Source organism: Drosophila teissieri, chromosome 3L (assembly GCF_016746235.2).
Source record: "Drosophila teissieri strain GT53w chromosome 3L, Prin_Dtei_1.1, whole genome shotgun sequence".
Taxonomy (NCBI): Eukaryota; Metazoa; Arthropoda; class Insecta; order Diptera; family Drosophilidae; genus Drosophila; species Drosophila teissieri.
Genome location: NC_053031.1, coordinates 23,634,335 through 23,706,423, shown reverse-complemented (window position 1 = coordinate 23,706,423; position 72,089 = coordinate 23,634,335). Strand labels below are relative to the sequence as shown.

Below are 72,089 nucleotides of genomic sequence, written 5' to 3'. Positions count from 1 at the left end.
TTCTCGCGGCTGCCTTCCCGCCGTGTACTCCCCAACTCCTGCCTTTCGGGTCTGCTCCCGCTGGCTGTTGAAGTCGAGGCTCCTCATCAGACCTTTAAAGCCGGTGACTTGAACTTCAACGGCCGGTCTTCTTCCGTACTCTCTCTCCAACGCCTCCAGTATGGCGACCGTTTCGGGCTTGTCTGTGGTCTGCTGGATGAACTCGGACAGCGTCTTCCGCATCTCCTCGACCAACCCCTCCAGCTTGATCCCTAGGGCGCTCGCTATTGCAGGAAAGTCATCCATCAGTCAGATGTAACAAACTAATTTCTTGGTTTCTGCTCGCTACAACGTCTAGCTCATAGAGTTTGTTTGTTCGTCCCACCAAATTTATTATTTGTGTGATTGCCAGACCAAAGAGAAGACAGAGTTTCTGATTTGAACCACCTTTATTTAGTGTCGCTTGACAAAGGGAATCCTGCGATCCTTGCCTTCGGATAAGCGTCGTCACTCCTCCGTCGTCCTTCTTCGCTGGTCCCGCGCCGCTCTCGACGGCGTATCCGTGCCGGCTCGACTGGGGCTTAGGATGTTATGGGGACAGGGTGTATCGTCCGTGAGATAAGCTTGCGCTCCTCCCCGAACCACCTTTTCCGACCAAAGACTCCACCGTCCCTTCTTGTGTACGCCAGGCACACGTCGCCTCTGCCAATGGACCGCCTGCGGGCACGTACGGGGCTTAGGATGTTATGGGGCAGGATGTATCGTCCGTAAGATAAGCTAGCGCTCCTCCCCGAACCACCTTTACGACCAAAGACTCCACCGTCTCTTTCTGACCACGCTAGGTCATGGTGTTTGCTTGTCCATCGCTTCACTATTTCGCTGTCGACCTCCGCGCACTTCCACCGACTGACCGATGGACCGTATTGTTATCCGCGCATTTTTCCTGATTGACTGTCTTGAGACTTCTTTCATATCTCTTTGGATTGTAGGTCTTTCCTCGGGGGTATTCCTTTTGCCGGCCCTTGGTTCTTCTCTCCTCTCGACACTTGAACTCCCGAGAATGATTTCCCCAGAATGGTTTTAGGCCATATTTGGCCTAAATATTCTCCAGATGGAAGCCTAAAAAATGTAGTGTGGGCCACGCAGTCAAGTTCTTCCTTTGTGCGCTTAGAGACGGAGCAGTCTCCCAAAATTTGCGCACCAGTTCCTCCAGACGTATGTCATCATCAGGCATTTGAGGCGCATTTGATTTAACAGTCAATGATGAAGCCTTGTTAGGGTTGGAGCTACCACCAGTGACAATCCATCCAAAACGAGTTTTTTGGAGAATGGGAAGTCCATTGGCCAATTTTATTTGGCCGACACACAGCAGATCAAAGAATAGACTAGCGCCTATCAGCAAGCCAATTGTTTGGGGCCTGAAGAACTGAGGAGCGGGCAAAGATAAGATGGTATTTTCAAGTCTTCAGAGTTTAAAGTTAGGTTGGGCTGGTTGTCCGTGATATTAGGAGCTACCAGAGCTGCGATATTGTCAACAAACTCTGAAGATTGACATTTGAAATTAATGTTTACCATACATCCATCTGAGCTAAATCTGGCATTACCAATTCCAGAAACTGTACTTGTACTTGGGCAATTGCAATGACGAGAGGTGATTATGTGTAGTTGCGAGCCGGAGTCAAGTAAGGCGCGGCAAAGAACCTAAGATCCAGATTTATTTTGTATATTGATGACGGCAGTGGCCAACAACACAAAGCCTGCTCCGAGATTTTAAGCCACTAAGGAAGAAGATTGACCAGGTGATGATACGAGTATGACACCGCCTGAGAATAGACCTCCCGAGAATGGCTTCCTGAGAACTGAACTCCCGAGAATTGTTTATAGGGGGGCTAAGATCTGTTTATACTGGCTTAGAGCTTTCTCTGGACTACTCCGATCATCGGTCTATAGGCCAAGTGTTCCCAGCTAGGGGTTATATTTCCATATTTCCCCTATTTTGGGAGTCAATACCCTGTTGATGAACTGTGCCCGTTACTGGAGTAGAATTTCCTTGTGAAGAATTGCGGCTGCTTGACTGGTCATCGGACACTTGTTATTGTCGAACTGCATTTTCTTTCTTGCATTCCGTCTGACTCAACGAGATGGTTGTACCCTTTCCTCTACGTTAGATTCTGGCAGGTTTTATATGTGAATCTGTAAAGTATTATGATCTTACAAAGAGGGTGTACGTAACAAAATATAAAAAAAACAATAGAGAACGCTTCTTGGCTCTTAAGACGTTCTTCACCCGAGTATAAGACCGCCTGAAAATAGACCTCCCGAGAAATGAGAAAGAATTGAACTCCCGAGAATGATATCCCGAGAATTGTTTATAGGGGGGCTGAGATCTTTTTATACCGGCTTAGAGCTTTCTCTGGACTACTCTTTCATCGGTCTATAGGCCAAGTGTTCCCACCATGGGGTTATATTTCCATATTTTCCCTATTTTGGAAGTCAATACCCTGTTGATAAACTGTGCCCGTTACTGGAGTAGAATTTCCATGTAAAGGATTGTAGGATTATAGGGTGTACGTAACAAAATATATAAAAACCAATAGGGAACGGTATAGTCGATTTTCCCTACTATCTGATACCCGTTACTCAGCTAGTGGAAGTGCGAAGGAGAAATTTTAACACTGACAGTTTTTGGCGGTTTATGGGCATTAAAGTAGGCACGGCAAAAAGATTTTTGGCAAATCGAAAAAAAAATTTACAAGACTAACAAAAATTTGAAAAAATATCAGAACATTGTTTTAAAGTGTGAGCGTGGCACTTTTTGGCGGTTTGTGGGCGTTACAGTGAGCTTGGCAACATGGGCCAAAAAACTTGCGCTGCGTCTATGTTTCTGGAGTCTGCATACTTTATCTGAACTTTCTAGCTTTTGTAGTTCCTGAGATCTTGACGCTTATACTGACGGACAGACGGACATGGCCAGATAGGCTTGTTGATACGAATCTCCCAAAATTTCCGGGCTGTGCTTTGCAGGATGTCGGCCTGAATATTCTCCAGATGGAAGCCTAAAAAAATTATACTTCAAGTGGGCCTTGCAGTCGAGTTCTTCCTTTGTGCGCTTGGATACGGATTCAGCATGTATCTCCCAAAATTTGCGCATCTGTTCCTCCAGACGGATGTCATCATCAGGCATTTGAGGGGCATTGGATGAAGTCAATGATGAAGCCGTGTTAGGGTTGGAGCTACCACCAGTGACAATCCATCCAAAACGAGTTTTTTTGAATATGTTTATTTTGAATATGTTGCGTACATGGTCTATGATGATCTATGGGACTGCCACTGCCTTCGTAGGCGTCGTTTATCTAATACCAGCCGCTCCATTTCTTGGTTAGTTCTGATGTAGTTTGGTTTTGCATATGTCACTGGCGGGGTAGAAGCCTTTGCAGCCGAAACAAAAATATTTTTAAGAGTGTCCGTTGACTTGTCTATATCCTCCTTAGTAGATAATGCCGGCGTAGTTCTATGTGTGAACAGACATACTTTTTCTTAACAAGTTCGTTCTAAAATTTGTGAGTCTATAAGGTGGGTAGAATAACAGGTTAGTAATCTGATGAAAAAGACTCGTTATAGGAAAACAGTTTTGCTATGATGGCATGCACTGACAGAAATTGGTTGTTGAAATTTTTAAATAATTTCTTTTCATTGGAAGTAAAATTTATTTTTCTAATACTTTGGGCATCTTTTATAACGAAAAATAAAAGTTTATATTATAACATTATTTTTGAATATTTATAAATATATTATAATTCTTAGATATAATTCAGGCATGCAAGTTTTTCAACCCGTAAGCATAGCACTCTATCCCAGTTTATAAACAAATTTTAAATTTCAATCTAGGCGGAATTTTCTTTGTCTTTGTTTTTGTCATTGCCTTTGCCAGCGCTTAGCTACCCGCTAAGATAAATAATCAAGCTCCAAAAAGCACAGCTTCCGCTTGGAGACCAAACCATGGTCAACTTATTGCGCTTCAATCAAACTGCATCGGTCAGCATAATTGAATTTCACAATGCAGAGAAATAATTTCGGCATCAAGCTTTTATTTTAAACATAATTTAATGTTCAAGAAGCTTACAAAGAAAAGCTTCTGGCCGAGGTTGATTGGATCAGGATTTAGAATCTAAGAGTCAGTCTGTTTAGGGATCGGATCGAGAACGATCGAAGATAAAATCTGATAATAGTGTCTTGTAATATTGTTTAAGTGAAAAAGTTTATCACCAATAAATTTATTAAAATAAAATATTTTTTTAAATTATTTTTTAACAACAATTTTAATTGGCGCCCAACGTTTTGCGGTGTAATTTAAAAGTTCTATATAAATATTAATAATAAGTTAAATATAGAACGGAACTCGCACCGCCAACAACCCATATGTTTAGAGGAAAAATCAAAACATCCTCATTAATCCAACGACATCTAACTACTGTGACAGTGATCGTGGAAAAACTGAATTGGAAATTATGTTGCGTACACCCTTTTCGGAAGATCGTAAGACTTTAAAGATTCAAAACCGGAATCTAAAAGCAGGGGAAGGGGTACCACCACCCCGTTGATTGCGACAAAGAAAATGCAAGTCGACAATAAACGAGTCTGCGATGACCCGGTCAGCGGCCGCAATAGATTGCAGAAAGTAAAGAAAATCAACATCAGTTCCGGGCACACTTCACCGAAGGGGGTATTGACTCCCCAAAATAGGGGAAAGTGAGAAATATGATTCCTAGGTGGGAACACTTGGCATAGAAGACCAATAGATCAGAAAAAAGCTCTATGCCGGTATAAAAAGACCATGGCTCACCGATGAAAGAGAGAAAAGAGAGTCAGTACCCGGGTAAACACCCGTAGTCCGTCGGTACCCGGGGAAAGCATCCGTAGTCAATACCCGGAGGTAGTCATCCGTACATCAAATACCCGGGCAATTATCCTTCTGTCCATCGAGGGGAAGACTCAGGGATAACTCCAGTCTCGAAGAAAAACGTCAAGGAGCAAGGAGACTAGCATCCCTTAAGGGTAATAACAGGACTAACAAGGAACACACTTTGAAGGAAGACCATAGTTCCACGAAACTCAGGATGGGGGGCAAGGAGTCTAAGGCCTCCGACAACACTGCAAATGTGATAAACACCGTGGAGGTTGTCGACCACAAACAGGAAATAGAAGGAGTACAACATACTCTGGAATTCATCGCTGCTATACTGATCTTCCTGGCTCTGTTAAAGATCTTAAAAATGTACAAGAGATCCAGAATTGTCTCCGGAGTCCCGCAAAGTGCTTAATTAAAAATACAAACGGCAAATCAATTAAAAGATCAAGTGAACCGGTGCAGGCCGTTAATGTAAACATCAGCAAAAACCAAACAACAGCAAGTGCTCGCTCCAAGTAACCCGAGAGCCGAATAGCAGCCAAAGCGTGCTACTAAAGAACAGAGACCCCAATTCATTCATACGTTTATATATATGCATACTCCACTTAGTGTATTTTTTTTATTTTGTGTTTATGTATATCTTATTATTGTTCGGTTACAATTAATTGGTGCACGAAAGTATATGTATGTATAACTCCATCACTATATATATATATAGCAACACCCAGGATCCAACGCGTCGAGATCTCATCGCTCCGGATTAAAGTGGGGTAAGTTTGACGGAACCCTGTTCCCAAGTTTTTTTATATTCATATATATACATATATTCCCGTGCTCATTTTATTTTTACACCATTAGTACATATAAATATATTTGTGTCAGGTTTAATGAAAAATATCTTATTGTCAGCCTCTTCCAGGCAATTTATTTCATTAATAGGAGTTAAATATTTTGTGTTCCATATTGTTTTTAAATTAATAAAAATTACTTTTCAGCGACGAGTATCCGCCTTGTTTTTGTTATGCAAAAACAAGAGCCCTCAGAGCGACGTTTGTATTCTAGTCGTGAATAGCCAACAATTTTGTTGACGTGAGTAGGTAAACATTTCCAGAAGGGGTGCTGACGCGCGAAGTGGAGTAGGTCAAAACGTTTGACGGACAACCTTGACAAAAGGGGATCGTTTTGCGCGGCCCGCGACGATCCATCAGGCATGCGGATGCATGAAGGGGAGGGAACGTGGCCGAAACATTGCCCGATCGTTTTACGATCAAGCTACAGCTTGTGGGGCAGTGAGGACTGTTGACTGACGAACGGTACGAACTTATTCAGGCACTACTAATATTTATTCTCGTTATGTTGGGGAGGTTAGGGGCTTACCAAGATCCCACGACCCAAAATGGACGAGCTTACGCTGGCATCCTGGTGCCTGAACATCGGATGCCCCTCCCTCGGCCTGAGTCCTTTCCCAGGACACACGCACGACGTAACAGAATTGGCGCCCAACGCTAGGATTTGTCATATTTGTTAAGGAATAGTGTCATTGGTCTCAACGAAAAGTAGGCATAAATTCCATCATTTAATGACCTAATTAATTTGACTATGTATAGAATATTGGACTTAAGTAGAATCAGTGCGCGCTTACTAACTTTTTTACTATTTAGCATAAATTAAAGTCCCCAACTTCTGCAACCGAAATCACGTGTAAATGGTTCAGAATAGAGGTATGACTTTGAGATGACTTTCGTTTATTATCCTTTTAAAATCGTAAGTCCTTTGTTTTGTCATTAGAAAAATCGGTTTGAAAAAAAAAATTCCTTAATTCAAAAATGTGGAAGATTTCCTTGTTATAATAGCAAACAACTAAGTGCCGATCGACTTGTTTTTGTAAATCGTATAAATATAATTTGAGGGTGGCTCACGCTTCCAACGTATTAGGCCAAGTAGCCAGGTCGTTCGAGAAGGTTGAGTTCAAAGAAGATAGGAGCGCAGATATAATGGTAACGCATTTAGCGGTGCGGTGCGGGTATATCGTTTATTTGGCGATCCAGTACAGAGGGGGTGGGGGAACTGACCGGAAAACGTAAAATCGACGCTGCCCGCGTACTAGGCTAAGGAGCCAGGTCGTTTGAGGGGCTCGACTCTTTGCGGCTTTCCATGACTAATTTTGGGCGGGGGACGATTTTAGTTTCTTTGGTTCACGCTGCCGGCGTACTAGGCCAAGTAGCCACGTGAGGCACGTGGCCAGGGAAATAGGAAAACTGTTGTGGAGTCCAAACGTAACGGTTAAACAGCAGCAGGTTGTGGAGTCCGCAAATATCGGTCAAACAGCCTGATTTTCCGACGACTGGCGGGAGGGGGTTTTCGGACATACACTGTCTTAGGTGGACCAGAACACAAGAAGAGGGTCGTGCACCACGAAGTGCGAGTGCGGGAGACACCCCCGACTGTATGAGGCACTAGATCAAGAGAGTCTACAAAACCTCGAGAACCAGCCGAAATAGATAGGACACTTGTCCGAACAGATTGAAAGCACGATGGATGAAGCAGCCGGAGGAATAGATTTACCGCTAGGACCGCCTAGAGGACGCTCTAGCATGTTGCCACGGTACCATGCAAGTTCCGAAGACCGTTCGGAGATTGCCGATAAGCGGGAACGAGAACTAATGGATTTAGTGAAGCAGAGTAGAGATGCGGAATTGGAGATGATCGCTCAAGTAAACGCTTTGAAGAAAAAAGTGGCTGAGTTACAAGCCACCCAAACCTTTTCCGAACAACCAAGAATGGCCCCACCACCTGGACTACCCAGAATCCCCACAGATAGCATTTTAAGACATCAAGGTACCCCAACACCAGAACAAGTGTCGCAAGAATGTTTTAACAGCCAAATGCATCGGTTAAGGGAGCCCAGACGAACGGCCACTCCGCAGCAGATACCGGAGACCAGCCGAGCAGAGACCAGCCACAAACTGCACCCCGAGTTAGATCATAGTCTGATGTTTCACGCACCAGCACAAAAGGGTGTCCGGCTAGATAAATGGAACTTGAAATTTGACGGAACAAGCCGCGGTATGACCGTTGAAAGTTTTTTATTCCGTGTGGAAAGGCTACAAGAATTATATGACATAAGCCGACAGCAAGTGTTCAGAGAATTTCATAGTCTGCTGATCGGCGCAGCCACCAAGTGGTATTGGCAACTCATGGAGGATCGAGCCGAGGATTATGATTTTGATTACTATTCGCTCACTAGGGAAATGAAAAGCGTTTTTTCTACAACTGGGAGTGACCTAATGAAGATCAAAGAATTAATGGAGGGGAAACAAGGGTATAACGAGTCCTTCAGCGATTATGTCGCCGACATGCACAACTTACACTTTAAGTTAAAACACAAGATCGCCGAGGGTGAATTTGTAGAACTTTTGAAGGACAATCTGAACTCCCAAATGGGTGGGTTACTGTTGACGTCCCCAATAAAGTCACTGGCAGAGCTTAAAAAGGGGTGGCCCAGAGTGGATAGGTGGTTAAGAAACCATGGGAAACCGATGCGAGGTAGACCTGTAAATGAGATCCAACGCTCAGAGAGGCAAGGACGTATTCCCGATGGTGCCCTTGTGGAAGAATTCCAACGCAGACCGGAACACAGCCGCGAGTCCAACAGAACAGCGCCTTGGTGCAAAAACTCTTTGCACGATATGATTTGCTATACGTGTGGATACGGAGTGGATTTCTACCGCCAACACCCCGGAAACAAGAATCCATGCACGTCTCGATTCAACGAGGTCACCTGCCGCTTTTGCTAATAGCCCAGCTAGCGCAGTCAGCAGAGTGTGGTGGGTCGAAGACACACGTTAATGGGCGCATAATGAGAACCATCTACGAACAAAGAAAAATGGCGTACGGTCTTTCTTTTTTACGAAGTCACTCCATGCGTAACCGCATCGATCACTTCGAGCCTGTTGCGTACACCCTTTTCGGGAGATCGTAAGACTTTAAAGATTCAAAACCGGAATCTAAAAGCAGGGGAAGGGGTACCATCACCCCGTTGACTCATTTGGATTGCGACAAAGAAAATGCAAGCCGACAATAAACGAGTCTCCGATGACCCGGTCAGCGGCCGCAATAGATTGCAGAAAGTAAAGAAAATCAACACCAGTTCCGTGCACACTTCACCGAAGGGGGTATTGACTCCCCAAAATAGGGGAAAGTGAGAAATATGATTCCTAGGTGGGAACACTTGGCATAGAAGACCAATAGATCAGAAAAAAGCTCTATGCCGGTATAAAAGACCATGGCTCAGCGATGAAAGGTCAGAGAGAGTCAGTACCCGGGTAAACACCCGCAAAAACCAAACAACAGCAAGTGCTCGCTCCAAGTAACCCGAGAGCCGAATAGCAGCCAAAGCGTGCTACAAAAGAACAGAGACCCCAACTCATTCATACGTTTATATATATGCATACTCCACTTAGTGTATTTTTTTTTATTTTGTGTTTGGGTATATCTTATTATTGTTCGGTTACAATTAATTGGTGCACGAAAGTATATGTATGTATAACTCCATCACTATATATATAGCAACACCCAGGATCCAACGCGTCGAGATCTCATCGCTCCGGATTAAAGTGGGGTAAGTTTGACGGAACCCTGTTCCCAAGTTTTTTTATATTCATATATATACATATATTCCCGTGCTCATTTTATTTTTACACCATTAGTACATATAAATATATTTGTGTCAGGTTTAAAGAAAAATATCTTATTGTCAGTCTTTTCCAGGCAATTTATTTCATTAATAGGAGTTAAATATTTTGTGTTCCATATTGTTTTTAAATTAATAAAAATTACTTTTCTGCGACGAGTATCCGCCTTGTTTTTGTTATGCAAAAACAAGAGCCCTCAGAGCGACGTTTGTATTCTAGTCGTGAATATCCAACAATTTTTGTTGACGTGCGCACCTTTGCTTGGTGATGAATTCGATACTCCTCGCTAACAACAGTTATAGCCAACTTATCATACATTTTGTATGCTAGCTTTTTAATTCTTGTTTGTATTACATGGCACTAGCCAACAATCTATTACTCAATAAAATTATGCTATTATTGTAACTACAGCAAAATGAGTAGGTAAACATTTCCGGAAGGGGTGCTGACGCGCGAAGTGGAGTAGGTCAAAACGTTTGACGGACAACCTTGACAAAAGGGGATCGTATTGCGCGGCCCGCGACGATCCATCAGGCATGCGGATGCATGAAGGGAGGGAACGTGGCCGAAACATTGCCCGATCGTTTTACGATCAAGCTACAGCTTGTGGGGCAGTGAGGACTGTTGACTGACGAACGGTACGAACTTATTCAGGCACTACTAATATTTATTCTCGTTATGTTGGGGAGGTTAGGGGCTTACCAAGATCCCACGACCCAAAATGGACGAGCTGGCATCCTGGTGCCTGAACATCGGATGCCCATCCCTCGGCCTGAGTCCTTTCCCAGGACACACGCACGACGTAACAGAATTGGCGCCCAACGCTAGGATTTGTCATATTTGTTAAGGAATAGTGTCATTGGTCTCAACGAAAAGTAGGCATAAATTCCATCATTTAATGACCTAATTAATTTGACTATGTATAGAATATTGGACTTAAGTAGAATCAGTGCGCGCTTACTAACTTTTTTACTATTTAGCATAAATTAAAGTCCCCAACTTCTGCAACCGAAATCACGTGTAAATGGTTCAGAATAGAGGTATGACTTTGAGATGACTTTCGTTTATTATCCTTTTAAAATCGTAAGTCCTTTGTTTTGTCATTAGAAAAATCGGTTTGAAAAAAAAAATTCCTTAATTCAAAAATGTGGAAGATTTCCTTGTTATAATAGCAAACAACTAAGTGCCGATCGACTTTTTTTTGTAAATCATATAAATATAATTTGAGGGTGGCTCACGCTTCCAACGTATTAGGCCAAGTAGCCGGGTCGTTCGAGAAGGTTGAGTTCAAAGAAGATAGGAGCGCAGATATAATGGTAACGCATTTAGCGGTGCGGTGCGGGTATATCGTTTATTTGGCGATCCAGTACAGAGGGGGTGGGGGAACTGACCGGAAAACGTAAAATCGACGCTGCCCGCTTACTAGGCTAAGGAGCCAGGTCGTTTGAGGGGCTCGACTCTTTGCGGCTTTCCATGACTAATTTTGGGCGGGGGACGATTTTAGTTATTTTGGTTCACGCTGCCGGCGTACTAGGCCAAGTAGCCAGGTCGTTTGTGAGGCACGTGGCCAGGGAAATAGGAAAACTGTTGTGGAGTCCAAACGTAACGGTCAAACAGCAGCAGGTTGTGGAGTCCGCAAATATCGGTCAAACAGCCTGATTTTCCGACGACTGGCGGGAGGGGGTTTTCGGACATACACTGTCTTAGGTGGACCAGTTCACATATGGAGCAATTGTAAAAGCTCTCCAAGAGAAGGTGGGCCATCTCACATATGGAACCAAGTAAAAGCTCCCCTGGAAAAGATGGGCCAGTTCACATATGGAACCATAGTAATAGCTCCCCAGGAAAAGGTGGGCTAGCTCACATATGGAACCATCGTAAAAGCTCACCAGGAAAAAAGAGGGCCAGTCCACGTACAGAACCATAGTAAAAGCTCCCCAGGAAAAGGCGGGCCAGTTCACGTACGAAACCTAGTAAAAGTTCCCTAAGCAGTGGAAGACGGAGGCATGTTGGCCGGGTGTAACCATGTCAGGGCAACGACCTACATCTCCGGGTAGTTTTTTTTGGGGCTTAAATAACGACGGTTTTTTGACTGAGGAGAGACTTATTAATGGCGAAACAGCACCCCAGCTTACCTATCTTATTTTAACAGTTGTAGTCAGAAACTTTCACGGTAGATCGTGTAATATATTTAGCTGCATACCAAGCAGAACACAAAAAAAAAAAAAACAAAAAACAAGTATCAATCCAAGAGTAATCCAAATACGTAAATGAGGGGGGCAAAAAAGAAAGTGTTGTTTCAACCCGCAACCGGGAGAGTAACCCGATCGCGAACACAAGAAGAGGGTCGTGCACCACGAAGTGCGAGTGCGGGAGACACCCCCGACTGTATGAGGCACTAGATCAAGAGAGTCTACAAAACCTCGAGAACCAGCCGAAATAGATAGGACACTTGTCCGAACAGATTGAAAGCACGATGGATGAAGCAGCCGGAGGAATAGATTTACCGCTAGGACCGCCTAGAGGACGCTCTAGCATGTTGCCACGGTACCATGCAAGTTCCGAAGACCGTTCGGAGATTGCCGATAAGCGGGAACGAGAACTAATGGATTTAGTGAAGCAGAGTAGAGATGCGGAATTGGAGATGATCGCTCAAGTAAACGCTTTGAAGAAAAAAGTGGCTGAGTTACAAGCCACCCAAACCTTTTCCGAACAACCAAGAATGGCCCCACCACCTGGACTACCCAGAATCCCCACAGATAGCATTTTAAGACATCAAGGTACCCCAACACCAGAACAAGTGTCGCAAGAATGTTTTAACAGCCAAATGCATCGGTTAAGGGAGCCTAGACGAACGGCCACTCCGCAGCAGATACCGGAGACCAGCCGAGCAGAGACCAGCCACAAACTGCACCCCGAGTTAGATCATAGTCTAATGTTTCAAGCACCAGCACAAAAGGGTGTCCGGCTAGATAAATGGAACTTGAAATTTGACGGAACAAGCCGCGGTATGACCGTTGAAAGTTTTGTATTCCGTGTGGAAAGGCTACAAGAATTATATGACATAAGCCGACAGCAAGTGTTCAGAGAATTTCATAGTCTGCTGATCGGCGCAGCTATAAAGTCACTGGCAGAGCTTAAAAAGGAGTGGCCCAGAGTGGATCGGTGGTTAAGAAACCATGGGAAACCGATGCGAGGTAGACCTGTAAATGAGATCCAACGCTCAGAGAGGCAAGGACGTATTCCCGATGGTGCCCTTGTGGAAGAATTCCAACGCAGACCGGAAGACAGCCGCGAGTCCAACAGAACAGCGCCTTGGTGCAAAAACTCTTTGCACGATATGATTTGCTATACGTGTGGATACGGAGTGGATTTCTACCGCCAACACCCCGGAAACAAGAATCCATGCACGTCTCGATTCAACGAGGTCACCTGCCGCTTTTGCTAATAGCCCAGCTAGCGCAGTCAGCAGAGTGTGGTGGGTCGAAGACACACGTTAATGGGCGCATAATGAGAACCATCTACGAACAAAGAAAAATGGCGTACGGTCTTTCTTTTTGCGAAGTCACTCCATGCGTAACCGCATCGATCACTTCGAGTCTGTTGCGTACACCCTTTTCGGGAGATCGTAAGACTTTAAAGATTCAAAACCGGAATCTAAAAGCAGGGGAAGGGGTACCATCACCCCGTTGACTCAGTTAGATTGCGACAAAGAAAATGCAAGCCGACAATAAACTAGTCTCTGATAACCCGGTCAGCGGCCGCAATAGATTGCAGAAAGTAAAGAAAATCAACACCAGTTCCGTGCACACTTCACCGAAGGGGGTATTGACTCCCCAAAATAGGGGAAAGTGAGAAATATGATTCCTAGGTGGGAACACTTGGCATAGAAGACCAATAGATCAGAAAAAAGCTCTATGCCGGTATAAAAAGACCATGGCTCACCGATGAAAGGTCAGAGAGAGTCAGTACCCGGGTAAACACCCGTAGTCCGTCGGTACCCGGGGAAAGCATCCGTAGTCAATACCCAGAGGTAGTCATCCGTACATCAAATACCCGGGCAATTATCCTTCTGTCCATCGAGGGGAAGACTCAGGGATAACTCCAGTCTCGAAGAAAAACGTCAAGGAGCAAGGACACTAGCATCCTTTAAAGGAAATAACAGGACTAACAAGGAACACACTTTGAAGGAAGACCATAGTTCCACGAAACTCTCAGGATGGGCGGCAAGGAGTCTAAGGCCTCCGACAGAACAGCAAATGTGATAAACACCGTGGAGGTTGTCGACCACAAACAGGAAATACAATGAGTACAACATACTCTGAAATTCATCGGTGCTATACTGATCTTCCTGGCTCTGTTAAAGATCGTAAAAATGTACAAGAGATACGTACAAGGAGGGACCAGGCAATTTATTTCATTAATAGGAGTTAAATATTTTGTGTTCCATATTGTTTTTAAATTAATAAAAATTACTTTTCAGCGACGAGTATCCGCCTTGTTTTTGTTATGCAAAAACAAGAGCCCTCCGAGCGACGTTTGTATTCTAGTCGTGAATAGCCAACAATTTTTGGTGACGTGCGCACCTTTGCTTGGTGATGAATTCGATACTCCTCGCTAACAACAGTTATAGCCAACTTATCACAAATTTTGTATGCTAGCTTTTTAATTCTTGTTTGTATTACATGGCACTAGCCAACAATCTATTACTCAATAAAATTATGCTAATATTGTAACTACAACAAAATGAGTAGGTAAACATTTCCAGAAGGGGTGCTGACGCAAGAAGTGTAGTAGGTCAAAAACGATGACATAACGTTTGACGGACAACCTTGACAAAAGGGGATCGTATTGCGCGGCCCGCGACGATCTATCAGGCATGCGGATGCATGAAGGGGAGGGATTGTGGCCGAAACATTGCCCGATCGTTTTACGATCAAGCTACAGCTTGTGGGGCAGTGAGGACTGTTGACTGACGAACGGTACGAACTTTTTCAGGCACTACTAATATTTATTCTCGTTATGTTGGGGTGGTGAGGGGCTTACCAAGATCCCACATTACGCCGGCATCCTGGTGCCTGAACATCGGATGCTCCTCCCTCGGCCTGAGTCCTTTCCCAGGACACAGGCACGAATACACCGACGTAACAAATATTGATGACGGCATTGGCGAACAACACAAAGTCTGATCCGAAATGAGCCACTAAGGAAAAAGATTGACCAGGTGATGATCCTTGTGTAACTACTTGCAATCTATTGGAATGAGTACTAGAAGCTAGCTGAGGCTGAACAGGCTGTGAGCGAGATGACGAAGGCCTTGAGCCAAAATGTAGCCATTTGATGTGCTTACTTCCACAACTGCGACAGTCGTAGGTGATGTCCACCTTTAAGGCCGTTTTGGCATAAAGCCAACCTTTTTGCTTCCTGTGAGCGATCTTGGGGCGAACGTCTTTTGAATTGTGGGAAATCAAAATAATGTGGTCTACAGCGACAAATGAACTTCTAGAGTTGTTGATGGCTTTCCCAGGTTTTACAACCTGTGGCACGATTCGAAGTGCAGCAATGGTAAGTACGATGTTTTCAAATTTCTGGCATCTTGTCTCCAGAAATTTAACAATTTCACTACAGACGGGTATCCTTTCAGTGGAAGTAGCATCCTCCCATAATAGCTGGGTTTCACGGTCGACCTTTTGGAGAAAATAATAAACGAGAATACACTCGGATATTTCCACAGGGGTGCCCATGCTGTGAAGTGCCTGTAAACGCAGTTCACGCAGCTTTCCAGAAGATGAACCCTCTACCTTTGGTAGGTTCATGATCGCAGAAATGTGAGCCTCGAAAATAAGACGATCTTCGTTGTAGCGTTTATCCAACAACTCCAGGGCAACAGAGTAATGTATGCTGTACAGTGACCTCTAAAGCACCAACGGCATCCAAAGCGGGACCTCTTTGGCAAGACTTGAGGTGTTGAAGCTTCTCCAATATTGGGTTTTTATTGATGACAGTAGAAAACAACGACATAAAATCTGTGTACTCGTTATAATTTCCACTAAAGGTTGGTAGCATCAGGTCAGAAATAAAGAACCAGAAGGTCACTCAGTTCCAGGATCGTGACGCATAGTTGAACAAGAAATCTCTGGCACTTTGCGTCTACTGAGTTCCGTTGTACAACATACCGCATTTCAAAAACCATGTCTTTGAACTGGTCACGCAACTCACTTCCCATTTGATCGAGGTCCAGTTCCTCCAGGGAATCATGAGTCAAGGTGAACGAAGCCTCTGTTCATCATTAAGGGAAGTAGCCGATTCGATGGTTAAAACTGCAGCAATTTTTTTAGCATCGTCAAATATGGAATGTGCCTTGCGATTTCAAAATGTTATTCCGTCAGCTGGCAGACTGACTGTGTCGGTATTTGGCATTTTTATACCCGTTACTCGTAGAGTAAAAGGGTATACTAGATTCGTTGAAAAGTAAGTAACAGGCAGAGGGAAGCGCTTCCGACAATATAAAGTATATATATTCTTGATCAGGATCAATAGCCGAGTCGATCTGGCCATGTCCGTCTGTCCGTCCGTCTGTCCGTCCGTATGAACGTCGAGATCTCAGGAACTACAAAAGCTAGAAAGTTGAGACTAGGCATACAGACTCCAGGGACATAGACGCAGCGCAAGTTTGTCGATTCATGTTGCCACGCCCACTCGAACGCCCACAAACCGCCTAAAACTGCCACGTCCACACTTTTGAAAAATGTTGCGATATTTTTTCATTTTTGTATTAGTGTTGTAAATTTCTAACGATTTGCCAAAAAACTTTTTGCCACGCCCACTCTAACGCCCACAAACCGCCCAAAGCTGCCACGCCCACACTTTTGAAAAATGTTTTTTTATTTTTGTATTAGTTTTATAAATTTCTATCGATTTGCAAAACAACTTTTTGCCACGCCCACTCTAACGCCCACAAACCACCCAAAGCTGCCACTTTTGAAAAATGTTTTCATATTTTTTCATTTTTGTATTAGTTTTGTAAATTTCTATCGATTTGCCAAAAAAAATTTTGCCACGCCCACAAACCGCCAAAATCTGTCAGTGCTGAAGACTCTCCTTCGCATTTCCACTAGCTGAGTAACGGGTATCAGATAGTCGGGAAACTCGACTATAGCGTTCTCTCTTGTTTATATTTGCGATTACTTTTAATATTTTGACACAACAAAAAAATGTGAAAGTCAAAAAAATTCAGACTTTTTAACAGTTTTACAAGCACTACAGAGTGAACAATGTAAAAAGCACACACAATGGTGAACAGTTTTACAAGCACTGTATTTGCACGAGGCAAACAAAATGGACACACAATAGCAATGATGTGTGTGTGTTTATGCCCAAAGTCAAAACGACACGAATTTGGCGGTGGGCAAAGAAGAAACCGAAACCGGGGGCGAGCGAAAGGGGTTAGACTGCCGCTCCGCGTGAATGCTTATGTGCGTACGTAAAGAAACCGAAAATGAAACAAGAGCAAAAGAGACGGGTGCAACTGCCGCTAAGCGAGTTTGCTTACGGTAAATAAGAAGTAGATGGGGGCGAAAAAGTAAAGCCACTAATGTACACAACAAAATTAATTTAACTGTTTTTGAGTTCACGATAAAAAAATTGTACCGATCACGTCGGTAAGTTCACTGACTTGGAGAATTTTAAAAACGATCAAATTAATATTTCAGTTATTATTTCCGTTTTGATTTCAGTTTACATTTTTCACTATATGTATATCTTGCCACACAGGGCTGTAACTTTGGAGGTGAAATAATTAAGTGTTTTCAGCGAGATTATTTTAAGCAATAATGGATACTTGTATTTTAACGATTTTCAGCGACTGCATTTACATACTTTATAAAAACGTCGGCAGTGCCCGTACCGAACCGATTGAAAGTAAAAGTGTATCACAGCAGTACCGGTGTGATCAACACTTACTTTGTAACTGACATTGCTATGCAGAAGGCAAATGAGCGAGAAACACAGCACAAAGGGGAATGGAAAATCTATTGCTGCACAGACCAATGTACAAGATAAAATAAATAAAAACAAATAAAATAAATAAAAACAAATAAAATAAATCAAATTTATGATGATCTACTGCTGGCTGCGTGTTGCATAACTAAACAATATACATTTATATATGTATATATATACATGAATATACATCTACATATATACATCGCTTGTAGATCTTAACTAATTTATTATCATATCCAAGACCTGGTATCCTGGGATTTTGCGCAGGATTGGTGTTATGCTCCTCTCGACACTTTACCTTGGACCGAAGTCCTTGGTTTTAAGACGGTCGTCACCCGAGTATGAGACTGAAATCCTGACTGAGAATAGACCTCCCGAGAACGGCTTCCTGAGAATTGAACTTCCGAGAATGATTTCCCGAGAATTGTTTATAGGGGGGCTGAGATCTTTTTATACCGGCTTAGAGCTTTCTCTGGACTACTCCGTTCATCGGTCTATAGGCCGTGTTACCACCAATGGGTTATATTTCCATATTTCCCCAATTTTAGGAGTCAATACCCTGTTGATGAAATGTGCCCGTTACTGAAGTAGAATTTCCATGTGAAGGATCGCGGCTGCTTGACTGGTCATCGGAAACACGTTTATTGTCAAAATGCATTTTCTTTGTTGCATTTCGTCTGTCTCAACGAGATAGTTATTCCCATTTCGATTCTGGCAGGTTTTATATGTGAATCTGTAAAGTCTTATGATCTTACAAATAGGGTGTACGTAACAAAATATATAAAAAACTAGAGAGAACGCTATAGTCGAGTTCCCCGACTATCTGATACCCGTTACTCAGCTATTCGAAGTGCGAAGGAGAGTCTTCAGCATATACAGTTTTTGGCGGTTTTGTGGGCGTGGCAAAAAGTTTTTTGGCAAATCGATAGAAATTTACAAGACTAATACCAAAATGAAAAAATATCAAAACATTTTTCAAAAGTGTGGGCGTGGCAGCTTTGGGCGGTTTGTGGGCGTTAGAGAGGGCGTGGCAAAAAGTTTGTTGGCAAATCGTTAGAAATTTACAAGACTAATACAAAAATGAAAAAATATCGCAACATTTTTCAAAAGTGTGGACGTGGCAGTTTTAGGCGGTTTGTGGGCGTTCGAGTGGGCGTGGCAACATGAATCGACAAACTTGCGCTGCGTCTATGTCCCTGGAGTCTGTATGCCTAGTCTCAACTTTCTAGCTTTTGTAGTTCCTGAGATCTCGACGTTCATACGGACAGACGGACAGACGGACGGACAGACGGACAGACGGACGGACAGACGGACATGGCCAGATCGACTCGGCTACTGATCCTGTAGGTATTGCATTACGTATTATTTTGTTAAATCCCTTAATGACCATCGTATCGTATGATTTCCCTTCAGAAATTAATTATTTTATCATGTAATGTTTAAGTGCAATGCTTTGCACGTCCCCTATTAATAATTTGTTTATGATATGTTTTCAAAAATAATGTTGGAAATGGGAATACAAATATCAAGTTTTATAACGCATATCAAATATTAAAAAAAAAATGTTGTCGCACGAAAAACAAATGATAAAAAATAAAGTCAATTTTTTTATATTCGAACACGGTAAGCACACAGATTTTCGGCATTTCGTAATAACTTTACCGCAACCTTAATTTCTTCGATCGAGAAAATATACGCTGGTGGTGCTATTATTTTTCTGCATCTGTATACGAACAACAAACGATCGCACTCCCCTTTCAAAATGGTGGCCAGTCGACAATTTTCCGGATCTTTTCCGGGCACGCATTTACTAATCTCGATTCGCAAGAAATTATATTTTCCGTGGCTTAGCTTTAAACGAAGGCGTGCACCAAGTGATCCAAAGGGTCTACGACCGTGCGAGAGTGCAAACCAATGTGGATTTCAAAGCAGAGACGGATAATAGCCCATCCAACAGGCGATCAAAGGTCGCTGGCGTCGAGGTCGGCGTAACATGTAAAATGATTTTTCGGTCAAAGCTTTCGTCCATTTCGACCTACCAGTAGCCGCTGTGATAACCAGTGGGCGCCATGAATCGTCGTCAAGATGACATCTATCCTCGGTTGTGAGTAAGTATTCTTTACGGTGACATCGTTTATACCGGTGATAACCACGGGCTGGAGCAAAAATTGGCGGATACATTTGAGGGGTAATTCGATGACTTCGACTCCATCTGGAAGAAGACTCCGTCGGGCGTCGAGCTGCTTAAGGGCACCTTCTATCCGAGGTGGGGCAAAGCATCAAGATTTTGCAATTGAATTTGGACACCCAGGTATGTGCGGTGAATAACTAAGGATAATCTATATCGCATATACTTAATTGCGTTTGGGGCCACCCGATACACGCAAGGGCGTCCGTACGGGGGTGTGCCGTAATAAAAGCGCAAAAAATAAAAAAACAAGAGAATCGTTATGATACTCGTTACTCAGCTGGTGTAAGTGCGAACAAGATATTTCAGCACCGACAGTTTTTGAAGGTCGACAGAAATTTACAAGACTAACCAAAATGTGAAAAAATATCAACACATTTTTTAAAAGAGTGGGCGGTTTGTGGGCGTGGCAAAAAGATTTTTGCAAATCGATAGAAACTTAAACTAAAAAGTTTCTAAAAACAAAATGAAAAATTATCAAGATAGACTCGGCTATTGATCCTTATCCAGAATATATATAATTTATATGTTCGGAAACGCTTCCTTCTGCCTGTTATATACTTTTTAACGAATATAGTATACCCTTTTACTGTTTACTTTTTTCCGCTTTCGTTTCTGGTGAGAGACGATCGAGGAGAGTGGCTGGACCTGAGCTGGTCGCAAATGAAATACCAATGTTTTGCCGTCCCATGTCATCCGATAGGCTTACGTTGATTCAAGGGTACTCGACGAAATTCGGAGCGGCCGCGTAGGAAAGACCGCGTCCCCGGACGAAGACGCGAGGTACGAAGAGCCTCGCTGCGGAAGCCGGAACCTAGGCCGAGGGAGCCCGTACAGTTTTTATATATAATTATTGTAACCCAGAAATTGAATGAATAAACTGCGTCTATATTTAAGCCTAGTTAAGGTAAACTCTGCGCATTATCACTGGGACTCGGGTCGGGAATTCCTCTCTAGCACCACTGTCCTGAAAGAAAGAAATTTCCTGGACGACCCTGGCCAGCCCTGACTACCCGAGGCACGGCTGAACGTCACAAAATAATGGTATGACTACAATGAAGTCCACCTCTTTAAATGTTTGTTTTCATAAACCGTAAGCAGCAAAACCGACACATTAAAATTATCGCTCACCGTTGACTTCAGACAAATTCTACATCTACAATTACACTAACTTTCGGTTTGGCCGGCTGCTCAACTTTACTATTTTAACCAATATCTCAACCATATCTCAAACAATATATGCAAAATCAAACCCATTTTTATGGTGTAAAAGAGTTTACTTGATCAGTTGAAAGAATTTAACAAGTAGAAGAATGCGTGGTCCATCTGTCCGTATGAACGTTGTGTTCAGGAACCCTAAAAGCTAGAAAGTTGAGATTAGACAGGCTGGTTCCAGTCACGTCTACGCTGCGCAACTTTGTTTTAAGCAGTTTTCACGCCTACTTTAACGAAAACTATACTTTTATTTTTTTTGTGTCAATTTATTTCACTGTGTCAACATTATATTAAAATACGTTTCTGACACTTCTACTTGCTGAGTAACGCAGATAGTCGAGGAAATCGACTATATCCCTCGGACTTGAAAAATGGAAAGGGCTCTAAATTCCTGACAATACGAACTATCCAGAGTTCAGGCCTTTTTTCACTTCGGTGTCTATCGGATACTCAAGTTGACAGATTGGCATTGAGTACTGTTCAAGTTGACCTAAAAATTGTGATCGATATCACAAAAATCGTTGATTTTGCAAATGCCCCCTGCAAAATATATAATGTGTTTAGTTTCTTGCTGTGGTTCTTAAATCTTAAAGGAACTGGAGAGTCAAAATATTTCGTACGTACTCCCAATATATATACACATTTTTCGCTATTAAGCTTTATGAAATTACTATGGCGCTTATACTTTTGACAGCATTCTGCTGTTCGCTTTGCAATTAACATAAATCCCGCAGTTCATACCAATTTTATTTGGCTACCCAATTTTGCATAAACACAAGGTGCGCTAGTTCAGTTGTACTTCAGTAGCCAGGTAACAGACTAATCGTTTATTTGTTTAGTGATTTGTGATGTGATCGATAAACTGAATTTTTACGAAATTTAAAGTAATTTGAGTGAAAAATTAAATGAAATTGTCGTAACTTTTAAGTCCTGGAGATCGTGGAGATTTCTACTTTTGAATTTTTCATTTGAATTTAACTGTTGTGGGAAAGAATTTCGGCTGTCTCTGGAAACAGCAGCGTGCGGACGGTCATCAGAAAAACATCGGGCTCGATCGCCTCCTAAGACTGTTGGCTCATAATATGAAAATAAAATCAGCCATGCATCGAACATACGTTGCACTATGGGAAAAAATACACACTTTTTCTGGCCAAATCCCATTTTCTGAAAATCGGAATATTACAAAAATATTAAATGCTCGCATTCATAATCCACCAATCTTTAGTGCTGCATACTAGAAATTTAAATAGATGGCGCCACAACAAAGGAATCAGCTGCTAAATAAAGCTGCTGCGCGTACTACCTGCTACGTTAAGTTTTTTCTCCTTTACAAAAGATCTAATATCTTTGGAGACAAAGCGTTAATTCCCATTCTGTAAAAAGTATTTTAGCCAGTGTGCTTTCTATTAAAAGCTTGTCACTGATAATAGAAACAAATAACTAGTGTTGTAACCGTATAGGGTCGGAATTTCTTCTACCTGTTACATACTTTTTAACGAACCTAGTATACACCTTTACTAAGAGGTATAAAAATACATATTTATAAAATATATATAAAATGTAGCAACGTGTTAAATATATAAATTGACCTTTCATGGGACACGACCCTGAGGTAATAAAAAAAACTTTTTTTACAAAAATGAAAGCTGTAACCTAAAAAAATTGTTTAAGGATTTTTTAAGTCATATCGCAACGGACATCGTTGTGCCACAATTTTAGTTTGAAATCAAGAAGACAAATATTTTTTACTCGGGATGGTTTTTTGTCACAAAATTCGTTGTAATTCGTTGTCAAAAAGGGTCTAAAAATATTATGATTTTAAAAACCGTAGTATATATAAAACAAATTTGTATGCTCTTTAAAATGAATCTTAGATGATGAAATTCCCTTCAGTATTTTTATACCCGTTTATCGTAGAGTAAAAGGGTATACTAGATTCGTTGAAAAGTATGTAACAGGCAGAAGGAAGCGTTTCCGACCATATAAAGTATATATATTCTTGATCAGGATCAATGGCCGAGTCGATCTGGCCATGTCCGTCTGTCCGTCCGTCTGTCTGTCCGTATGAACATCGAGATCTCAGGAACTACAAAAGGTAGAAAGTTGAGACTAAGCATACAGACTCCAGAGACATAGACGCAGCGCAAGTTTGTCGATTCATGTTGCCACGCCCACAAACCGCCCAAAATTGCCACGCCCATACTTTTAAAAAATGTTTTGATATCTTTTTGTTTTTGTATTAGTCTTCTAAATTTCTATCGATTTGCCAAAAAACTTTTTGGAACGCCCACTCTAACGCCCACAAACCGCCAAAATCTGTCAGTGCTGAAGACACTCCTTCGCACTTCCCCTAGCTGAGTAACGGGTATCAGATAGTCGGGGAACTCGACTATAGTGTTCTCTCTTGTTTTTTATTATCACTTACACAATTTTGAAAAACATGGTTTCGAGAAAATGTCGTTTAAAATTTACGGTCAGGAAAAATACTCGCTCGGCGCACTACCATTTCGAGAATTAGCTTTTAAAACATTTACACGAGGTTGCTATATACAGCTGCGAAAAATAAAATAGCAGCACTTGCCCAGTAAAACTTTGAATAAGTCTCCTACCTACAATTTAGTGTTTAAAATGAGCTGAAATACCTTTTTAGAAAGGTTAAACAATTCACTTTTTAGGAAATAAAAAATAATTACAATTGTTTTATTTATTCTTATCTTAAATAAGAAACTTTGTTAAGAACGACAAAATTAGGCGAAAAATAATATAGCAGCACTTTATGAAAAATGCTTAAATTTTCAATTTTAAACTTGATAGTAAAAAATTCACTAATATCAAATGCTAAAACTACACCCATTCCACTTATTTAATATTTGGTAGTGTATCCCTTACTACCAAAAACAGGAGCGCAACGTTTTGGCATGGAATCAACTAGGTCCTGGCACCGTTTCAGGGATATTTTGCTCCAGGACTCCTTAATTATACCAAAAGTTATTCGATGTTAGTTGGCATTGAAGCTAAAAGTGCTTTTCTCATATCTGTCCAAGATATTTTGATGGGATTACGGCCTGGGGACTGTGCAGGCCTATCCAAAACAGGAACAGTTTTATTTTGGGACGAATCCTTGGCTTTCCTGCTGGTCTACTTGGGATCATAGTCTTGTTAATTGTATTCGGCAAAGGGTAGCATAATCGTCACAAAAATATCCACAAACACATGTTGATCCATGATGGTTTTTAACCATGGTATATTATGGTATAGCCCCAACTACATAGTACGAGAAACAAGCCCATACCAATATACAGGATCCTTCGTGTTTAATTGCTTCTACTGTGTAATTTGGCTTATATTCGGTGTTCCTAGGGCGCCTTACATACGATCAAGATCCATTGCCCCCAAAAAAAAAACCACCTTGCTCTCATCTGACCATAAGAAGTGCCTCCATTTTTCGCAAGATCAATTTTAATGTTCCTTGACGAACTTAATGCGCTTGGGTATGTGTCTCCCATTTAAAAGAGGGACTTTCCTTGGACTACAGCCTTTTAATCCATGTTCCCTTAGACACGTGTGAACAGTTTGCACTGTTGCGGATATGTTGAAATCCTTTTTCAGTTCGGTAGCAGCTTTAAATGGATCCTTCGTGCTCTCGGGCACTAGCCTTTTAAAGAGATGGGTGCCCAATGATTGTTTTCTCCCACGTTTTTCGGGATTCTCGATCTATCATTTTGTTTTAGCATTGAAGGATTAGACCAATATTTCAGAGTGATTTTCCTTCAGAAATTGTTTTTTTTATCATGTCACGTTTATCTGAAGTGCAATGCTTTCCTCGTCCCATTTTAATCATTTTTTTTAAGGTATGTTTCAAAAATAATGTTGGAAATAGGAATACAAATGTCAAGTTTTATAACCAAAACAAACCGCCGACATGTATTGAATATTTGAAAAAATCGATAGTGCTGCTATTTTTGTTTTCGCCTCATTTTAGACCTTGCCGCCCAAAAAAAATGATAACAAATAAACGTATGGACAATTCAATTTTTTTTTTTCATTTTTGGATAGAAAAACAAGAGAGAACGCTATAGTCGAGTTCCCCGACTATCTGATACCCGTTACTCAGATGGTGAAAGTGCGCAGGAGAGTCTTCAACACTGACAGTTTTTGCGGTTTGTGGGCGTGGCAAGAAGTTTTTTGGCAAACCGATAGAAATTAAGGAGACTAACACAAAACTAAAAAAATAACCAAACATTTTTCAAAAGTGTGGGCGTGGCAGTTTTAGGCGGTTTGTGGTCGTTAGAGTGGGCGTGGCAACATGCGCTGCTTCTATGTCTCTGGAGTGTGCGTGCTGAATCTCAACTTTCTAGCTTTTATAGTTCCTGAGATCTCGACGTTCATACGGACAGACAGACGGACATAGCCAGATCGACTCGGCTATTGATCCTGATCAAGAATATATATACTTTATATGGTCGGAAACGCTTCCTTCTGCCTGTTACATACTTTTCAACGAATCTAGAATACCCTTTTACTCTACGAGTAACGGGTATAAATATCTAGCTTAATACGAAAAATCAGAATTTTGTACTATGCGGTACCGATAGTTAATTTATTTGATCGAGAATAAAATTAGTTATGGTGCTGCTATTATTTTTTTCGCAACTGTATATACATATATATTTTTAAGTGCCTAAAGGTAGTTCCCCCTAAGGTGATACTCTTAAGTCGAGATAGATTCAATCGACAACACATTAAAACACTGTTTTATATACACATCCTTGCTGAATTATTATTTCTAAAGTTAGGGCTTGTCATAAAACGCTCATTGCCGATATATACTCTTTTGACATTCTAAAACATTAATTTTTATTTGTGTTTTTCAGATCATGTCTGGAAGAGGAAACTTGTTGAGTTTATTTAATAAAAATGCTCGCAATATGGAAATATCAAATTCAAGTGAAGAATTTGAAATCGATAGTGGCTTGGACTTTGAAAATTCTGAACCAAGTGGGGAATGTTTTCTATCAGGCCATAATATTGAAACTGATCTTATAACCACTCTTCAACATGTAAACATTTCGGTCGGTCGGGGCCGTGCTAAGCTTATACACACTTTAAAAAAAGATGGCCATACATCAAAACAATTGATAACAACTGAATTGTTAAACTCAAAGGAAAACATTATCGATAAGTCAAAGGAGTCCGAAATGGAAGCAATTGCTTCAAAAAATGGATTATTTTTTCCAGATTTAGTTCACGGATCAAAAGGTACATTCCAAAAAAGAACATAAGAAGAGCATAAACATTTTACATTAAAATAATAACTTTTCATTGATATTTCTTGGTTTTAAAATATAAATATCGAAATATTATATTTTCTAAATTAAAAAACATTGACAAGTAAAACAAGAGAGAACGCTATAGTCGAGTTCCCCGACTATCTGATACCCGTTACTCAGCTATTCGAAGTGCAAAGGAGAGTCTTCAGCATATACAGTTTTTGGCGGTTTTGTGGGCGTTAGAGTGGGCGTGGCAAAAAGTTTTTTGGCAAATCGATAGAAATTTACAAGACTAATACAAAAATGAAAAAATATCAAAACATTTTTCAAAAGTGTGGGCGTGGCAGCTTTGGGCGGTTTGTGGGCGTTAGAGAAGGCGTGGCAAAAAGTTTTTTGGCAAATCGTTAGAAATTTACAAGACTAATACAAAAATGAAAAAATATCGAAACATTTTTCAAAAGTGTGGACGTGGCAGTTTTAGGCGGTTTGTGGGCGATAGAGTGGGCGTGGCAACATGAATCGACAAACTTGCGCTGCGTCTATGTCCCTGGAGTCTGTATGCTTAATCTAAACTTTCTAACTTTTGTAGTTCCTGAGATCTCGACGTTCATACGGACAGACGGACTGACGGACGGACAGACGGACATGGCCAGATCGACTCGGCTACTGATCCTGATCAAGAATATATATACTTTATATGGTCGGAAACACTTCCTTCTGCCTGTTACATACTTTTCAACGAATCTAGTATACCCTTTTACTCTACGAGTAACGGGTATAAAAAGAAGAGACCGCGTTCCTTGGATACCCGCTAGACTCTTGGTGATAGCTCTCTACGCATCCCTGACTGCGTTTCCATTTATGGTAATTTGTGTAATAAGGCATAACGATTGACAAAAACATTTACAAGTAAAACAAGAGAGAACGCTATAGTCGAGTTCCCCGATTATCTCATACCCGTTTCTCAGCTAGTGGAAGTGCGAAGGAGAGACTTCAATACTGACAGTTTTTGGCGGTTTTTGGGCGTGGCAAAAATTGTTTTGTGCAAATCGAGAGAAAATTACCAGACTAGCAACCAAATGAAGAAATATCAACATATTTTTTAAAAGTGTGGGCGTGGCAGTTTTGAGCGATTTGTGGGCGTTAGGGTGCGTCTATGTCCCTGGAGTCTGCAAGCTGAATCTCTTTCTGGCTTATATAGTTCCTGAGATCTCGACGTTCATACGGACGGACGGACGGACGGACAGACGGAAATGGCCAGATCGAAAATGCTTTTTTCAACATACTTTTTACTCTACAAGGGGGCTTAATTCGCTTATTTATCCGTACATTATGTTTATACATAAAAATAATGAATTAAATCTATTTTTCAGGTTCATCTGTTAATATTTATTGTAATTACTTAAAACTAACAGCGGATGTATCCAAGGGAGTTTTTAATTACGAAGTCCGTTTTTTTCCTCCCATTGATTCGGTTCATTTAAGAATTAAATATTTAAACGAACATAAGGATAAGCTCGGAGGAACCAAAACATTTGACGGCACAACTCTATATTTACCTATTTTATTGCCAAATAAGATGACCGTATTTGTTTCAAAAGCCGAAGATGCAGAGTTACAGATTCGCATTTTATTCAAAAAAAAAGAGGATATGAGGAACTGCACGAAATTATATAATATTTTATTCGATAGAGTTATGAAAACATTAAATTATGTTAAATTTGATCGCAAGCACTTTGATCCTTCGCGACCAAAAATAGTACCACTGGCAAAGTTAGAAGTTTGGCCTGGATATGTTACAGCCGTTGACGAATATAAAGGTGGTTTAATGCTATGCTGCGACGTATCGCATCGTATACTTTGTCGAAAAACTGTTCTGGAAATGTTGGTCGATCTTTATCAGCAAAATGTAGAGCACTACCAAGAATCCGCTAGAAAAATGTTGGTTGGAAATATTGTGTTAACTAGGTATAACAATCGTACGTATAAAATAAATGAGATTTGTTTTGACCAAAATCCAAAAAGTCAGTTTCAAATTAAAACTGTCTGCACAAGTTACGTTGAATATTATAAACAATATCACAACATAAACATAAAAGACGTCAATCAACCATTGCTTCATAGTATAAAAAAATCAAGAATAACTCCAGCCGAAAAAGAAAATGTTCAGTTTTGTTTAATTCCAGAATTATGTTATCTTACTGGGCTGCGGGACGAAGTACGGTCAGATAACAAGCTTATGCGCGAGATTGCTACATTTACAAGAGTTTCGCCAAATCAACGACAAACGGCGTTAAATAAGTTTTACGAAAATGTTTCAAGGACACCCGCCGCACAAGATGTTCTAAATAGCTGGGGACTCTCATTAACGAATAATTCCAACAAGATAGCTGGACGTCAAATGGACATAGAGCAGATATGTTTTTCAAAAACGACAGTGTCGGCCGGAAAAACTGCAGAGTTCTCAAAATATGCTGTGAGCAATGAAATGTTGGAAGTAGTTCATCTGAGTAAATGGATTATTATACATTTAAGAAATGATATGCGAGCTGCAAATAACTTGCTCGACAACATGAAGCAAAGTTGTAAATCACTTGGTATGAAAATTTCTAACCCAACAATGATTTCTTTGGATCATGACCGGATAGATGCTTACATTCAAGCACTGCGGCGAAATATAACAACGAATTCGCAAATAGTCGTATGTATTTGTCATAACACTAGAGATGATCGTTATTCTGCAATAAAAAAAATATGTTGCTCGGAAATTCCCATACCATCACAGGTAAATTGTTTTAATACTTATTACTTAAGAATTTAGTATGCACTAAAAGTTGTGTCTAACATAAATAAGATATAACTGCAAATGTGATAGTTTTATACACACATATATGTAAATGTATTGTGAAATGTCCATGTTTTACAATAGGTTTAACCTTTAAAAGTTGAATTTAAAAAAACTTAACAACTTTTACAAAACTTTTTTAAACTGAAAAGTTTTTAATATTTTGTCATTTTTTTATATGTATTTTTAAATTTTTTCTCGATTTGCAAAAAAAATTTATTTCACGCCCACAAGTAGGACAAAACTAGCACGCCAACATTTTTTTTTTTTTTTAAACTGTGGCACATAGTTGAAAAGTGGACCTTCTAGTCACCCTGGTGGCATCGACGTGGCATACCATCATCCTATTATTGGTCAATGCTCTGCGGTGATGGATTTGCTCAGTTGCGACAAAGGATGAGATAAATTTGAGGAAATGAGGAAAGTAGCTGGGGCAGACCCACGAGAAATACACTTCCATCCTCGCACCAGCCGTTTAGATTTATCCGCTAGTTTCGTTATTGGCGAATAACGAAACGTTTCAAAGCTCAGCCCACCCCTAAATCGGCTACCAAAAACCCGTCAGGTTGCTGGAGTCGCACCAGCGCGGAAAAGCCGAAAGGTTTTCCCTTTCAAATGAGCCTACCTGTTAGTGCTGTAACTCTGGAAGAAGTGAAAGAACTTATAGCAAATCTTTCACCCAAGAAAGGCCCTGGTGCAGATCTTTTAGACAACAAAATCATTGCTCCCAGATCAATCATTAAAGTTTCTGGTACAACAGCATTCTTGATCTTCGGTACTTTCCGAAAGCCTGCAAGTTGCTTACCCCTGAGCTACTAAATAGAGTATTCAAATTTGCTCTAGTGGCTATGGAAAAGAAAGAGTATGACGTAGCCGCCTTTCTTGACATACAACATGCATTAGACAAAGTATGGCACTCTGGGCTCCTGCACAAAGCAAAGAGGTTATTTCCTCCGCAGCTGTATTTGGTTATTAAACAGTTATTATAACGTCTCTGCTAATGGATTCACATCGGCAACGAAAACAACTGCAGCTGGAGTTCCCCAAGGAATCGTCCTATGCCCTACCCTATAGTCGGGATTTGATTTGGACATGCCTACTCACACACCAGTGACAGAAGTGGACGATACTGCTGTGCTAACGAAAAGCAAGTATTTTTACTGCCTCGTATGATCTACAGGAATACTTGGATGCATTTCAGCAATGGGATGAGAACTAGAACGTGCGAGTTAACGTTGAGATGTCAATGTGAGGTGAGATGCCAATGTGACTTTCACAAACCGAACAGGTAGTTGTCCTCAATAGGAAGCGTACCTTCAGCAGGCACATTACAAATATTCAACAACCGTTTAGAACCAAGGTAGCTAGAATGTCTTGGCTCATTGCACCACGCAACAAACTATCGCTTGACTGCTAATGAATATTGACCCCCAGCCTGTTCTACGGTCTGCCCGTATACGGCGTTGCTGCAAAGAGACCCCTAAATAAGATCCGGGTTCTACAGGCGAAGACTCTAAGAAGGATTTCTGGGGCTTCTTGGTACATGAGAACCGGGACATCAAACGCGATCTTAAGGTACCCAAGCTTGGAGTCAAGCTCAAAAACATCGCTGAAAAATACATGGAACGGCTTAATGCACACCCAAACAGCCTGGCCAGAAAGCTAGGAACCGCAGCTGCAGCCAATGCTGACAATGCTAGAGTCAGAAGAAGACTTAAACGACACCACCCTCTTGATATCGCCGATCGGGTTTGGACATAGAAAGACTTACTATATATTTATAATAATTCTCCCCAGTTCTACTAGGAAATTAAGTTGCCACATTGGTAACAGTGCGTTAATCAATAAAAACTTGTTTATATTGTTAATATACAAAAAAAAGTAATCGATAATGCGATGAGGGCACCTGTAAATAGTTTTGTTTCCAATGATTCCGTAGTTACGCGTCTATTATTAATGAAAAACATGGAGTATTTGGCCCATATATCGCTTAGCTCTGACTTATCGCTATCAATTAAATCTATGTTTATATTTCGCATATAAGGTGGATTATTAAATGTATCATAAATTACCGATAATATTATTAACTGTTGCTACGCCCTTCGTACATTATATTACGATTTGTACATTGCCACATTTGAAACACATGATTATTCTCTTATCAACGTTAATCTGCTGTTACTATGGCCTGGTCGAGTCTCGTTTCTGTCTTCTGCTTTTTTGTGGCTTGTGTTCTCCGCAATTATAGCATATAATCGGAGTGTGCATTTAAAACCTTTTTATCAGGACCCTGCTCCGTTCAAATTGAGTGCATGTACCAGGACCAATGTCATCGGATGTTATCGGTCAATAGAGTTGTAACCAATCAGCTGGAGTAGGAGGAGAGACATTTATTGGGGTTTTGGCCATGTTCAGCAACAGTGCAGCCGGTGTCGCATTGCCTACCTTGAATAGTGCCCAGCCCATTCCATGCAATCAAGTTCAAGCTAGCCACTGTGGAGCAATACCGAGCCGTGATTTTCTGAGCTTCATCACCAAGGTTGCACCTACTTGTGCATGCTCACATAGAATAAAGTTTGCGTCAGTAGCTTTGGGGTTAAACCGGCGTGGACTGTCTTACTTTAATAGGTTCGTAAAAAACGATACTAGAAAAGTTAACGAGCAGCAGCGCAGCGAGCAATAATAATCTTTGTCGACGAAGGTGGCCTGTTCACTCTGGAGTTTGATTTTTTGAACTGCCTTCCATTCCTCAGCTTACTGTTCTCTGCCTATCATTGTCCAAAGCTCGGCAGGGATTTCGATCCCTTCCACACCGCTATTTCCTTCAAAGATCTTTTCTCTCCTTATTATTCTGTTGAACTTCATTTATTTTCAACTTAGCAATACACATTGAATTACATTTTTTTTTACCTTAATATAACTGTAATCTATTTATTGAATCTTATTAATTAGTGCACACAGCACAGTATGAATGCTCAATAATCATCTTAAGTCATCCGTTATTAAATAACAACCTGGCCAGATGAGTTTGATTCTTTATAATTTTTGGTTATTTTGGTTTGTTTAGAATTGAAAATAAATATTAAATTAATGTTTTAACGTCATGCATCTAGGAATTGTATTAAGTGCCCCCAGTGGATTACCAATAGGCAAGATCAAGATTATGGTAAAATCTAAAAATGAGAGGATAGGCCACATTTGACCTCAGGAAGCTATCGAAGCCCGTTGAGGTGGACGAATGAAAAAAGATATTATTTCTATCCAAAATTGAAAAAAAAAATTTGAATTGTCCATACCTTTATTTTTTGTTTTGGTGAAAAGCACATGGTTATAAAACTTGACATTTGTATTCCTATTTCCAACATTATTTTTGAAACATACCTTAAAAAAAGCGATTAAAATGGGACGAGGAAAGCACTGCACTTCAGATAAACGTGACATGATAAAAAAAACAATTTCTGAAGGAAAATCACTCTGAAATATTGGTCTAATCCTTCAATGCTAAAACAAAATGATAGATCGAGAATCCCGAAAAACGTGGGAGAAAACAATCATTGGGCACCCATCTCTTTAAAAGGCTAGTGCCCGAGAGCACGAAGGATCCATTTAAAGCTGCTACCGAACTGAAAAAGGATTTCAACATATCCGCAACAGTGCAAACTGTTCACACGTGTCTAAGGGAACATGGATTAAAAGGCTGTAGTCCAAGGAAAGTCCCTCTTTTAAATGGGAGACACATACCCAAGCGCATTAAGTTCGTCAAGGAACATTTAAATTGGGGCTTGCGAAAAATGGAGGAACTTCTTATGGTTACATGAGAGCAAGGTGGTTTTTTTTGGTGGCAATAGATCTGGATCGTATGTAAGGCGCCCTAGAAACACCGAATATAAGCCAAATTACACAGAAGAAGCAATTAAACACGAAGGATCCTGTATAATGGTATGGGTTTGATTTTCGTACTATGTAGTTGGGGCTATACCATAATCTACCATGGTTAAAAACATCATGGATCAACATGTGTTTGTGGATATTTTGGTGACGACAATGCTACCCTTTGCCGAATACAATTAACAAGACTATGATCCCAAGTAGACCAGCAGGAATGCCAAAGATTCGTCCCAAAATAAATCTGTTCCTGTTTTGGATTGGCCTGCACAGTCCCCAGGCCGTAATCCCATCAAAAATTCTTGGACAGATATAAGAAAAGCAGTTATAACTTCAAAGCCAACTAACATCGAATAACTTTTTGTATAAAACGGTGCCAGGACCTAGTTCATTCCATGCTAAAACGTTGCGCTCCTGTTTTTGGTAATAAATATTCCAAATATTAAATTAGTGCGATGGGTGTAGTTTTAGCACGCAAACATTTGATAGTTTAACATTGAAAATTTAAGCATTTTTCATGAAGTGCTGCTATTTGCTATTTTATTTTTCGCCTAATTTTGTCGTTCTTAACAAAGTGTCTTATTTAAGATAAGAATAAATAAAACAATTGTAATTATTTTTTATTTCCTAAAAAGTGAATTGTTTAACCTTTCTAAAAAGGTATTTCAGCTCCTTTTAAACACTAAATTGTAGGTAGGAGACTTATTCAAAGCTTTACTGGGCAAGTGCTGCAAGTTTTACTGGGCAAGGTTATTTTTCGCAGCTGTGCATATGTAAAGCGTGAAAAATTTAAAGTACTGTAAAAGTAATAATAAAAGAAGAGAGAACTCTATAATTGAGTTCACCGACTTAGGGGAAATTTCAACACTGACCGTTTTTGGTGTAGAAAGAAATTTACAAGACTAACAAAGATGTGAAGAAATATAAAAACTTTTTTCAAAGGTATGGGAGTGGCAGTTTGGGGCGGTTTGTGGGCGTGGCAAAAAGTATTTTTGGCAAATCAATAGAAATTTATTAGACTAATAAAAAACAAGAGAGAACGCTATAGTCGAGTTCCCCGACTATCTGATACCCGTTACTCAGCTAGTGAAAGTGCGAACGAGACTTCAGCACTGACAGTTTTTGGCGGTTTGTGGGCGCTAGAGTGGGCGTGGCAAAAAGTTTTTTGGCAAATCGATAGAAATTTACAAGACTAATACAAAAATGAAAAAATATCAAAACATTTTTCAAAAGTGTGGGCGTAGCAGCTTTGGGCGGTTTGTGGGCGTTAGAGTGGGCGTGGCAAAAAGTTTTTTGGCAAATCGTTAGAAATTTGTAAGACTAATACAAAAATGAAAAAATATCAAAACATTTTTCAAAAGAGTGGGCGTGGCAGTTTTGCGCGGTTTGTGGGCGTTACAGTGGGCGTGGCAACATGAATCGACAAACTTGCGCTGCGTCTATGTCTCAGGAGTCAGTATGCTTAATCTCAACTTTCTACCTTTTGTAGTTCCTGAGATCTCGACGTTCATACGGACAGACAGACGGACGGACAGACGGACATGGCCAGATCGACTCGGCTATTGATCCTGATCAAGGATATATATACTTTATATGGTCGGAAACGCTTCCTTCTGCCTGTTACATACTTTTCAACGAATCTAGTACACCCTTTTACTCTACGAGTAACGGGTATAAATATCAAAACCTTTTTCAAAAGAATGAGCGTGGCAGTTTTGGGCGGTTTGTGGGCGTTAGAGGGGGCGTGGCAACTTGCGCTGCGTCTATATCACTGGATTCTGAATGCTGAATCTAGTTCTAGTTTTTACAGTTCCTGAGATCTTCACGTTCATACGGACGGGTATAAAAATCGATATAAATTAAAAATAAATCACAATTGAATGTAGAACTTTTTGTACGTTTTTAGGGACATTTTTCTGTAATTTAAAAGGTATTTACATGTATTTTACACAGGAATTCTGGAGGAAAGCGTAAGGAACACGCGAGGAATTCGCTGGATAAAATTTGGGGTTTCCTCTAGAATTTGTCGGTAATAACCTTGTCTTTTTTTTCGATATTTCCCAGAAATACACGTTTTTCCAATGTGTCCAGAATTTTCATTTATGCACCCAAATTAACATAATATTTTGAAATCATCAAATTTTATTTTTAGTGATGTACTATGCCGTTCCTATATTAAATTAAATTAGTACAGTAAAATGCTAAAGTATTTAAACACCAGTGGACATTTTTTTTAAAGCTCCTAAATTTATTTTCAGGTTATAAATGCTACAACTTTACTAAATGATTCAAAAATTCGTTCCGTTGTTCAAAAAATTGTGCTACAGATGAACTGTAAAATTGGAGGCTCATTATGGACGGTAAAAATTCCATTTAAAAATGTAATGGTTTGCGGAATAGACTCATATCATGACCCATCTAATCGGGGCAAGTCAGTTGCTGGTAAGTGTATTTGATCTTTTTATATATATACATATAGTATAATGTTTAACGTAACACTGAGCCGAATTAATGGCCCGCTGACTAAAGACAACGCTAAGAATATGAAATAAAAAGATCGAAGAAAAGTATTTTCCAAGACTTTATTCATTAACTCTCAGCTCAAGACTAATTCAGGTGATAAAAAATATTTCTTATGAGGACCTTAGTTTACATTTATTTGGGATGGGAGCAAGCTCTCCCGCTTGTGGTAGTATGTGTTTGTATACAGTAACAAATGAGTGTATGTAGGGAGAGCGGCATCGCTTACTCCGGGTGCGAGTGTTTATATCGTGGGATCTGCATATTCAGCATATTCTCATGTACTGGCTATGTGAATATGTCACTATATTAAATTTGGAATTCGTGGGATCTGATATTCAGCATATTCTTAAATGCTGGCTATGTGAATATGTCACTTCCCTCCCTTTAAAAGGGTTGCCTATGCTTGGGCTGCAATTTCAGGGTACAATGCGGGCAACTGTATTTGTGGCGGTTCTATTTCTTGTTGTGGTTCTTGATTATTTTTTGCTTGTTTTCTGAATTTTGTATATAAAACAGTTAGTGGATTTAGTGTAAAAATTTTTGATAGGACAAGAAAAATTATAAGAACAATAACTAAAATTATTATAGTTGCATAAAATGTGGTATTATTTTCTGAAATTAATTTTAAAATGTCATTATGTTCTACTATCTTAATTTTGGTCACATTAATTGGTAAATACAATGGAGTTAAATCAAATTCTGGACTTAACGAATTTTCGCTAAAATAACATTTCCAATCTTAACTTTACATTGTTTTATTATTATAATTTTGTTTCCATTTATTTTAATATCGCCATTTAGTTCTTGACAATTTTGTGCGATTTTAGTTTCCGTTTGATTCCATGTACATACACTGACGAGCAAAACTGTAACACGAGTTGTATATTCTAACTTCAACGGTCAGTATCTTCTCTCCTATTTTATGTACGATAATATTCTTAGTCTTGTTTTGTTGCTACTATATTTGACTATCGCTTGTGAAAATATGAAGCGATTTGATAATCTGGAATAAATATGCCGAAGCAAAATGTAAAAGAAGTCAAATGTTACAGTTTTGCACTGGGGTGATATATTAAACGAAAATTTTTTTTTTAATTATTTTAATAATGAGTCCACAGCCCTTTTTATTTTTTAGCTCCGTTATGCGATTTGGCATACTTTGGGTATACCGTAGCACCATTTCAGGACGAATAGCGTACCAGAGGTCCTTTGTTCTTTCCCACAGCTCCATCATTCTACTTGGAGGGCCTGCATATTTTGCCAGTTGGGATTTTACATGGCTCCACAAATTTTCTATGGGATACATATCAGGAGATTGCGGTGGCCACTTCAGCGATTGAAAATTTTGCTTTTCCATCCAATTGTTGACCAAAATCGATGTGTGTTTGGGATCCTTGTCTTGCTGAAATATGCATTTTTTAGCAGCAATACCCATATTTTGAATTACTTTTGGAAGATTTTGTTGCAAAATGTTTAAGTAATGTTCCTTCCGCATTATACCTTCAATTAACACCAAGGGACCAACTCCGTTTTTGTGTATACAGCCCCAAACCATTATGGATCCGCCACCTTGCTTCACGGTTTGCTTCACGTTACTTGGTGACTGGACTGTGGGATCTCTAGTCCAATACCAAGAGCGTCCATCTGACTCGAAACGATTAATTTTGGTTTCATCTGACCATATAACCTGAAAATCCAAATTTTTGTGATTGTTTTAACTTATTGGTATTGGTATTATATTTGGTTCAACGTATTGAATTATTTCTTTCGAGAGAGTTGGTATAAAATTACAAATGGGACTCTTGCGCTTAATTATGTTTTTAATGCATTCATTATTAACTTCTATTTTATCTTGATTATAAATTTTATTCTCATCTTCAAAATATGATTGTTGATCTGAATGGTCTAACTGATACCCATTATGGTCGGGATATGGAATTATTTTAATGGTGTTAAAGATTTTGTGGTTAATAGGAATATGTGAAATGAGTAATAGTTCGTTATTTGTTTTATCAATCCAAGTTGATGTTTTGATTCAAAGTATATTCTGGCTGTTAATGCTTTCTAACTTGTCGTAATTGAGTAATTTTGGGTTAAAAAGACCAAGACGTGAAAGTTGCATGCCCATTTCTATGTCTTCTATGTATTCAATAAATTGCGTGAGCTCATAGACGAGTGTGTCAATATTATTGCGATTATTTTCGTAGTTGGTGAGTTTCTGCAGTCCTTCATTCACAAATTTTACGAAATCATTTAATTTATGAACTTGAATTGAATTTTCTGCAATTAGATCTATTTTTTGTTTGTTAATTTTTACTCTATCATTTTCATCAAGTGTGCCAAAAAGAAAGTTAAACAAGAGAGAACGCTATAGTCGAGTTCCCCGACTATCTGATACCCGTTACTCAGATGGTGAAAGTGCGCAGAACACACAACACTCACAGTTTTTGCGGTTTGTGGGCGTTAAAGTGGGCGTGGCAAAAAGTTTTTTGGCAAATCGATAGAATTTTACAAGACTAATACAAAAATGAAAAAATATCAAAACATTTTTCAAAAGTGTGGGCGTGGCAGCTTTTGGCGGTTTGTGGGCGTTAGGGTGGGCGTGGCAAATATTTTTTTGGCAAACCGATAGAAATTAAGGAGACTAACACAAAAATGAAAAAATATCGAAACATTTTTCAAAAGTGTGGGCGTGGCAGTTTTAGGCGATTTGTGGGCGTTAGAGTGGGCGTGGCAACATGAATCGACAAACTTGCGCTGCTTCTATGCCTCTGGAGTCTGCATGCAGAATCTCAACTTTGTAGCTTTTGTAGTTCCTGAGATCTCGACGTTCATACGGACGGACAGACGGACGGACAGACGGACATGGCCAGATCGACTCGGCTATTGATCCTGATCAAGAATATATATACTTTATATGGTCGGAAACGCTTCCTTCTGCCTGTTACATACTTTTCAACGAATCTAGTATACCCTTTTACTCTACGAGTAACGGGTATAATAAAAGATGAACCAAATAGTCCACGTTTTTGCCTAATTTGTTGATGAATAGTTAAACCATTTAATTCTTTCAATAGTTTGTTGTACAAATATTTCATTTTAGGTGAGTCTGATATTTTGTTACCAAAAGATTTTGTGATTGCATTGATTTCCGTTAAGTTAATTCTTAGACAGTGATGTTCATATGCTAGCGGTATTTAAATTGGATTACTTGAAAAGAGTAAATAGCCAAGGTCGGAATCTGGTTTGGTTATTTGAATTTGTTGAGTATGGCCCGTGGTGAATAATAGAAGCAACATCATTATACACAAGGATCCTGTGGAGGTTAAACGGTATTAGTTTTTTTTTGTTTCTTAAATTGTGTTTTGTAGTATTTGATTCCTCTATTTCGATTAGTAATTTTGTAATGGTCATCATCTATTTTTTCATTTTTATTATTTTTTAAATGGATTATCTAATTTACCCTTTTGAATTGGACCTTTTCTGTATTTAGTGTCAATAATATTAAATTCCTGTCGATCGTCATTTATTTTATCTATTTTATACCCGTTACTCGTAGAGTAAAAGGGTATACTAGATTCGTTGAAAAGTATGTAACAGGCAGAAGGAAGCGTTTCCGACCATATAAAGTATATATATTCTTGATCAGGATCCATAGCCGAGTCGATCTGGCCATGTCCGTCTGTCCGTCCGTCTGTCTGTCCGTATGAACGTCGAGATCTCAGGAACTACAAAAGGTAGAAAGTTGAGATTAAGCATACTGACTCCTGAGACATAGACGCAGAGCAAGTTTGTCGATTCATGTTGCCACGCCCACTCTAACGCCCACAAACCGCGCAAAACTGCCACGCCCACACTTTTGAAAAATGTTTTGATATTTTTTCATTTTTGTATTAGTCTTATAAATTTCTATCGATTTGCCAAAAAACTTTTTGTGACGCCCACTTTAACACCCACAAACCGCCCAAAGCTGCCACGCCCACACTTCGAAAAATGTTTTGATATTTTTTCATTTTTGAATTAGTCTTGAAAATTTCTATCGATTTGCCAAAAAACTTTTTGCCACGCCCACTCTAGCGCCCACAAACCGCCAAAAACTGTCAGTGCTGAAGACTCCTTCGCACTTTCACTAGCTGAGTAACGGGTATCAGATAGTCGGGGAACTCGACTATAGCGTTCTCTCTTGTTCTATCTTTAATTTTTGAATGTTTAATATCGGATGACCAGCGTATAAAAAAATTTGAGCAGGTGTTTGTCCAGTTGTGTCATGTTTAATTTTATGGTTGTATGTGTAAAGGATTGTTTCTATCTTGCCTAATTTTACTTCTTCATCATCAGATAATTTGAATTTACGGATTTTTTCATTTATTGTCTTATGTAATCTTTCGACGTCTGCTACTCCGTTTTTTGCCGTATTGAGTTGCAATTCGATTCCTTCGGATTCGAGCCATCGCTTTAGAGTCAAGCTAGAGAAAGCTCCTTCTCTGTCTGCCTTTAGTAATTTGGGCTTAACTAACTGATTAAAAATGCGCATTAATGCGTTTCTGCATTCTATTCAGTCCTTTGTTTTAATTTGCTCGAGTGTAGCGAATTTAGATAAAATATCAATGCAACTGATGTAATGTTTTCCCTCAGATGAATAAATATCTACCATAAATTTGTCTCGACAATGTTGTAATTTTAAAAGGCATTTTAGTGTTTCTATGTTCTGTTTTAGCCAAATTGCATATGTTGCATTCGTTTATTATATTCTGAATTAGTAGTTGACTATTTGGAAAGAAGTGATTTTCTTTAAATAATTTTGTCATTTTCTGAATGTAAAAGTTTTTCATGTGATTAAAGTATGATTTCTTTAAATTCGGCGTATGAACCAACATAATTTAATAGGAAGAGACTGCGAATTACTTTAGTGTAGGTGGTATTAATAATTTCTCTGTGTGCTCTTTGGATAATTTCAAAATCTACATCGCTCTCAATATAAATGGTTATGTTTCTATGAATAAAACAAGAGAGAACGCTATAGTCGAGTTCCCCGACTATCTGATACCCGTTACTCAGCTAGTGGAAGTGCGAAGGCGAGTCTTCAACACTGACAGTTTTTTTCGGTTTGAGGGCGTTAGAGTGGGCGTGGCAAAAAGTTTTTGGCAAATCGATAGAAATTTACAAGTCTAATACAAAAATGAAAAAATATCAAACATTTTTCAAAAGTGTGGGCGTGGCAGTTTTGGGCGGTTTGTGGGCGTTAGACTGGGCGTGGCAAAAAGTTTTTTGGCAAATCGATAGAAATTACAAGACTAATACAAAATGAAAAATATCAAAACATTTTTCAAAAGTGTGGGCGTGGCAGTTTTGGGCGGTTTGTGGGCGTTAGAGTGGGCGTGTCAACATGAATCAACAAACTTGCGCTGCGTCTATGTCTCTGGAGTCCGTATCTTTAATCTCAACTTTCTAGCTTTGTAGTTCCTGAGATCTCGACGTTCATACGGACAGACAGACGGACGGACAGACGGACGGACAGACGGACATGGCCAGATCGACTCGGCTACTGATCCTGATCAAGAATATATATACTTTATATGGTCGGAAACGCTTCCTTCTGCCTGTTACGTACTTTTCAACGAATCTAGTATACCTTTTACTCTACGAGTAACGCGTATAATGATCAAGTAAAATTTGTTTAGCCCTTTCGAATTGAATTGTGGTATTGGAGTTACCGAATATTGTTGAATTCTCTATTTTATTTTTATCGGATTTTATAAAATGATTTATTTTTTATTAGTTAATTGGTTTTTCTGTTAAATGAATGAGATTGCTATTGTCTTCTTCTGCACTATGTAGAGTTACTTCGCTATGATGATTTTCTTCAATTTTAATTCTTGATAATGCGTCAGCAACTGAATTTTCCTTCAATTTAATATAATCGATTTTAAATTGGTATTCGTTTAATTTAGCTCTCCATCTTTGTAACTTAGCATTCGGTTCCTTTGAGGTATGTAGCCATCTAGGAGGTTGATGATCACTAGCAACGAGAAAGTGTCGTCCTAGTAAATAATGTCGAAAAGTTTTAGTGGCCCAAACTATGGCTAGTAATTCCTTTTCGATAGCACTGTAATTTAATTCGTGTTCATTAAGTGTTCTGCTAATGAAGGGTATAGGATGACCATTTTGAGAATGTACTGCCCCAAGGGCTAAATTACTGGCATCTGTGGTTAAAATAACATTTTTTTCGAAATCGGGAAGTTGGAGAATCGGTTCTCTAATTATTAGAGCTTTAAGTTTTTTGAATGCTTCTAGTCAAGATTTTGTACGTCTATTTTTGCTCCTTTTTTTAAAAATTTGGTCATTGGTTTTGCTATGTCTGCGTAATTTGGGATAAATTTACGGTAATAACCGGTTAATCCAAGGAAAGCCCTGATCTCTTTTACTATGGCTTTAACTTTTACAGGGTTTGGTTTTATACCGTTAGGAGTAACGATATGACCAAGAAAATTAGCTTCTTTTTTTAAAAATTCGCATTTATCTAATTGCAATTTTAAATTGGCTTCAGCAAGTTTTGAAAAAACTAATTGTATTGAATTTAAATGCTCGGTAAGAGATGTTGAAAAAATTATAATATCATCCAGATACACTAAACAGTGTATGTTAAGCAACGGTCGAAGGATGTTATTCATGCACCTTTGAAAAGTAGCGGGTGCTTTTCTAAGGCCAAATGGCATTCGAAGGTATTCGTAATGACCGCTTTTGGTGAAAAATGCAGTTTTAGATATTGATTGTGGGTCCATTTCGATTCGATGAAACCCTTTTGCCAAATCTATAGTTGTAAAATATTGACATTTTCCTAATTTACCAAGGATTTTGTCCATGTTCGGTATTGGATATCTGTCGGGAATAGTTATTTCATTGATTTTTCTGTATTCAATTACTACTCTATATTTAATTTTACCAGAAGCATCCGTTTTTTTTGGTACTACCCAGGTAGGACTATTGTATGGTGAATTACTTTCTCTAATTAAACCCTGATTAAGCATTTCCTGTACTTGGTTTTCGACTTCAATTTCGTGCGTTTGAGCAAGTGGGTACTGTTTTGAATAAATTGGGGAGTTATGTGTTGTGTTTAATACGTGTTTAATGGTATTTGTAAATGTTAGCTTGTCTCCTTCTTTATGTTGAAGACTTTTAAATTTATTTAATAAACCTTTCAACTTTAAGATTTCCTCCTGATTTAGATGATCTAATCGAAACAGTGAAAAATCTATTTTATTTATTGATTCCTGAATTTTTAATTGGTTCTGGTGTCTTTTGAATGTAAAAATTTTGGTTTCTTCCTGATTCTGAAGTAATTAATTTGTATGTTTTATCGAAAAGGGTAACTGTAGAAGTTTTGTAATTTATAAATGATTGCGCAGTTTTCAACAATTTTCTGCCAATTAACATATCGTAATTATTAGAAAAATTGTGTACATAAAATGGTTTATTTGTTTAAAATTTTATTTGTTCTTTATAAATTCCCTCATTTTGTGCAATAGTAATTAAAGATCTTAAGTCTGCAATATCATGATGAGCCAAAATAGTAAATAATTGTATTGGTAGTTTTCTTATTAGTATTTTGATAGAGTCTTCATAGACTGAACATAAATTAAAAAATCCTAATGGTTATCTTCCAGGTGTAATTCGAAATCAGCAATTGACGTCGTCTTTCTGCTTCTTCGCAGAATGCTCTTAGGTTTCCTCTGTAAGGTGTCTCCCGGAAGTTCTCCAGTAGTTTGTAGTTCGGTGTTTGGGGTTTAAATTCTGCGATGAGTCTAGATTTGAGGGTGGGAAGCCCAAAGATCTTGTTACTTGGCCGTCCAAGTTTCTTTCGATGGCTCCAAGTAGGATCCTCTGTTGTCGCACATCACTAGTTGGGTAGAGTGAAATTACGTAGTCCACTCTGCTGACAAAGGTGTAGAGGGTTTCTGAATCTCCTTTGAATGGCATGACATCTTTTAGTTGCCGACGGGCTTCGGCAAGGTTGTTATCGCTCAGTACCACTATTTGGGGTGCGGCAATATTTGGTTGCGACATTGTTATTGTAAATTTTAATTTTGTTTAAGTACACAACAAAAAATATTTATTTTTTTTTATTTATGTATTTATTTTTTTGTTTTTATTTATGTATTAATTTTTTTGTTTTGTTTTTACTTATTGAAGTATAAAGGTTGTTTAAATTAAATTTAAATTGGTTTATTGTAACTTTTTAAGTTTGTTTCAGTACACAAAAATAATATTTATTTGGTTTATTTTTATTTTTTTGTTTTTATTTTGTGGTTAATAGGAATATGTGAAATGAGTAATAGTTCGTTATTTTTTTATCAATCCAAGTTGATGTTTTGATTCAAAGTATATTCTGGCTGTTAATGCTTTCTAACTTGTCGTAAATGAGTAATTTTGGGTTAAAAAGACCAAGACGTGAAAGTTGCATGCCCATTTCTATGTCTTCTATGTATTCAATAAATTGCGTGAGCTCATAGACGAGTGTGTCAATATTATTGCGATTATTTTCGTAGTTGGTGAGTTTCTGCAGTCCTTCATTCACAAATTTTACGAAATCATTTAATTTATGAACTTGAATTGAATTTCTGCAATTAGATCTATTTTTTGTTTGTTAATTTTTACTCTATCATTTTCATCAAGTGTGCCAAAAAGAAAGTTAAAAGATGAACCAAATAGTCCACGTTTTTGCCTAATTTGTTGATGAATAGTTAAAACATTTAATTCTTTCAATAGTTTGTTGTACAAATATTTCATTTTAGGTGAGTCTGATATTTTGTTACCAAAAAGATTTTGTGATTGCATTGATTTCCGTTAAGTTAATTCTTAGACAGTGATGTTCATATGCTAGCGGTATTTAAATTGGATTACTTGAAAAGAGTAAATAGCCAAGGTCGGAATCTGGTTTGGTTATTTGAATTTGTTGAGTATGGCCCGTGGTGAATAATAGAAGCAACATCATTATACACAAGGATCCTGTGGAGGTTAAACGGTATTAGTTTTTTTTGTTTCTTAAATTGTGTTTTGTAGTATTTGATTTCTCTATTTCGATTAGTAATTTTGTAATGGTCATCATCTATTTTTTCATTTTTATTATTTTTTAAATGGATTTTCTAATTTACCCTTTTGAATTGGACCTTTTCTGTATTTAGTGTCAATAATATTAAATTCCTGTCGATCGTCATTTATTTTATCTATTTTATACCCGTTACTCGTAGAGTAAAAGGGTATACTAGATTCGTTGAAAAGTATGTAACAGGCAGAAGGAAGCGTTTCCGACCATATAAAGTATATATATTCTTGATCAGGATCCATAGCCGAGTCGATCTGGCCATGTCCGTCTGTCCGTCCGTCTGTCTGTCCGTATGAACGTCGAGATCTCAGGAACTACAAAAGGTAGAAAGTTGAGATTAAGCATACTGACAGCAGTGAGCATTGTGACGCCCACTTTAACACCCACAAACCGCCCAAAGCTGCCACGCCCACACTTCGAAAAATGTTTTTCGAACCGCAGTTTTGGGCGGTTTGTGGGCGTTAGACTGGGCGTGGCAAAAAGTTTTTTGGCAAATCGATAGAATTTACAAGACTAATACAAAAATGAAAAAATATCAAAACATTTTTCAAAAGTGTGGGCGTGGCAGTTTTGGGCGGTTTGTGGGCGTTAGAGTGGGCGTGTCAACATGAATCAACAAACTTGCGCTGCGTCTATGTCTCTGGAGTCCGTATCTTTAATCTCAACTTTCTAGCTTTTGTAGTTCCTGAGATCTCGACGTTCATACGGACAGACAGACGGACGGACAGACGGACGGACAGACGGACGGACAGACGGACATGGCCAGATCGACTCGGCTACTGATCCTGATCAAGAATATATATACTTTATATGGTCGGAAACGCTTCCTTCTGCCTGTTACGTACTTTTCAACGAATCTAGTATACCCTTTTACTCTACGAGTAACGCGTATAATGATCAAGTAAAATTTGTTTAGCCCTTTCGAATTGAATTGTGGTATTGGAGTTACCGAATATTGTTGAATTCTCTATTTTATTTTTATCGGATTTTATAAAATGATTTGTTTTTTATTAGTTAATTGGTTTTTCTGTTAAATGAATGAGATTGCTATTGTCTTCTTCTGCACTATGTAGAGTTACTTCGCTATAATGATTTTCTTCAATTTTAATTCTTGATAATGCGTCAGCAACTGAATTTTCCTTCAATTTAATATAATCGATTTTAAATTGGTATTCGTTTAATTTAGCTCTCCATCTTTGTAACTTAGCATTCGTTCCTTTGAGGTATGTAGCCATCTAGGAGGTTGATGATCACTAGCAACGAGAAAGTGTCGTCCTAGTAAATAATGTCGAAAAGTTTTAGTGGCCCAAACTATGGCTAGTAATTCCTTTTCGATAGCACTGTAATTTAATTCGTGTTCATTAAGTGTTCTGCTAATGAAGGGTATAGGATGACCATTTTGAGAATGTACTGCCCCAAGGGCTAAATTACTGGCATCTGTGGTTAAAATAAATTTTTTTTCGAAATCGGGAAGTTGGAGAATCGGTTCTCTAATTATTAGAGCTTTAAGTTTTTTGAATGCTTCTAGTCAAGATTTTGTACGTCTATTTTTGCTCCTTTTTTTAAAAATTTGGTCATTGGTTTTGCTATGTCTGCGTAATTTGGGATAAATTTACGGTAATAACCGGTTAATCCAAGGAAAGCCCTGATCTCTTTTACTATGGCTTTAACTTTTACAGGGTTTGGTTTTATACCGTTAGGAGTAACGATATGACCAAGAAAATTAGCTTCTTTTTTTAAAAATTCGCATTTATCTAATTGCAATTTTAAATTGGCTTCAGCAAGTTTTGAAAAAACTAATTGTATTGAATTTAAATGCTCGGTAAGAGATGTTGAAAAAATTATAATATCATCCAGATACACTAAACAGTGTATGTTAAGCAACGGTCGAAGGATGTTATTCATGCACCTTTGAAAAGTAGCGGGTGCTTTTCTAAGGCCAAATGGCATTCGAAGGTATTCGTAATGACCGCTTTTGGTGAAAAATGCAGTTTTAGATATTGATTGTGGGTCCATTTCGATTCGATGAAACCCTTTTGCCAAATCTATAGTTGTAAAATATTGACATTTTCCTAATTTACCAAGGATTTTGTCCATGTTCGGTATTGGATATCTGTCGGGAATAGTTATTTCATTGATTTTTCTGTATTCAATTACTACTCTATATTTAATTTTACCAGAAGCATCCGTTTTTTTTGGTACTACCCAGGTAGGACTATTGTATGGTGAATTACTTTCTCTAATTAAACCCTGATTAAGCATTTCCTGTACTTGGTTTTCGACTTCAATTTCGTGCGTTTGAGCAAGTGGGTACTGTTTTGAATAAATTGGGGAGTTATGTGTTGTGTTTAATACGTGTTTAATGGTATTTGTAAATGTTAGCTTGTCTCCTTCTTTATGTTGAAGACTTTTAAATTTATTTAATAAACCTTTCAACTTTAAGATTTCCTCCTGATTTAGATGATCTAATCGAAACAGTGAAAAATCTATTTTATTTATTGATTCCTGAATTTTTAATTGGTTCTGGTGTCTTTTGAATGTAAAAATTTTGGTTTCTTCCTGATTCTGAAGTAATTAATTTGTATGTTTTATCGAAAAGGGTAACTGTAGAAGTTTTGTAATTTATAAATGATTGCGCAGTTTTCAACAATTTTCTGCCAATTAACATATCGTAATTATTAGAAAAATTGTGTACATAAAATGGTTTATTTGTTTAAAATTTTATTTGTTCTTTATAAATTCCCTCATTTTGTGCAATAGTAATTAAAGATCTTAAGTCTGCAATATCATGATGAGCCAAAATAGTAAATAATTGTATTGGTAGTTTTCTTATTAGTATTTTGATAGAGTCTCTAATAGACTGAACATAAATTAAAAAATCCTAATGGTTATCTTCCAGGTGTAATTTCGAAATCAGCAATTGACGTCGTCTTTCTGCTTCTTCGCAGAATGCTCTTAGGTTTCCTCTGTAAGGTGTCTCCCGGAAGTTCTCCAGTAGTTTGTAGTTCGGTGTTTGGGGTTTAAATTCTGCGATGAGTCTAGATTTGAGGGTGGGAAGCCCCAAAGATCTTGTTACTTGGCCGTCCAAGTTTCTTTCGATGGCTCCAAGTAGGATCCTCTGTTGTCGCACATCACTAGTTGGGTAGAGTGAAATTACGTAGTCCACTCTGCTGACAAAGGTGTAGAGGGTTTCTGAATCTCCTTTGAATGGCATGACATCTTTTAGTTGCCGACGGGCTTCGGCAAGGTTGTTATCGCTCAGTACCACTATTTGGGGTGCGGCAATATTTGGTTGCGACATTGTTATTGTAAATTTTAATTTTGTTTAAGTACACAACAAAAAATATTTATTTTTTTTTTATTTATGTATTTATTTTTTTGTTTTTATTTATGTATTAATTTTTTTGTTTTGTTTTTACTTATTGAAGTATAAAGGTTGTTTAAATTAAATTTAAATTGGTTTATTGTAACTTTTTAAGTTTGTTTCAGTACACAAAAATAATATTTATTTGGTTTATTTTTATTTTTTTTGTTTTTATTTTGTGGTTAATAGGAATATGTGAAATGAGTAATAGTTCGTTATTTGTTTTATCAATCCAAGTTGATGTTTTGATTCAAAGTATATTCTGGCTGTTAATGCTTTCTAACTTGTCGTAAATGAGTAATTTTGGGTTAAAAAGACCAAGACGTGAAAGTTGCATGCCCATTTCTATGTCTTCTATGTATTCAATAAATTGCGTGAGCTCATAGACGAGTGTGTCAATATTATTGCGATTATTTTCGTAGTTGGTGAGTTTCTGCAGTCCTTCATTCACAAATTTTACGAAATCATTTAATTTATGAACTTGAATTGAATTTTCTGCAATTAGATCTATTTTTGTTTGTTAATTTTTACTCTATCATTTTCATCAAGTGTGCCAAAAAGAAAGTTAAAAGATGAACCAAATAGTCCACGTTTTTGCCTAATTTGTTGATGAATAGTTAAAACATTTAATTCTTTCAATAGTTTGTTGTACAAATATTTCATTTTAGGTGAGTCTGATATTTTGTTACCAAAAGATTTTGTGATTGCATTGATTTCCGTTAAGTTAATTCTTAGACAGTGATGTTCATATGCTAGCGGTATTTAAATTGGATTACTTGAAAAGAGTAAATAGCCAAGGTCGGAATCTGGTTTGGTTATTTGAATTTGTTGAGTATGGCCCGTGGTGAATAATAGAAGCAACATCATTATACACAAGGATCCTGTGGAGGTTAAACGGTATTAGTTTTTTTTTGTTTCTTAAATTGTGTTTTGTAGTATTTGATTTCTCTATTTCGATTAGTAATTTTGTAATGGTCATCATCTATTTTTTCATTTTTATTATTTTTTAAATGGATTTTCTAATTTACCCTTTTGAATTGGACCTTTTCTGTATTTAGTGTCAATAATATTAAATTCCTGTCGATCGTCATTTATTTTATCTATTTTTATACCCGTTACTCGTAGAGTAAAAGGGTATACTAGATTCGTTGAAAAGTATGTAACAGGCAGAAGGAAGCGTTTCCGACCATATAAAGTATATATATTCTTGATCAGGATCCATAGCCGAGTCGATCTGGCCATGTCCGTCTGTCCGTCCGTCTGTCTGTCCGTATGAACGTCGAGATCTCAGGAACTACAAAAGGTAGAAAGTTGAGATTAAGCATACTGACAGCAGTGAGCATTGTGACGCCCACTTTAACACCCACAAACCGCCCAAAGCTGCCACGCCCACACTTCGAAAAATGTTTTTCGAACCGCAGTTTTGGGCGGTTTGTGGGCGTTAGACTGGGCGTGGCAAAAAGTTTTTTGGCAAATCGATAGAAATTTACAAGACTAATACAAAAATGAAAAAATATCAAAACATTTTTCAAAAGTGTGGGCGTGGCAGTTTTGGGCGGTTTGTGGGCGTTAGAGTGGGCGTGTCAACATGAATCAACAAACTTGCGCTGCGTCTATGTCTCTGGAGTCCGTATCTTTAATCTCAACTTTCTAGCTTTTGTAGTTCCTGAGATCTCGACGTTCATACGGACAGACAGACGGACGGACAGACGGACGGACAGACGGACATGGCCAGATCGACTCGGCTACTGATCCTGATCAAGAATATATATACTTTATATGGTCGGAAACGCTTCCTTCTGCCTGTTACGTACTTTTCAACGAATCTAGTATACCCTTTTACTCTACGAGTAACGCGTATAATGATCAAGTAAAATTTGTTTAGCCCTTTCGAATTGAATTGTGGTATTGGAGTTACCGAATATTGTTGAATTCTCTATTTTATTTTTATCGGATTTTATAAAATGATTTGTTTTTTATTAGTTAATTGGTTTTTCTGTTAAATGAATGAGATTGCTATTGTCTTCTTCTGCACTATGTAGAGTTACTTCGCTATGATGATTTTCTTCAATTTTAATTCTTGATAATGCGTCAGCAACTGAATTTTCCTTCAATTTAATATAATCGATTTTAAATTGGTATTCGTTTAATTTAGCTCTCCATCTTTGTAACTTAGCATTCGGTTCCTTTGAGGTATGTAGCCATCTAGGAGGTTGATGATCACTAGCAACGAGAAAGTGTCGTCCTAGTAAATAATGTCGATAAGTTTTAGTGGCCCAAACTATGGCTAGTAATTCCTTTTCGATAGCACTGTAATTTAATTCGTGTTCATTAAGTGTTCTGCTAATGAAGGGTATAGGATGACCATTTTGAGAATGTACTGCCCCAAGGGCTAAATTACTGGCATCTGTGGTTAAAATAAATTTTTTTTCGAAATCGGGAAGTTGGAGAATCGGTTCTCTAATTATTAGAGCTTTAAGTTTTTTGAATGCTTCTAGTCAAGATTTTGTACGTCTATTTTTGCTCCTTTTTTTTAAAAATTTGGTCATTGGTTTTGCTATGTCTGCGTAATTTGGGATAAATTTACGGTAATAACCGGTTAATCCAAGGAAAGCCCTGATCTCTTTTACTATGGCTTTAACTTTTACAGGGTTTGGTTTTATACCGTTAGGAGTAACGATATGACCAAGAAAATTAGCTTCTTTTTTTAAAAATTCGCATTTATCTAATTGCAATTTTAAATTGGCTTCAGCAAGTTTTGAAAAAACTAATTGTATTGAATTTAAATGCTCGGTAAGAGATGTTGAAAAAATTATAATATCATCCAGATACACTAAACAGTGTATGTTAAGCAACGGTCGAAGGATGTTATTCATGCACCTTTGAAAAGTAGCGGGTGCTTTTCTAAGGCCAAATGGCATTCGAAGGTATTCGTAATGACCGCTTTTGGTGAAAAATGCAGTTTTAGATATTGATTGTGGGTCCATTTCGATTCGATGAAACCCTTTTGCCAAATCTATAGTTGTAAAATATTGACATTTTCCTAATTTACCAAGGATTTTGTCCATGTTCGGTATTGGATATCTGTCGGGAATAGTTATTTCATTGATTTTTCTGTATTCAATTACTACTCTATATTTAATTTTACCAGAAGCATCCGTTTTTTTTGGTACTACCCAGGTAGGACTATTGTATGGTGAATTACTTTCTCTAATTAAACCCTGATTAAGCATTTCCTGTACTTGGTTTTCGACTTCAATTTCGTGCGTTTGAGCAAGTGGGTACTGTTTTGAATAAATTGGGGAGTTATGTGTTGTGTTTAATACGTGTTTAATGGTATTTGTAAATGTTAGCTTGTCTCCTTCTTTATGTTGAAGACTTTTAAATTTATTTAATAAACCTTTCAACTTTAAGATTTCCTCCTGATTTAGATGATCTAATCGAAACAGTGAAAAATCTATTTTATTTATTGATTCCTGAATTTTTAATTGGTTCTGGTGTCTTTTGAATGTAAAAATTTTGGTTTCTTCCTGATTCTGAAGTAATTAATTTGTATGTTTTATCGAAAAGGGTAACTGTAGAAGTTTTGTAATTTATAAATGATTGCGCAGTTTTCAACAATTTTCTGCCAATTAACATATCGTAATTATTAGAAAAATTGTGTACATAAAATGGTTTATTTGTTTAAAATTTTATTTGTTCTTTATAAATTCCCTCATTTTGTGCAATAGTAATTAAAGATCTTAAGTCTGCAATATCATGATGAGCCAAAATAGTAAATAATTGTATTGGTAGTTTTCTTATTAGTATTTTGATAGAGTCTCTCATAGACTGAACATAAATTAAAAAATCCTAATGGTTATCTTCCAGGTGTAATTTCGAAATCAGCAATTGACGTCGTCTTTCTGCTTCTTCGCAGAATGCTCTTAGGTTTCCTCTGTAAGGTGTCTCCCGGAAGTTCTCCAGTAGTTTGTAGTTCGGTGTTTGGGGTTTAAATTCTGCGATGAGTCTAGATTTGAGGGTGGGAAGCCCCAAAGATCTTGTTACTTGGCCGTCCAAGTTTCTTTCGATGGCTCCAAGTAGGATCCTCTGTTGTCGCACATCACTAGTTGGGTAGAGTGAAATTACGTAGTCCACTCTGCTGACAAAGGTGTAGAGGGTTTCTGAATCTCCTTTGAATGGCATGACATCTTTTAGTTGCCGACGGGCTTCGGCAAGGTTGTTATCGCTCAGTACCACTATTTGGGGTGCGGCAATATTTGGTTGCGACATTGTTATTGTAAATTTTAATTTTGTTTAAGTACACAACAAAAAATATTTATTTTTTTTTTATTTATGTATTTATTTTTTTGTTTTTATTTATGTATTAATTTTTTTGTTTTGTTTTTACTTATTGAAGTATAAAGGTTGTTTAAATTAAATTTAAATTGGTTTATTGTAACTTTTTAAGTTTGTTTCAGTACACAAAAATAATATTTATTTGGTTTATTTTTATTTTTTTTGTTTTTATTTTGTGGTTAATAGGAATATGTGAAATGAGTAATAGTTCGTTATTTGTTTTATCAATCCAAGTTGATGTTTTGATTCAAAGTATATTCTGGCTGTTAATGCTTTCTAACTTGTCGTAATTGAGTAATTTTGGGTTAAAAAGACCAAGACGTGAAAGTTGCATGCCCATTTCTATGTCTTCTATGTATTCAATAAATTGCGTGAGCTCATAGACGAGTGTGTCAATATTATTGCGATTATTTTCGTAGTTGGTGAGTTTCTGCAGTCCTTCATTCACAAATTTTACGAAATCATTTAATTTATGAACTTGAATTGAATTTTCTGCAATTAGATCTATTTTTTGTTTGTTAATTTTTACTCTATCATTTTCATCAAGTGTGCCAACAAGAAAGTTAAAAGATGAACCAAATAGTCCACGTTTTTGCCTAATTTGTTGATGAATAGTTAAACCATTTAATTCTTTCAATAGTTTGTTGTACAAATATTTCATTTTAGGTGAGTCTGATATTTTGTTACCAAAAGATTTTGTGATTGCATTGATTTCCGTTAAGTTAATTCTTAGACAGTGATGTTCATATGCTAGCGGTATTTAAATTGGATTACTTGAAAAGAGTAAATAGCCAAGGTCGGAATCTGGTTTGGTTATTTGAATTTGTTGAGTATGGCCCGTGGTGAATAATAGAAGCAACATCATTATACACAAGGATCCTGTGGAGGTTAAACGGTATTAGTTTTTTTTTGTTTCTTAAATTGTGTTTTGTAGTATTTGATTTCTCTATTTCGATTAGTAATTTTGTAATGGTCATCATCTATTTTTTCATTTTTATTATTTTTTAAATGGATTTTCTAATTTACCCTTTTGAATTGGACCTTTTCTGTATTTAGTGTCAATAATATTAAATTCCTGTCGATCGTCATTTATTTTATCTATTTTTATACCCGTTACTCGTAGAGTAAAAGGGTATACTAGATTCGTTGAAAAGTATGTAACAGGCAGAAGGAAGCGTTTCCGACCATATAAAGTATATATATTCTTGATCAGGATCCATAGCCGAGTCGATCTGGCCATGTCCGTCTGTCCGTCCGTCTGTCTGTCCGTATGAACGTCGAGATCTCAGGAACTACAAAAGGTAGAAAGTTGAGATATTCTTGATCAGGATCAGTAGCCGAGTCGATCTGGCCATGTCCGTCTGTCCGTCCGTCGGAAACGCTTCCTTCTGCCTGTTACGTACTTTTCAACGAATCGTATACTAGATATACTTTTACTCTACGAGTAACGCGTATAATGATCAAGTAAAATTTGTTTAGCCCTTTCGAATTGAATTGTGGTATTGGAGTTACCGAATATTGTTGAATTCTCTATTTTATTTTTATCGGATTTTATAAAATGATTTGTTTTTTATTAGTTAATTGGTTTTTCTGTTAAATGAATGAGATTGCTATTGTCTTCTTCTGCACTATGTAGAGTTACTTCGCTATGATGATTTTCTTCAATTTTAATTCTTGATAATGCGTCAGCAACTGAATTTTCCTTCAATTTAATATAATCGATTTTAAATTGGTATTCGTTTAATTTAGCTCTCCATCTTTGTAACTTAGCATTCGGTTCCTTTGAGGTATGTAGCCATCTAGGAGGTTGATGATCACTAGCAACGAGAAAGTGTCGTCCTAGTAAATAATGTCGATAAGTTTTAGTGGCCCAAACTATGGCTAGTAATTCCTTTTCGATAGCACTGTAATTTAATTCGTGTTCATTAAGTGTTCTGCTAATGAAGGGTATAGGATGACCATTTTGAGAATGTACTGCCCCAAGGGCTAAATTACTGGCATCTGTGGTTAAAATAAATTTTTTTTCGAAATCGGGAAGTTGGAGAATCGGTTCTCTAATTATTAGAGCTTTAAGTTTTTTGAATGCTTCTAGTCAAGATTTTGTACGTCTATTTTTGCTCCTTTTTTTAAAAATTTGGTCATTGGTTTTGCTATGTCTGCGTAATTTGGGATAAATTTACGGTAATAACCGGTTAATCCAAGGAAAGCCCTGATCTCTTTTACTTTTGTTGGAATTGGATACGAATCTATGGCTTTAACTTTTACAGGGTTTGGTTTTATACCGTTAGGAGTAACGATATGACCAAGAAAATTAGCTTCTTTTTTAAAAATTCGCATTTATCTAATTGCAATTTTAAATTGGCTTCAGCAAGTTTTGAAAAAACTAATTGTATTGAATTTAAATGCTCGGTAAGAGATGTTGAAAAAATTATAATATCATCCAGATACACTAAACAGTGTATGTTAAGCAACGGTCGAAGGATGTTATTCATGCACCTTTGAAAAGTAGCGGGTGCTTTTCTAAGGCCAAATGGCATTCGAAGGTATTCGTAATGACCGCTTTTGGTGAAAAATGCAGTTTTAGATATTGATTGTGGGTCCATTTCGATTCGATGAAACCCTTTTGCCAAATCTATAGTTGTAAAATATTGACATTTTCCTAATTTACCAAGGATTTTGTCCATGTTCGGTATTGGATATCTGTCGGGAATAGTTATTTCATTGATTTTTCTGTATTCAATTACTACTCTATATTTAATTTTACCAGAAGCATCCGTTTTTTTTGGTACTACCCAGGTAGGACTATTGTATGGTGAATTACTTTCTCTAATTAAACCCTGATTAAGCATTTCCTGTACTTGGTTTTCGACTTCAATTTCGTGCGTTTGAGCAAGTGGGTACTGTTTTGAATAAATTGGGGAGTTATGTGTTGTGTTTAATACGTGTTTAATGGTATTTGTAAATGTTAGCTTGTCTCCTTCTTTATGTTGAAGACTTTTAAATTTATTTAATAAACCTTTCAACTTTAAGATTTCCTCCTGATTTAGATGATCTAATCGAAACAGTGAAAAATCTATTTTATTTATTGATTCCTGAATTTTTAATTGGTTCTGGTGTCTTTTGAATGTAAAAATTTTGGTTTCTTCCTGATTCTGAAGTAATTAATTTGTATGTTTTATCGAAAAGGGTAACTGTAGAAGTTTTGTAATTTATAAATGATTGCGCAGTTTTCAACAATTTTCTGCCAATTAACATATCGTAATTATTAGAAAAATTGTGTACATAAAATGGTTTATTTGTTTAAAATTTTATTTGTTCTTTATAAATTCCCTCATTTTGTGCAATAGTAATTAAAGATCTTAAGTCTGCAATATCATGATGAGCCAAAATAGTAAATAATTGTATTGGTAGTTTTCTTATTAGTATTTTGATAGAGTCTCTCATAGACTGAACATAAATTAAAAAATCCTAATGGTTATCTTCCAGGTGTAATTTCGAAATCAGCAATTGACGTCGTCTTTCTGCTTCTTCGCAGAATGCTCTTAGGTTTCCTCTGTAAGGTGTCTCCCGGAAGTTCTCCAGTAGTTTGTAGTTCGGTGTTTGGGGCTTAAATTCTGCGATGAGTCTAGATTTGAGGGTGGGAAGCCCCAAAGATCTTGTTACTTGGCCGTCCAAGTTTCTTTCGATGGCTCCAAGTAGGATCCTCTGTTGTCGCACATCACTAGTTGGGTAGAGTGAAATTACGTAGTCCACTCTGCTGACAAAGGTGTAGAGGGTTTCTGAATCTCCTTTGAATGGCATGACATCTTTTAGTTGCCGACGGGCTTCGGCAAGGTTGTTATCGCTCAGTACCACTATTTGGGGTGCGGCAATATTTGGTTGCGACATTGTTATTGTAAATTTTAATTTTGTTTAAGTACACAACAAAAAATATTTATTTTTTTTTTATTTATGTATTTATTTTTTTGTTTTTATTTATGTATTAATTTTTTTGTTTTGTTTTTACTTATTGAAGTATAAAGGTTGTTTAAATTAAATTTAAATTGGTTTATTGTAACTTTTTAAGTTTGTTTCAGTACACAAAAATAATATTTATTTGGTTTATTTTTATTTTTTTTGTTTTTAATTATTTAAGAGTAAAATTTAAATTAAATTTGTTTATTGTAACTTTTTAAGTTTGTTTCAGTACACAAAATAATATTTATTTGGTTTATTTTTGTTTTATTATTTTTGTTTTTAATTATTTAAGAGTAAAAATTTGTTTAAATTAATTTTTTTTTTAGGATTGTATGTAGCGAGAGCGGCAATGCTTACTCCGGGTTCAAGTGCTTATATCGTGGGATTTGCATATTCAGCATATTCTCATGTACTGGCTATGTGAATATGTCACTATATTAAATTTGGAATTCGTGGGATCTGGTATTCAGCATATTCTTAAATGCTGGCTTTGTGAATATGTCACTATATATAAGGTTGTCAAATATCTCCCTTCCGCTTTTTTGCTCTTTATTCAATGCTTTATAAAAAGTGTTACAGTGATCGGATTTAGTTCAAATATGCGCCGTTTTGTTCGATAATCTGTTTCCATCTAGACGGCAACTTCATAATACCTCCCTCGTAGAAGCCCCCCTCCTTATTTGCGAAGAACTCGGACAGCCACTTTTCACAAGCCTCTTTTGAGTTCAACCTTACACCACCAAGGGCATTCGCCATGGACAGGAACAGGTGGTAATCACTTGGCGCTATGTCCGGGCTATATGGTGGATGCGATAAAACCTCCCATCCGAGCTCCCGTAGCTTCTGACGAGTCATCAACGAAGTGTGTGGTCTGGCGTTGTCCTGGTGGAACACTACACCCTTCCTGTTGGCCAATTCTGGACGCTTCTGGTCGATCGCCTGCTTCAAGCGGTCCAGTTGTTCGCAGTAGATGGTAGAATTAAGCGTCTGGCCATATGGGAGCAGCTCATAGTGGATGATTCCCTTCCAATCCCACCAAACACACAGCAAAACCTTCCTGGCCGTCAATCCCGGCTTGGCCACTGTTTGGGACGATTCACCGGCCTTCGACCACGACCGTTTTCGCTTGATATTCCGCTTCAAGAATGGGTCGAGTTCGTTCCGTTTCAGCAGCATATCGCAGGCGTTGATTCGGTCCAGAAGGTTTTTTTGCGTCAAATCATGCGGCACCCAAACATCAAGCTTTTTTTTGTATCCAGCCTTCTGCAGATGGTTTAAAATGGGCGATGTCACGAGATGCCACATGCCGGTCTAACTCGATGTATTCCATGATTTGATCGGTATTTGTCGTCACAGGTCTTCCGCCGGCTGGCTTATCCATGGTGTCGTTTTCACCGGCTCTGAATCGTCGAAACCATTCCTCCGCGGTTCGAAGTGATAGAGTACCATCCCCCAAAACACCATTAATCTCACGGAACGTTTCTCTAGCGGATTTGCCTTTAACGAAGGAAAACTTTAAAATAGCGCGAATTTCGGCGTTAGTGAACTCCATGTTTACACGTCTATAACTGTTGAACGCAATATCCAAACTAATCATGCATAGCGTCGTTTTGTCAAGACCTTTCAAATTATGTATAGTATTGCCAGATACGAGCTCTGTAGCGCTTTGTACATAGCCGCGAAATTCAAAAGACAAAAAGGCGGAAGGGAGATATTTGACAACCTTATATAATATATAAATCAGTGTAACATTTCGTATTATTTGTTGATTAAAAGCTAACGAGCTAAAAAATAACACCGATCCGATAAACATAATATTATCGGCACGTCTATTAGAAATTCCATAAAGATATAATGCGGCTCATTAAAAAGCTCTTTAAAACTAGCTATACTATAATTACAAGCCGCCTCATCACTGCATGCTAATGGATTCACTTTTTGCTTGGTATAGCACTTCTTTGCTGTTTGCATATCTTCATATCCCTCTCACTTCCCAATAATAGCGTTCTCTCATATGGAAGACATATTTTTCGGTTTACTCAATTTCATAAGACTACAAATTATTCCTTATCAGCTTATTGCAAACGTCCTGGATAGTGCATTGCATTATTATTATTTTAGAAGCGAGATCGCTATAGTCCCGCGCCTCTATTAATGCTCGGCTAAAAAAAAGTGAGAGTGTGATGACATATTAGCTGATACATTAATAAACTTTTATTTAACATTAAATAACAAGAGAAAACGCTATAGTCAAGTTAATTTTATTATTATATAATAATAAGATTAGCTTACTATTACCTTTACTCCTAGAGTAAAAGGGTATACAAGGGTATAGGATGCAGAAAGTGTTTTCTCTAAAGAATATATATATGGTCATGTTCGTATGATCTCCTCTATCTGATAAAAGCAAAAAGTTAAGTTAAAGTTACATACGCAAAGCGTGTAAGTTTCCTGAGTGTTGGAGTAGAAATTGGCATATCCAGTTCTATCTAGGATTTTAGGCATTTTTGGACAGCAATTTAAAAACCAAATAATAAACGCCAGGACTCGTAGAGCCTTATATAGTCGTAATAATCACTTAAGAAAATTAACAGATTCGTAGAGCCTTGTATAGTCGGAATCATCGCTCAAGGAAATTCTCTACGCGATCTCCGTACTTTCCTTATAGCTCTGGCACGCGACGACGTGCTTAGCGACGCAATGTCTTCGTTCCAAATAAACACAAGGGAGATACACAAGAGAATGTCATATTAGCAATACATCAAATATCTTGCCATTCTGAATCTTTCGCCAAAAAAAGGCTTTCGTCCTGGGACAACTTATCCTTGCACAGCAGCCGAAGAAAAAGATTCGATTTTGTGATTACTGGGCCAACCAAACCAAGATCATTAAATCGAGCGATTGCGGATTAATCTGAACGTCAGCCAGGCCTTGATGTTGATTGAAGGGTTGAAAATGGGCTGATCAGACACCGGATCCCAGGCGAGGTCTACCTATTTTTGTAAAATCGGCCTTATCGTCAAACTTAAAGAGGGACTCCTTATAATCTTCCGAAACTCCTTTCAAAACGGCTGGTACATTTAAATACCTCTTCCTTAGTTTAAAATTGCCTCTGTACAAGATTGAGGACGTTGATGGCTTCTTCTTTGGAACTGGCGTCAGATATCTCGGCGAATAGTCTCAGCAACCACTGGAAATGTCGCCTTCTCATTCATAGACAACTGATACGTCTATCTTACAGCTGGCTAGTAAGCATACGTAAGAGTAGAAGAATCTGGAAAAGTTTTGGCTAAATTACCGGACCAGCCTTCTGAAAAGCGTTAAAGGAGTATTCTGACGTTGTTCTATTAAAAACGGCGCGAAACTTAGAGTTGGTGCTGTCCTCTTTCATGACGCAATGATGAGGTAAAAAATATCCACAGGAACTAAAATCTTCTGTCTGAACTGCTGACATATGCCCCATATGCTAGTACTCCTCAATGAAAGCCTTGTATTGGGCGTTGACGTCTAGACGATGCTCTAATTTTCTCTCAAGATATAAGAATCTTTGCAGAGCTTGGACTTTTATCCAAACTCCCCCAAAAGATTTTGTTAATTGTTAAGTTAACTGAACAAACCATCGGTCTCGAAACTAAAGTCACCTATTCCGGTAACACATGCGGTCGAATTTCTTTTCATCAGTTGGGAGCCCAAGTCGAAAACAGCACGACAAGGAACAAAGGATCCTGAACGGTTTTATACCAACACGGTGGCAGTGGATAGGAGTACCACAGCGCCTTGGAGAAATCTATGGTCTCCAGAGTCCTACATCGCTAGTCCCTAGTTGATGCCATGAATTCCCACGTTGGAATTAAATTTCAGAAGGCTGTGCTCCCCTTATCACTTTTTATTGTCGATTTTATTTGTTTTGTAACAATTCCAAAGCTATAGCATAGTTGGCCTCCGAAACTTACAGTGAGGAAATGGTTTCCAACGCATTGTCTCTCCGACATGATCGTAGATACTGTATGCTGAATATATTTGTGAGGTTAGGATGGCTATCTATGATTGTAGTAAATGTAGAATAGAAATCCTGCCAATTACCCTCCAATTGGCCTCCAGCGATTTTCGGGAGCGAATGGAGATAAAAGCATATGGTCGCCGGCGAGCCGTCTAGGACCGAAAATATTCCACAACGAAGCCATATTTATCCTCAGAGGAGTGAAAGCAGAAGTTCGTTGCAAAAAGTGCGCCCTTATGCAATAACTGCTCCTGGAAAAAACTCCAACCACTTCGCATGTTTCGCATTGGATAGAATAATTTTTACGCGGCCTGTGTGAGCGCCCAAGCAAAAATTAAATTGCCAGATCCTGTTATTTCTACGCCCTATTTTTCGGGAGTTAAGAATTCATATTGGAACTTTTCAATAGGACTTGCATTTTCTCAAAGAGTTTATTTATGTGATGAGATAAAAAAGCGAAACAAAGGTATTTAATTTAAATAAAAACCCGAGTGAGGCCAGCTCAGCTTCGGTCACAGAGTCATCATCGATAAATATTCAGATGTAAAAACAAGAGAGAACGCTATAGTCGAGTTATCCGACTATCTGATACCCGTTACTCAGCTAGTGGAAGTGCGAAGGAGAAATTTCAACACTGACAGTTGTTGGCGGTTTGTGGGCGTTAGAGTGGGCGTGGCAAAAAGTATTTTGACAAATCAATAGAAATTTTCAAGACTAATTCAAAAATGAAAAAATATCAAAACATTTTTCGAAGTGTGGGCGTGGCAGCTTTGGGCGGTTTGTGGGTGTTAAAGTGGGCGTCACAAAAAGTTTTTTGGCAAATCGTTGGAAAATTACAAGACTAATACAAAAATGAAAAAATATCAAAACCTTTTTAAAAAATGTGTGTGGGGCAGTTTTGGGCTGTTTGTGGGCGTGGCTACATGAATCGACAAACTTGCGCTGCTTCTATGTCTCTGGACATCTATGCTTACTCTTTCTAGCTTTTGTAGTTCCTGAGATCTCGACGTTCATACGGACGGACAGACGGACGGAAAGACGGACATGGCCAGATCGTCTCGGCTATTGATCCTAATCAAGAATATACACTGACGAGCAAAACTGTAACACGAGTTGTATATTCTAACTTCAACGGTCAGTATCTTCTCTCCTATTTTATGTACGATAATAATCTTAGTCTTGTTTTGTTGCTACTATATTTGACTCGCTTGTGAAAATATGAAGCGATTTGATAATCTGGAATAAATATGCCGAAGCAAAATGTAAAAGAAGTCAAATGTTACAGTTTTGCACTGGGGTGATATATTAAACGAAAATTTTTTTTTAAATTATTTTAATAATGAGTCCACAGCCCTTTTGATTTTTTTAGCTCCGTTATGCGATTTGGCATACTTTGGGTATACCGTAGCACCATTTCAGGACGAATAGCATACCAGAGGTCCTTTGTTCTTTCCCACAGCTCCATCATTCTACTTGGAGGGCCTGCATATTTTGCCAGTTGGGATTTTACATGGCTCCACAAATTTTCTATGGGATACATATCAGGAGATTGCGGTGGCCACTTCAGCGATTGAAAATTTTGCTTTTCCATCCAATTGTTGACCAAAATCGATGTGTGTTTGGGATCCTTGTCTTGCTGAAATATGCATTTTTTAGCAGCAATACCCATATTTTGAATTACTTTTGGAAGATTTTGTTGCAAAATGTTTAAGTAATGTTCCTTCCGCATTATACCTTCAATTAACACCAAGGGACCAACTCCGTTTTTGTGTATACAGCCCCAAACCATTATGGATCCGCCACCTTGCTTCACGGTTTGCTTCACGTTACTTGGTGACTGGACTGTGGGATCTCTAGTCCAATACCAAGAGCGTCCATCTGACTCGAAACGATTAATTTTGGTTTCATCTGACCATATAACCTGAAAAACCAAATTTTTGTGATTGTTTTAACTTATTGGTATTGGACTAGAGACTGGACTGTGGGATCTCTAGTCCAATACCAAGAGCGTCCATCTGACTCGAAACGATTAATTTTGGTTTCATCTGACCATATAACCTGAAAATCCAAATTTTTGTGATTGTTTTAACTTATTGGTATTGGTATTATATTTGGTTCAACGTATTGAATTATTTCTTTCGAGAGAGTTGGTATAAAATTACAAATGGGACTCTTGCGCTTAATTATGTTTTTAATGCATTCATTATTAACTTCTATTTTATCTTGATTATAAATTTTATTCTCATCTTCAAAATATGATTGTTGATCTGAATGGTCTAACTGATACCCATTATGGTCGGGATATGGAATTATTTTAATGGTGTTAAAGATTTTGTGGTTAATAGGAATATGTGAAATGAGTAATAGTTCGTTATTTGTTTTATCAATCCAAGTTGATGTTTTGATTCAAAGTATATTCTGGCTGTTAATGCTTTCTAACTTGTCGTAATTGAGTAATTTTGGGTTAAAAAGACCAAGACGTGAAAGTTGCATGCCCATTTCTATGTCTTCTATGTATTCAATAAATTGCGTGAGCTCATAGACGAGTGTGTCAATATTATTGCGATTATTTTCGTAGTTGGTGAGTTTCTGCAGTCCTTCATTCACAAATTTTACGAAATCATTTAATTTATGAACTTGAATTGAATTTTCTGCAATTAGATCTATTTTTTGTTTGTTAATTTTTACTCTATCATTTTCATCAAGTGTGCCAACAAGAAAGTTAAAAGATGAACCAAATAGTCCACGTTTTTGCCTAATTTGTTGATGAATAGTTAAACCATTTAATTCTTTCAATAGTTTGTTGTACAAATATTTCATTTTAGGTGAGTCTGATATTTTGTTACCAAAAGATTTTGTGATTGCATTGATTTCCGTTAAGTTAATTCTTAGACAGTGATGTTCATATGCTAGCGGTATTTAAATTGGATTACTTGAAAAGAGTAAATAGCCAAGGTCGGAATCTGGTTTGGTTATTTGAATTTGTTGAGTATGGCCCGTGGTGAATAATAGAAGCAACATCATTATACACAAGGATCCTGTGGAGGTTAAACGGTATTAGTTTTTTTTTGTTTCTTAAATTGTGTTTTGTAGTATTTGATTTCTCTATTTCGATTAGTAATTTTGTAATGGTCATCATCTATTTTTTCATTTTTATTATTTTTTAAATGGATTTTCTAATTTACCCTTTTTGGACCTTTTCTGTATTTAGTGTCAATAATATTAAATTCCTGTCGATCGTCATTTATTTTATCTATTTTTATACCCGTTACTCGTAGAGTAAAAGGGTATACTAGATTCGTTGAAAAGTATGTAACAGGCAGAAGGAAGCGTTTTCCGACCATATAAAGTATATATATTCTTGATCAGGATCCATAGCCGAGTCGATCTGGCCATGTCCGTCTGTCCGTCCGTCTGTCTGTCCGTATGAACGTCGAGATCTCAGGAACTACAAAAGGTAGAAAGTTGAGATTAAGCATACTGACTCCTGAGACATAGACGCAGAGCAAGTTTGTCGATTCATGTTGCCACGCCCACTCTAACGCCCACAAACCGCGCCAAACTGCCACGCCCACACTTTTGAAAAATGTTTTGATATTTTTTCATTTTTGTATTAGTCTTATAAATTTCTATCGATTTGCCAAAAAACTTTTTGTGACGCCCACTTTAACACCCACAAACCGCTATATATAGCTATACTATAATTACAAGCCGCCTCATCACTGCATGCTAATGGATTCACTTTTTGCTTGGTATAGCACTTCTTTGCTGTTTGCATATCTTCATATCCCTCTCACTTCCCAATAATAGCGTTCTCTCATATGGAAGACATATTTTTCGGTTTACTCAATTTCATAAGACTACAAATTATTCCTTATCAGCTTATTGCAAACGTCCTGGATAGTGCATTGCATTATTATTATTTTAGAAGCGAGATCGCTATAGTCCCGCGCCTCTATTAATGCTCGGCTAAAAAAAAGTGAGAGTGTGATGACATATTAGCTGATACATTAATAAACTTTTATTTAACATTAAATAACAAGAGAAAACGCTATAGTCAAGTTAATTTTATTATTATATAATAATAAGATTAGCTTACTATTACCTTTACTCCTAGAGTAAAAGGGTATACAAGGGTATAGGATGCAGAAAGTGTTTTCTCTAAAGAATATATATATGGTCATGTTCGTATGATCTCCTCTATCTGATAAAAGCAAAAAGTTAAGTTAAAGTTACATACGCAAAGCGTGTAAGTTTCCTGAGTGTTGGAGTAGAAATTGGCATATCCAGTTCTATCTAGGATTTTAGGCATTTTTGGACAGCAATTTAAAAACCAAATAATAAACGCCAGGACTCGTAGAGCCTTATATAGTCGTAATAATCACTTAAGAAAATTAACAGATTCGTAGAGCCTTGTATAGTCGGAATCATCGCTCAAGGAAATTCTCTACGCGATCTCCGTACTTTCCTTATAGCTCTGGCACGCGACGACGTGCTTAGCGACGCAATGTCTTCGTTCCAAATAAACACAAGGGAGATACACAAGAGAATGTCATATTAGCAATACATCAAATATCTTGCCATTCTGAATCTTTCGCCAAAAAAAGGCTTTCGTCCTGGGACAACTTATCCTTGCACAGCAGCCGAAGAAAAAGATTCGATTTTGTGATTACTGGGCCAACCAACCAAGATCATTAAATCGAGCGATTGCGGATTAATCTGAACGTCAGCCAGGCCTTGATGTTGATTGAAGGGTTGAAAATGGGCTGATCAGACACCGGATCCCAGGCGAGGTCTACCTATTTTTGTAAAATCGGCCTTATCGTCAAACTTAAAGAGGGACTCCTTATAATCTTCCGAAACTCCTTTCAAAACGGCTGGTACATTTAAATACCTCTTCCTTAGTTTAAAATTGCCTCTGTACAAGATTGAGGGACGTTGATGGCTTCTTCTTTGGAACTGGGCGTCAGATATCTCGGCGAATAGTCTCAGCAACCACTGGAAATGTCGCCTTCTCATTCATAGACAACTGATACGTCTATCTTACAGCTGGCTAGTAAGCATACGTAAGAGTAGAAGAATCTGGAAAAGTTTGGCTAAATTACCGGACCAGCCTTCTGAAAAGCGTTAAAGGAGTATTCTGACGTTGTTCTATTAAAAACGGCGCGAAACTTAGAGTTGGTGCTGTCCTCTTTCATGACGCAATGATGAGGTAAAAAATATCCACAGGAACTAAAATCTTCTGTCTGAACTGCTGACATATGCCCCATATGCTAGTACTCCTCAATGAAAGCCTTGTATTGGGCGTTGACGTCTAGACGATGCTCTAATTTTCTCTCAAGAGATAAGAATCTTTGCAGAGCTTGGACTTTTATCCAAACTCCCCCAAAAGATTTTGTTAATTGTTAAGTTAACTGAACAAACCATCGGTCTCGAAACTAAAGTCACCTATTCCGGTAACACATGCGGTCGAATTTCTTTTCATCAGTTGGGAGCCCAAGTCGAAAACAGCACGACAAGGAACAAAGGATCCTGAACGGTTTTATACCAACACCGGGTGGCAGTGGATAGGAGTACCACAGCGCCTTGGAGAAATCTATGGTCTCCAGAGTCCTACATCGCTAGTCCCTAGTTGATGCCATGAATTCCCACGTTGGAATTAAATTTCAGAAGGCTGTGCTCCCCTTATCACTTTTTATTGTCGATTTTATTTGTTTTGTAACAATTCCAAAGCTATAGCATAGTTGGCCTCCGAAACTTACAGTGAGGAAATGGTTTCCAACGCATTGTCTCTCCGACATGATCGTAGATACTGGTATGCTGAATATATTTGTGAGGTTAGGATGGCTATCTATGATTGTAGTAAATGTAGAATAGAATCCTGCCAATTACCCTCCAATTGGCCTCCAGCGATTTTCGGGAGCGAATGGAGAATAAAAGCATATGGTCGCCGGCGAAGCCGTCTAGGACCCGAAAATATTCCACAACGAAGCCATATTTATCCTCAGAGGAGTGAAAGCAGAAGTTCGTTGCAAAAGTGCGCCCTTATGCAATAACTGCTCCTGGAAAAAACTTCCAACCAACTTCGCATGTTTCGCCATTGGATAGAATAATTTTTACGCCGGCCTGTGTGAGCGCCCAAGCAAAAAATTAAATTGCCAGATCCTGTTATTTCTACGCCCTATTTTTCGGGAGTTAAGAATTCATATTGGAACTTTTCAATAGGACTTGCATTTTCTCAAAGAGTTTATTTATGTGATGAGATAAAAAAGCGAAACAAAGGTATTTAATTTAAATAAAAACCCGAGTGAGGCCAGCTCAGCTTCGGTCACAGAGTCATCATCGATAAATATTCAGATGTAAAACAAGAGAGAACGCTATAGTCGAGTTATCCGACTATCTGATACCCGTTACTCAGCTAGTGGAAGTGCGAAGGAGAAATTTCAACACTGACAGTTGTTGGCGGTTTGTGGGCGTTAGAGTGGGCGTGGCAAAAAGTATTTTGACAAATCAATAGAAATTTTCAAGACTAATTCAAAAATGAAAAAATATCAAAACATTTTTCGAAGTGTGGGCGTGGCAGCTTTGGGCGGTTTGTGGGTGTTAAAGTGGGCGTCACAAAAAGTTTTTTGGCAAATCGTTAGAAAATTACAAGACAGACTAATACAAAAATGAAAAAAATATCAAAACCTTTTAAAAAATGTGTGTGGGGCAGTTTTGGGCTGTTTGTGGCGTGGCTACATGAATCGACAAACTTGCGCTGCTTCTATGTCTCTGGACATCTATGCTTACTCTTTCTAGCTTTTGTAGTTCCTGAGATCTCGACGTTCATACGGACGGACAGACGGACGGAAAGACGGACATGGCCAGATCGTCTCGGCTATTGATCCTAATCAAGAATATACACTGACGAGCAAAACTGTAACACGAGTTGTATATTCTAACTTCAACGGTCAGTATCTTCTCTCCTATTTTATGTACGATAATAATCTTAGTCTTGTTTTGTTGCTACTATATTTGACTCGCTTGTGAAAATATGAAGCGATTTGATAATCTGGAATAAATATGCCGAAGCAAAATGTAAAAGAAGTCAAATGTTACAGTTTTGCACTGGGGTGATATATTAAACGAAAATTTTTTTTTTAATTATTTTAATAATGAGTCCACAGCCCTTTTTTATTTTTTTAGCTCCGTTATGCGATTTGGCATACTTTGGGTATACCGTAGCACCATTTCAGGACGAATAGCGTACCAGAGGTCCTTTGTTCTTTCCCACAGCTCCATCATTCTACTTGGAGGGCCTGCATATTTTGCCAGTTGGGATTTTACATGGCTCCACAAATTTTCTATGGATACATATCAGGAGATTGCGGTGGCCACTTCAGCGATTGAAAATTTTGCTTTTCCATCCAATTGTTGACCAAAATCGATGTGTGTTTGGGATCCTTGTCTTGCTGAAATATGCATTTTTTAGCAGCAATACCCATATTTTGAATTACTTTTGGAAGATTTTGTTGCAAAATGTTTAAGTAATGTTCCTTCCGCATTATACCTTCAATTAACACCAAGGGACCAACTCCGTTTTTGTGTATACAGCCCCAAACCATTATGGATCCGCCACCTTGCTTCACGGTTTGCTTCACGTTACTTGGTGACTGGACTGTGGGATCTCTAGTCCAATACCAAGAGCGTCCATCTGACTCGAAACGATTAATTTGGTTTCATCTGACCATATAACCTGAAAAACCAAATTTTTGTGATTGTTTTAACTTATTGGTATTGGACTAGAGACTGGACTGTGGGATCTCTAGTCCAATACCAAGAGCGTCCATCTGACTCGAAACGATTAATTTTGGTTTCATCTGACCATATAACCTGAAAATCCAAATTTTGTGATTGTTTTAACTTATTGGTATTGGTATTATATTTGGTTCAACGTATTGAATTATTTCTTTAGAGAGAGTTGGTATAAAATTACAAATGGGACTCTTGCGCTTAATTATGTTTTAATGCATTCATTATTAACTTCTATTTTATCTTGATTATAAATTTTATTCTCATCTTCAAAATATGATTGTTGATCTGAATGCGTCTAACTGATACCCATTATGGTCGGGATATGGAATTATTTGAATGGTGTTAAAGATTTTGTGGTTAATAGGAATATGTGAAATGAGTAATAGTTCGTTATTTGTTTTATCAATCCAAGTGATGTTTTGATTCAAAGTATATTCTGGCTGTTAATGCTTTCTAACTTGTCGTAATTGAGTAATTTTGGGTTAAAAGACCAAGACGTGAAAGTTGCATGCCCATTTCTATGTCTTCTATGTATTCAATAAATTGCGTGAGCTCATAGACGAGTGTGTCAATATTATTGCGATTATTTTCGTAGTTGGTGAGTTTCTGCAGTCCTTCATTCACAAATTTACGAAATCATTTAATTTATGAACTTGAATTGAATTTTCTGCAATTAGATCTATTTTTTGTTTGTTAATTTTTACTCTATCATTTTCATCAAGTGTGCCAACAAGAAAGTTAAAAGATGAACCAAATAGTCCACGTTTTTGCCTAATTTGTTGATGAATAGTTAAACCATTTAATTCTTTCAATAGTTTGTTGTACAAATATTTCATTTTAGGTGAGTCTGATATTTGTTACCAAAAGATTTTGTGATTGCATTGATTTCCGTTAAGTTAATTCTTAGACAGTGATGTTCATATGCTAGCGGTATTTAAATTGGATTACTTGAAAAGAGTAAATAGCCAAGGGTCGGAATCTGGTTTGGTTATTTGAATTTGTTGAGTATGGCCCTGGTGAATAATAGAAGCAACATCTATACACAAGGATCCTGTGGAGGTTAAACGGTATTAGTTTTTTTTTGTTTCTTAAATTGTGTTTTGTAGTATTTGATTTCTCTATTTCGATTAGTAATTTTGTAATGGTCATCATCTATTTTTTCATTTTTTATTATTTTTTAAATGGATTTTCTTTTACCCTTTTGAATTGACTTTTCTGTATTTAGTGTCATAATATTAAATTCTGTCGATCGTATTTATTTTATCTATTTTTATACCGTTACTCGTAGAGTAAAAGGGTATACTAGATTCGTTGAAAAGTATGTAACAGGCAGAAGGAAGCGTTTCCGACCATATAAAGTATATATATTCTTGATCAGGATTCATAGCCGAGTCGATCTGGCCATGTCCGTCTGTCCGTCCGTCTGTCTGTCCGTATGAACGTCGAGATCTCAGGAACTACAAAAGGTAGAAAGTTGAGATTAAGCATACTGACTCCTGAGACATAGACGCAGAGCAAGTTTGTCGATTCATGTTGCCACGCCCACTCTAACGCCCACAAACCGCGCAAAACTGCCACGCCCACACTTTTGAAAAATGTTTTGATATTTTTTCATTTTTGTATTAGTCTTATAAATTTCTATCGATTTGCCAAAAAACTTTTTGTGACGCCCACTTTAACACCCACAAACCGCCCAAAGCTGCCACGCCCACACTTCGAAAAATGTTTTGATATTTTTTCATTTTTGAATTAGTCTTGAAAATTTCTATCGATTTGCCAAAAAACTTTTTGCCACGCCCACTCTAGCGCCCACAAACCGCCAAAAACTGTCAGTGCTGAAGACTCCTTCGCACTTTCACTAGCTGAGTAACGGGTATCAGATAGTCGGGGAACTCGACTATAGCGTTCTCTCTTGTTCTATCTTTAATTTTTTGAATGTTTAATATCGGATGACCAGCGTAAAAAAATTTGAGCAGGTGTTTGTCCAGTTGTGTCATGTTTAATTTTATGGTTGTATGTGTAAAGGATTGTTTCTATCTTGCCTAATTTTACTTCTTCATCATCAGATAATTTGAATTTACGGATTTTTTCATTTATTGTCTTATGTAATCTTTCGACGTCTGCTACTCCGTTTTTTGCCGTATTGAGTTGCAATTCGATTCCTTCGGATTCGAGCCATCGCTTTAGAGTCAAGCTAGAGAAAGCTCCTTCTCTGTCTGCCTTTAGTAATTTGGGCTTAACTAACTGATTAAAAATGCGCATTAATGCGTTTCTGCATTCTATTCAGTCCTTTGTTTTAATTTGCTCGAGTGTAGCGAATTTAGATAAAATATCAATGCAACTGATGTAATGTTTTCCCTCAGATGAATAAATATCTACCATAAATTTGTCTCGACAATGTTGTAATTTTAAAAGGCATTTTAGTGTTTCTATGTTCTGTTTTAGCCAAATTGCATATGTTGCATTCGTTTATTATATTCTGAATTAGTAGTTGACTATTTGGAAAGAAGTGATTTTCTTTAAATAATTTTGTCATTTTCTGAATGTAAAAGTTTTTCATGTGATTAAAGTATGATTTCTTTAAATTCGGCGTATGAACCAACATAATTTAATAGGAAGAGACTGCGAATTACTTTAGTGTAGGTGGTATTAATAATTTCTCTGTGTGCTCTTTGGATAATTTCAAAATCTACATCGCTCTCAATATAAATGGTTACGTTTCTATGAATAAAACAAGAGAGAACGCTATAGTCGAGTTCCCCGACTATCTGATACCCGTTACTCAGCTAGTGGAAGTGCGAAGGCGAGTCTTCAACACTGACAGTTTTTTTCGGTTTGAGGGCGTTAGAGTGGGCGTGGCAAAAAGTTTTTGGCAAATCGATAGAAATTTACAAGTCTAATACAAAAATGAAAAAATATCAAAACATTTTTCAAAAGTGTGGGCGTGGCAGTTTTGGGCGGTTTGTGGGTGTTAAAGTGGGCGTCACAAAAAGTTTTTTGGCAAATCGATAGAAATTTATAAGACTAATACAAAAATGAAAAAATATCAAAACATTTTTCAAAAGTGTGGGCGTGGCAGTTTTGCGCGTTTGTGGGCGTTAGAGGGCTTCGTGGCAACATGAATCGACAAACTTGCTCTGCGTCTATGTCTCAGGAGTCAGTATGCTTAATCTCAACTTTCTACCTTTTGTAGTTCCTGAGATCTCGACGTTCATACGGACAGACAGACGGACGGACAGACGGACATGCCCAGATCGACTCGGCTATGGATCCTGATCAAGATATATATACTTTATATGGTCGGAAACGCTTCCTTCTGCTGTTACATACTTTTCACGAATCTAGTATACCCTTTTACTCTACGAGTAACGGGTATAAAAATAGATAAAATAAATGACGATCGACAGGAATTTAATATTATTACACTAAATACAGAAAAGGTCCAATTCAAAAGGGTAAATTAGAAAATCCATTTAAAAAATAATAAAAATGAAAAAATAGATGATGACCATTACAAAATTACTAATCGAAATAGAGAAATTCAAATACTACAAAACACAATTTAAGAAACAAAAAAAAACTAATACCGTTTTAACCTCCACAGGATCCTTGTGTATAATGATGTTGCTTCTATTATCACCACGGGCCATATCAACAAATTCAAATAACCAAACCAGATTCCGACCTTGGCTATTTACTCTTTTCAAGTAATCCAATTTAAATACCGCTAGCATTATGAACATCACTGTCTAAGAATTAACTAACGGAAATCAATGCAATCACAAAATCTTTTGGTAACAAAATATCAGACTCACCTAAAATGAAATATTTGTACAACAAACTATTGAAAGAATTAAATGGTTTAACTATTCATCACAATTAGGCAAAAACGTGGACTATTTGGTTCATCTTTTAACTTTCTTGTTGGCACACTTGATGAAAATGATAGAGTAAAAATTAACAAACAAAAAATAGATCTAATTGCAGAAAATTCAATTCAAGTTCATAAATTAAATAT

The 72,089-nt window shown here is 37.8% G+C and overlaps 1 protein-coding gene across 1 annotated transcript; it reads left to right on the top strand.

Moving 5' to 3' along the window:
- Positions 1-21,777: 21,777 nt before the first annotated feature.
- LOC122618021 (protein argonaute-3-like) lies at positions 21,778-51,410 on the top strand. The gene is made up of 5 exons (XM_043794142.1): positions 21,778-21,800; positions 25,864-26,248; positions 27,633-29,044; positions 35,248-35,431; positions 51,394-51,410. Exons 2-5 carry the CDS (start codon positions 25,867-25,869, stop codon positions 51,408-51,410), a joined length of 1,995 nt encoding a protein of 664 aa, XP_043650077.1. The 5' UTR covers positions 21,778-21,800; positions 25,864-25,866.
- The last annotated feature ends 20,679 nt before the right edge of the window (positions 51,411-72,089 follow it).

Excerpts from the sequence above, each read along its gene's own strand:
- LOC122618021 (XM_043794142.1), top strand. The coding sequence starts at position 25,867 with ATGTCTGGAAGAGGAAACTTGTTGAGTTTATTTAATAAAAATGCTCGC. Across the intron at positions 26,249-27,632 it reads TTTAGTTCACGGATCAAAAG|GTTCATCTGTTAATATTTAT; the intron begins GTACATTCCAAA and ends TCTATTTTTCAG. Across the intron at positions 29,045-35,247 it reads AAATTCCCATACCATCACAG|GTTATAAATGCTACAACTTT; the intron begins GTAAATTGTTTT and ends ATTTATTTTCAG.